This window comes from Hippopotamus amphibius, chromosome 3 (assembly GCF_030028045.1).
Source record: "Hippopotamus amphibius kiboko isolate mHipAmp2 chromosome 3, mHipAmp2.hap2, whole genome shotgun sequence".
NCBI classification, from domain to species: Eukaryota; Metazoa; Chordata; class Mammalia; order Artiodactyla; family Hippopotamidae; genus Hippopotamus; species Hippopotamus amphibius.
The window spans coordinates 108708938-108781026 of NC_080188.1; the positions used below are offsets into that span (position 1 = coordinate 108708938).

The following is a 72089-nucleotide window of genomic DNA, read 5'->3' on the forward strand; positions in this document are numbered from 1 at the left end:
GAATCCACAGCTCACAACTTACTCAACATTGAAAGGTTGAAAGCTTTCCAATTAAAATCTGGATCAAGACACAAATGTACAGTTTTGGGGATTCCCTGTTGGTTCAGTGGTTAGGACTCATCACTTTCACTGCCATGGCCCAGGTTCAATCCCTGGTTGGTAGCACAGTATAGGAAAAAAAAAAAAAAGCCTGAAGAAACAAATGTTCTCTGACATAAACATAAGTCATAACAATGTTTTCTTAGTTCAGTCTTCCGAGGCAATAGAAAAACAAACAAACAAACAAATAAAACTGCACACTCTCACCACTCCTTTGTAACATAGTACTTCAATAACAATTTCTGTTAAATTTGTAGTTTTCTGTGTAGAGACCAAGTCACCTCTGAAATGGGATAATTTTACTTAATTTTTACTTAATTATGATAGGAATATGAAGAGAATATGATAAGCTTAGGCACAAGAAATACACAATTAGGACAATTTATGAGCCCAGTTTTGTACATTTCATGTATCTTTTCTCCTAATCACACAAAATGGACTGGAGTGAACAGGTGCAGGGAGGCATTCACTAGACTTTAAAGCCCTTAATTTGAAGCTCTTTGTTGATTATCTGAATGTTTGTGAAATTTGAAAGGAGAAAATCTGAATCTTTTGAGCTAATTAACTTCTGTTTTTGGGGTATATAAGACACACATGTACACCACTTCTGGAGTCTCTCCACCCCCTTCTGATGTCTGTGCCAGAAGCTATTGTAGTCTCTCTCTACCTGTTCTCTAATAAACAGTTATTTTTTTACTTAAACCTGAGCAACGACTTGTTATTGATTCCGAGGAGAAATTATTTTCTTCTGGAGATCACGAATCCATTTCCCTAGATGAATTCCACTGGCATTATTTTTGGCATCAGTCTGTAATAGTGCTTCCAATGGTAGCCAGTTCCCATCCTTTGGATTTTAGTTTAAACATCACCTTTTAAGAAAGGTCATCTCTAATTACATTATCCATAGTAGATTTTTCCCTCTTGTATCACAGAACCCTATTTGCTGTCTTACAAGCATGGAAAAAGACTAAAACTACTTTATTAAATTGTTTCTTTATTGTCTGACTCATAAGAATGTAAGATCCATGCAGGAAGGAATTTTCATATGATTTTTTCCTTGTTTTATTATTGCTGTGTGCTCACCCATAGTACCATTCATGGGATAAAATAGGTAACTTTAATTTAAATAATAATAATAATAATAATAACTAGATAAATAACTGAATACTATATGTAAATTGGTGATTTTTTTTTGTATATTTAGCCCAATGTAGGGTAGAGTAAATGGAGTATTAAATGAAGAGAAAGGAAAACTTGCTAGGGCAGGTTGGGAAGTACATGGTGAGTTCATCTTCACTGGAACAAAATGATTGGACTGATATTTTGTTCCTGGTTGGCTATAATCTTAAAATGGTTTCAAAGCAGTTTTGGTTTTGCTCCATGTTACATCTTTCTGACCGTAATTCTGTGATTTGGTTTAGTAGTATCTTTACATACACATGTACCTTAAAATGTTGTGGAAAATCCCAGTGAATTTAATTAAGCAAGAATCAGTCTTGGACACTTTCCAATTTTAAAACTTAGTAAATATAGTTAGAAGGAATAAAATGTCCAGTGATCTTTGTCCCTAGTGTGAACAAAAGATAATATCCTTTTAAGAACTGATAGAACTTTTGCAGAAGGTCCTTTGTTGGGCTTAAAGAACTGCATATCTAAAAGAAAAACACAGCACAAGAATGTCTCTAAAAATCTAAAATCAACGAGTCTGGCCACAACAACAAGATAGAATAAGAATGACTAAACAATTGAATGTTATTTTTCTATTTTGAAGTTAGTAGGGAAATAAGTTACTTAAGATAAACTTTCCTTGGAAATGGCCAGTTGCAACCTTGATATGTAAGCATAGGTTTTGCTGGTCTTTTTGATAAATTATTTAAACAGAGTAAGCCTTTGCTTTTTTATACTCACTGTGGTATTTCTTTTAAACAATCTACCATTCAATTAAAATATCTTCTGAATAATCAGAACATTCCAAGGAGAAAATGAATGACAGCTATATGAAATAAAATATTTCCTCAAGTTATAATGCAGTCTTTCAACCTCTGTGGTCATACTGGATGAAGTAGATTTCCAGGTCTTTATGTAACTTAAAGAATCTTCCTTCAGATTGTGAGCAAGCTTCTACAAGGTAAGGCTAACAGGAAATGATGGGAACCAGGCTTCACAATGGTGTGACTTTCCTTATTATGTAAAAAAATAATCATTTTGAAATAGATCAAAATTAGATTCTAGTTCTAGTTTTATCACTTAAAACTGGGTGACTTTGGGGAAAGTAATTAGATACTGTAAGCCTTATTTTCTTAGACTATAAAATGGTGATTACAGTTTTTATAACTGTTAATGTTAAATGTGATATATTAACTTGTGAGTGATTGATCAGAATCCACTATATGAGTTTAGGGAAGTTGAGTAATATAATCAGAACAAGTTTTAAAGAGTAAAGTTTGGGCTACATCAAGAGAACAAATCATTGGAGACCAGAGTAAAAGTGGAGAGATTTCAAAGGATATTGCAATGGTCTGAAAAGGAAACAGGGTTAGGAAATGATCCAATTTGTGATATATTTTGAAAGTAGAAACAACAGGACTTGGTAAAAGCATCAATAAGTAACATGAGAGCCAAAGGGAGTGAAAAATAGTGAGTAGTTTTTTTTTTTTTCTTTTTTCTGAACATTTACACAAAAAGTGGTAGTGAGATGGAAAATACCTTTTTATTGTGGAAATTTTTAAATTTTGTTTTATAAGTACTAAATTGGTATCCAAATGGAGAGGTCAGAAATAGGAGATGTTACCTATACAAGTTTGAAAATTAGGGTAGAGATATGGGCTGGAGACACAAATTTGACTGCTTCAGTATTTGTTGGTCAGGAAAAAGAGGAATATCCAACTAAAGACCCAGGAACGAAGTCTCAGTGAGTTCTGAGACAATTCAGGGCAGTGACTATCTATTCATAGTTTGCTCTACTCACAATGAATGTGTATATTAGCTTATGTGAGTTTCAATTATTACAATTTTGGAGCTTCAGAAATGGTATACCTTTTCATGGAATTCCCTTCCTGTCTTTTCTTGTTCTATCACTTTTCCTATAAAACTCAGAGCATTGTTTTTCCCAGGAACCACCTTCTAAATCAAGCTTGATTGATATATCTCTACACTGTGATTCTTAGCATTGTGTGAGTATTCTAATAAGGGCACTTATTATATCAGTCTAGAATTGTTTGATCCCTCATTATGTAGCATATCACTAAAGGGTAGGGAAGTATCTCTTATACAACTTGTTTTCACAATACCTGACACATTGGACACAGTTGTTCTGTACACATTGTTTTAATCAAACAGATAAATAAAAATATTAATTTATAACATGTTTTAACCCCCCCCCTTGTTTTGTAGGTAAACTGTTTCTAATATGTGAACTCAGCTCCTGTACAAACTAAATGGAACCAAAGAACAATGTAACTTACTTTGTCTTCCTGGGCCTCACACAGAATCCAAAGGAGCAGAAAGTTATTTTTGTTATGTTCTTGATCTTCTACATTTTGACAGTGGTGGGCAACCTGCTCATTATTGTGACTATAACTGTCAGTAAGACCCTGAACTCACCGATGTACTTTTTTCTTGCTAGCTTATCATTTATGGATGTTGCTTACTCTTCTTCTATTACCCCAAGACTGATTTCAGACTTGTTCTTTGGGGAAAATACCATATCCTTTGAATCTTGCATGACTCAGCTATTTATAGAGCACATTTTTGGTGGATCAGGGATATTTCTTCTGTTGGTGATGGCCTATGACAGCTATGTGGCCATCTGTAAGCCCTTGCATCATTTGGCTATCATGAGGCAAAGGGTGTGTGTTGTCTTGCTGGTGGTGTCCTGGGTTGGCGGTTTTGTGCACTCAGTAATTCAACTTAGCACTATATATGGGCTCCCATTCTGTGGTCCCAATGTCATTGATCACTTTATGTGTGACATGTACCCCTTACTGAAACTCATCTGCACTGACACCAATGTTATTGGCCTCATCGTGTTGGCCAATGGAGGACTGATTTGCACTATGGTGTTTCTGCTGTTGCTAATCTCTTATGGAGTCATCTTGCACTCTCTGAAGAACCTGAATCAGGAAGGGAGATGGAAAGCCCTGCAGACCTGTGGTTCCCACATCACCTGTGGTTGTCTGCTTTTTTGTTCCCTGTATTTTTATATATGTAAGACCTGCTAAAACTTTCCCCATTGACAAATCATTGAGCGTGTTTTTTACAGTCATAACCCCCATGCTGAACCCATTAATCTACAGTCTAAGAAATTCTGAGATGACCAATGCTATGAAGAATCTCTGGAGAAAAAAAATCAGATCCAGTATTAAATAAGTGCATTATCCATCATGAAGAATCTAATTTAGCTTTAGGACCAATGTCTTTGGAATGGAAAAGTCTTTATAAATGTGATGCAAACTTCTATTTTTTCTAAAGGATTTATAAAAATTAAATCAAAGAATGAACTATTTGTTTATAAACAATGGCATTTTCCCTACTAGAATGTAAATTCTATAATGCCTGGTTTATCACTGCACCTAGAGAGGTGAAATACATTTACAGTAAGGCATCAATAAATAGCATGTAATGAGTTAGTCAATGAAATTTGTATAGACTACACTAATTTTTAATTAACCTCTATATTTACTTTCATTACTTTCTCTTTCTTAGTTTTAAGTCAGAGTCTCATCCTTTATCTTCATTCTTATGTTGTACTAGTAAAAACATTTATTGCTATATAGACCATCCTCTTTTTTCAATTCTATTTGCTTTACACATTAAATTTTTAGTTTAGTGTTTAATTTTTAAATCAAAATGGAAAATATGATGGATAATTATAAATGTAAAATATAGAATCCATGAAAAATGAGAGTAGAATAAACCTCATACACATCCCAAATCAGTGTCTCCAGGTTTTTCCAGATGCAGGCACTCTGTTCCTGAGATTCAACTAATAATCTTTGCAAATACAATTATATTTGCATATATGTGTGTGTTTATGTCTCTGTCTATAAGTTTGGCATTGCACTACTTACCCTTCTGAAGATCATTACATACCAATCTATACAGACCTAATTCTCAATTTCCTCATACTGCTTTACTTTTTTATAAATATATACTAAAATTGATATAACTGTAACTCCATATTGGATCTGTTTCTTGTACTTTAACCTTTGTATTCTATTACTTTTGCTACAAGTTAATCACTAAAGGGATGCTGCCTATAGCTTAAAGTATAAAAAAGAATGGCCCGTCATGGGGAACCCTGCCTCCTCTGGCTTAGCATTAAGATAAAATACTTTTGTTTAGCTCAAGAAAACATCCTGACCAGGCCCACCTGTGAAAAACTGCAAGAAACAGGAAATTAATATATGCCCTCTGGAGTCTGGCCAAAATCAGGAAATATTTGCAACAACTTACCACCTTTTTTACTTTGCCAGCTCACCTCTCCATTTTTGTTCTATAAGGAAACTAGCATCCAAAGCCAGGCAAGAAGGTTCTTTGGAACACTGGTCCACCATATCCTCACTCTGATGGCTTTCCAAATAAAGTTGCTATTCCTTGCCCTAACAACTTGTCTTTCAGTTTATTGGCCTGACATGCAGTGAGCAGTATGAACTTAGACTTGGAAACAAAAACTCATTTTTATTATAATCTTATCCAGTCATTCATTTTAATAACCTTGTTCTTATAGTTTTCTTTTGTTGGTGGGGATTTTATGTATTCTATATTTCATGTACATTTTTGATGAATGGATGATAAGGTTTAGTACACTCTAATAACAAAGAGCATAGTCTTTTTGAAGAAGATTCTTCTGAAATCAAATTTTAGCTTTGGCACTTGTAAATTTTGACAAAATATGCCTTCCTTGAGTTTTGTTAAATGAGGAATGATGGAGATATTTTCAAGATCAAATGAAATAATCTATATAAGCTCTTAGACAACTAAGTGCTTATAAATGTTAGTTATTGTCAACATTATATTGTTGGGGTCTTTTAAATTGTAATAGAACTACTCACATGGCCTAAAGTGTTATACTAATATAAATATAAATATAAATATAAATATAAATATAAATATAAATATAAATATAAATATAAATATAAATATAAATATATGCCTATATACATATACACATATATAGGGTTTATAAATATATAAAATAAATATATGAATTAATTAATTAATCTTGCTTTAGGAAGCCTTGTGCATAATTTCTCTCTGCCAGTGGAGAAGAAAATTATGAAGCTGAATGGCCTTGTAAGCATTCTTGTTGCTGGATCTGTCCCCTATCTCCTTGGCCATACTTGAATCTCTTTTTCTTGTTCTCTGTTCCATATTGGCCCTGTACTTCCAAAACTTGAGGTGACACAGCTGTGTGTGTGAGTTCCCATACCTGTCTGAGGAGTCAAAACATTATTTTCCTATGAACATGAGTTCAATATAGCATGTAAGCAGCACATATAAAGACTCCATATATAGGAAGTTATTTATTCAAAAGCATTATAGAATGTGTATTTTGTTCAACATCACACATCCTGAAACTTGAAGAAAACTTGGCCCAGAATAAATGCTTAATAAATATTTATTGAATGAATGACCATCATTTCTACTTAACCCTCTCAAGAGTAATTGCTTAGGCACTTTTTAACTGGAATGCTTCTGAAATTGATGACATTCCATTAAAGGTGATACATTGAAATGGAGAATTTTAAGTCTATTTGGTATATGTAAAGGTTCTCATCTGAAGACACTGAGGCTTGTCTATCTAGTTTAAGAAGAAATAATTTATTATTTGCAATTAAATGGCTTGTAGAATCTTTGGAGTGTTTGGTTCACAGATTCTAATCTGAGCTACAATTAATAATTTGCAGAAGCACACTTGGACAGGATGGTGATGCTTAAGGAGGTGCTGTCCTGTTGATGTCAATCATGCTGCCATTGACTAAACTGCGAAGTGCCACCACCTTCCTGAGCTCAGAACCAATATGATTCTCAGAATGACTAACCTCAGATAACTAATACCTGCTCAAAGATTTGCACAAATACTCAGGGGCATAGGAGAAGGTCGTTCTTTGGGTTTTAAGTTGGAAAAGTGGATTATGCAGATTGCACTTAAGAGATTTTGAGGTATTCTCACTCCTGATGTTAGGGTTAGAATCTCATAAAATGTGTTTCATTTATCTCCTAGATAGTTGGTCATTCCTAGAAAATTTCAAAATGTCCATGTATCTACCTTACACACAGGAAGAAAAGAAGAAATAAAGGACCATGAGAAATCTGGAGAGAGGAAATTTATGGATACCACAGAAAGCTATGCATATAATTATTGATTTTTAGTGAATACCTGTTGTGTAGTAACTGTGTTTAGTGCTGACATAGAAAAACAAATGGATACAACATTCCTTCACCTTCTGGCACTAGCATAGCGTAGCATAGGATTTGATAGCCCATCTCAAGGAGGATTTCTACCTTAAATTTGAGATATTTATGAGATGGATGCTCCCCTTAACTAATATATATATATATATATATATATATCTTACTTTACTCACTAATTTTAAAAGAACTTTAAGTGAAATCCAAATTCCTTACCAAGATCTGTTCTTCTCTGCAGGGTTCGTGTCTTGTCCACCTCATCAGCCTCAGTTTGTTCTACCCTTTCTATTTCCTGTTTCCCTTCAGGCAAAATGACTTTTTAGTGCCTTGAACTTGCCAAGGTCTTTTCAATGTTGGTGCTTAAGACATGTAACAGTGCTTCTCATCATAGCTGCTTGTCACGAACTGGAACTCAGCTACAATTTATCTTTTATAAAAACCTTTTCTGACTACCTTATTATCCCACAGTAGACTTTCCCTCTTATTTGCTATCATAGTACTCTTTCTTTTGCTTTACTAGCATGGATTACAAACTATTAATACCTTATTAAGTTGCTCCCTGTTTTATAGTCTAACTGTATAATAAGATCTAGGCAGGCAGTACTTTTATCATGATTATTTTTTCTGTTTAAAAACCACTGTTTTCTCCAGCTCACAGCATAGAGCCTGACAAAGGTAGGCATTCCATAAACTTTTTAAAATATTTAGTTGGATAAATAATTAGTTATTGCATTAAATTCTGGATAAAATTTTAATGTTCATAACCCCATACTTATAGGCAGAAAAAATGAGTTTAGATAAAAATAAAGAAAAATTTGCTATGACTAAGTGATGAAGTAAGTGAAAAATTCATTTCCCTTGGATGAAATGACTGGGCTTGTATATTTTATACTCTACTGGCAAAAGTTCCATAATGGTTCTGAAGCTTTGTTTTTCTCCTTGTTACATCTTCCTGGTCCTAATTATTTGACTGGTTGAACAATATCTTTGTATATAGATGTTCTTTAAAATTTGGTGGAAAATCACAATCAAGAATGTCTTGGGCAGACTCCAGTCCCATGACTTGATATGTCTGGCTAGAAGGTACAAAATGACTCAAGATGATCTTTGTCTCTCAGAAAGAAGGTGGTATCCTCTTCAGAGATGTTATAACTTTTTCAGGAGGTGCAACAGCTCTTTAAAAAAGGCCCTATCAAAATCTCAGTACAATTAGTTTTGCCATACTATCACACTAGAATGATATATACAGAAAAAATGCTGGACTGGGTCTTGACAAGGCTGACTGCAGGGCCACAGCATTCCTGAAGCTGTTTTTTTCTGCTGGTGGTTGGGGCTGTAGCCAAGTGGATGGGATCCAGAGAGTTACTAGTTGGTGAGGCAGGGTCCTGGGGCTACTGCCAGTAAATTGGTGGGCCAAGCCAGATCTTGGGTCTCTGGCTGTGGGATGGGGAGCGCAGAACTGGTGTTGGTTCCTTGGTGGGTGAGACTAGGGCCTAGAGGATCCCAGGGCTAGTGCTGTCTCACTGGTGAGTCAGCTGCATTCTAACATGGCAGGCTGGAAATCCCTTCTGGTCCCATTACTGGTGTCCACCCACAGGTGTTCACGGTCATGACTCAGTGGGTCCTGGGGTTAAGCCAATTCACTAGTGCATGGAAATGGACCTCAGTTTGCAGGTCCCAGGGATTCTGAGGCTTAAGGTGACAAGCAGGTGGATGCAGAGGGGCTACATGGGTCCTGGGTCTGGTACTTCCCCCACCTTGGTGGGTGAGGTTGTCCTGGGAATGGTGCTGGCCAATTGGTGACTGTGCCTTGTTCCCAAGTCAGCTAGGGCTCAAGGGGTCCTAAGGCAGCCAGCCTGATGGTGGGTAAGTGTTTGTCCTTGCCCAGCTACCTTCTTGGCCTGGGGCTTCCCAAGATTGGTTCTACCTTGCCAGTGGGCAGGTTTAGGTCCCAACACTAAAAAGCAAGAGGCAGTATTCCAATATGGTGCTTGCCAACACAGTATCCTTGTCATGGGAGAGCTACCCCAAAAGTCTGCTGCCAGTGGCTCTGTCTTCCAAGTGAGTCTTAATTTCTTCCTTTCTTTCTGGGAGTCTCTCCAAGATCAGCAAGTGGGTCTTTCAAATTTCTATTTATGCCATGAATCATGGACTGTGTATCATTTTGTTTGTGAGCTTTAAGACTGGAGTCTCTGCTTCCCACAGTTATCTGGCTCCCCCGAAAAGATGTCTCACTGGCTTTCAAAGCCATATGTTTTGGATGCTCATCTTCTCAGTGCAGGAACCCTGGGCTGGGTACCTTGATGTGGGGCTCAGACCCATTTGCTCCTTTGGGAGAATCTCTGTAACTGGATAATCCCCTCATTTGTGAGTTGCCTACCTGAGGTATGAGACTAGACTGTACCCTACATCCACCACTTCTACCTGTTTTGTGTTTTATTCTATATATTTTTAGTCATAAAGGATTTTTTTCTGATAATCTTCAGACCATTCTTATCAGTAGATGCTCTGTAAATAATTGTAATTCTGGTGTGCCCATGGGAAGACTTGAGCTTAGGGTCTTTCTACTCCACCATCTTGGCCACTCCACGCTATGTGCCTGTCTTTATGCCAATTCCAGATTCTTCTGATTACCATAGCTTTATACTATATTTTAGAATCAAGAAGTATGAATGTTTTATATTTAGAATCACTTGAGATTTCAGATAAATTTTAGGATGGATTTTTTTTTTTCCTTTCTGCAAAAAATGTGTTTTGGATTTTGACAGAGATTGGATTAAATCTGTAGATCTTTCTATGTAGTATTGAAATTTTAATAATATTAAATATTCCAGCTCATGAATGTATTTCCATTCATGTATGTCTTCCCTGATATCTTTCAGCAATGTCTTGTAGTTTTCAATGCACAAGACATTTGTCTCCTTCTTAAATTTACCCAAGTATTTCATTTTGTATGATGCTGTTGTAAATGAAACTGTTTTCTTAAGTTCCTCTTTGTGTTGTTTCATTAATAGTATGGAAATTCACAATCTTTCATGATAAAAAAACAAAAAAATGAAACTAACAAACAAAAACACCTCTCAATAAATTGGGTGTAGAAGGAAAATATCTCAACATAATTAATGTAGTACCTGACAGAACCACAGCTCATATTATACTCAACACTGAAAGGCTGAAAGCTTTCCCATTAAAATCTGGAGTAAGACAAGAGTGCACACTCTCACCACTCCCTTGTAACAGTACTGAAATAAAAATTCCTGTTAAGTTTTTAGAATTTTCTACACATAGACTAATTCATCTCTGAAGTGAGATAATTTAATTAATTTTATTTAATTTGACTCTGTAACTGTGCTTCCAGTGGTAACCATTCTTATCATTTAGATCTCAGCTTACCCATCCCCTTTTAGGGAAGCTCTCCTCTGATTACATTATAGAATTCTCCCACTTATTTCTGTCAAAGTATTCTATTTGTTGTCCTATAAGCACTGCATAAGACTACACTTACTTGATTAAATTGTCTCCTTCTTTATTGTCTGACTCTATTATCAGAATATAGGATCCATGTGGGAAGGAACGTTTACAAAATTTACTTCCTGTTTTATTAATTGCTCCCTCCTCACCCATAACACAGTTCCTGGCATAAAATAGTTACCTTAAATTAAAAGAGAATAATAATTGGATAAAAAATTAAATATATCCAAATTGGTAGTAAAATTTTTATAAATGTAATAAATGTCAAGGCATGATAAACTGAGTATGAAATAAAAAGAATGATAAACTTTTTATGGTAAGTGGCAAAATACTTGATAAATTAACCTTCACTGGAACAAAATGGTTGGACTGATATTTTGTTCTTGTATGGAAATAGTCTGAAAATTGTTATAAAGCTGTTTTTTTCTCCATGTTACATCTTTTTAACCATAATTCTGTGATATGGTTTGGTAGAATCTTTACATACACATATGCTTTTAAAATGTAGTGGAAAATCCCAGTGAATGTAATTAAGCAAGAATCAGTCTTGGACACATTCCAATTCTAAGCAAATGATAAATGAGGTTAGAAGAGATAAAACTTCCAGTGATTTTTGACCCTATTGGGAAAAATGATGATATCTTTTTAGGAACATATACATTTTTCAGAAGGTTCTTTGTTAGGCTTAAGGCAATGCATTAGAAAAGAAAGAAATAGAGAAGAAAGAAAAAGAAAAGAAAGAAAGAGAAAGAAAGAAAGAAAGGGAGAGAGAGAGAGAGAGAAAGAAAGAAAGAAAGAAAGAAAGAAAGAAAGAAAGAAAGAAAGGAAGGAAGGAAGGAAGGAAGGAAGGAAGGAAGGAAGGAAGGAAGGAAGAAAGAGAAAGAAAGAAAGAGGAAGAAAGAAAGAAAGAGGAATGAAAGAAAGGAAAGGAAGGGAAAGAAGCATCCCAAAATTTCGATTCACCTAGTCTGGCCACACCAACATTATAGAATGCGAAGGACTAAACAACTGAATGGTATTTTTCTATTTTGAAATAAGGGGTGGGGGGAGTTATCTGAGATAAATTTCCCTGGGAAATGGCTAGTTGCTGTCTTCCTATGGAAACATCAAATATTTGGCTCTTTTTGTTAAATTATCCTAACGTGGTAAACTTTTTTTTTTTTTTTTTTTGTGAGCTCTGTGGAATTACTTTAAATAATCCACAGTCCAAATATAAACCTTCTTCTGAACAATCAGAAGAGTCCTTGGAGGAAATGAACAGACAGCTGAATGAAAGAAAGTATATCCTGGAGCAGTCTTTTGACTTCTGTTGTCATACTGGATAAAAAGAATTCCAGGTTTCTATGAGTGAGTTAAAAAGTCTTCTTTAAGATTGTGAACAAGTCTCCACAAGGTGAGACTAAATAGTGGAATCCAGGCTTCACAATTGTGGGACTATATTGTGTAAGAAATTAAATCATTTTGAAATAAATCAAGCTTAGATTCCAATTCTAGTTTTGTCAGTTAAAAATGTGTGCCTTGGAGAAATTTATAAGGTGACTTGAGCCTCAATTATTTCAAATAAAAAGTGGAGATTACCATTTTTGCTACTGTAAATATTAAGTGATATATTAAATTGGGAGTGCATGATTGGAATCCACTGTGAGAGTTTTGAGCAGTTGAGTCATATGATCAGAACACAATTTAAAGAGAATCACTTGGGCTGCTTAAAGAGAACAAATTGTTGGAGGTAAGAATAAAAGAGGACATACTTTTCTGCAAAGTATTTCACTGGGCTAGGTAGGAAATAGGGGTAGAGAATGATCAAATTTGTGATATATTTTGAAACTAGGGACAACAGTATTTTTAAAGGTGTGAATAAGTAATATGAGATCAGTAATGGAGTAAAAAAGAAAAAAACACTGTGAGATTTTTTTGCATGATTACATTGAAGGTGGTACCATTTAATGATATGGGGGACGTGTTTGTTTTTTTTTCAACTTTTTATTTTATTTATTTATTTATTTTTCACTGCCTCGGATCTTAGTTGCAGTATGCAGGATCTTCATCGAGACATGTGGGATCTTTCGTTGCTGCTCTTGGGCTCTTTGCTGTAGCACATGGGCTTCCCTCTAGTTGTGGCATGCAGTTTTTCTCTTTATTTGTGGCACACAGGCTCCAGGGTGCATGGGCTTTGTAGTTGTGGCACGTGGGTTCCAGATTTTGTGGGCTTTGTAGTTTGCGACATGAAGGCTCTCTAGATGAGGTGTGCAAGCTCTGTAGTTGTGGCATGCGGACCTACTTGCCCCACAGTGTGTGGGATCTTAGTTCCCTGATCAGGGATTGAACCCACATCCCTTCCATTGGAAAGCAGATTGTTTATCATTGGACCACCAGGGAAGTCCCAAGGGAACACCATTTTTTATTGAAGAAAATTTTTAAATTTCCTTTAAATATACCAAATTGACATCCAACTAGAGATGTCCAAAATGGAGATGTTGCATGAATGAGTTTCAAAATAAGGGTAGATATAGGGGCTGGAGATAGAAAATTAGACTGCTTCAGTATTTATTGGTCAGGAAAAAGAGGAATATCCAAATAAAGACCCTAAGAAATAAGTCTCAGTGAGTCCTGAGACAATCCAAGGCAGTGACTTTCTATATACAGTTCAATCTATTGTCAATGAATATGTAAATTAGATTATGTGGGACTCAGGTAGTATACCTTTGTGACTTTATAAATGGTGCACTTTCCATGAAGTTCCATTCCCATTTTTTCTTGTCCCTTTACTTTTCCTTGAAAACTCAGCTAAAGCATTGCTTCCTCCAGGAAGCCTTTTCTTTTCCAGATTGATCGATATAATCCTACACTGTGACTCTTAGAATTGTATGAATATTCTTTTGATGTCCCTTAATGCACTGGCCTGGAATTGTGTGATCCCTTGTTATGTGTCACATCACAGGATAGGGAACTACGCCTTATTCAACCTGGTAATCACAATGTCTGTGACACATTGGACACAGATTCTCCATACACATTATTTTAATTGAATGGATAAATATAAAGAGTAATTTACAGTGCAACTAAAAGATCTCCCCCTTGTATTGCAGGTAAACTGCTTCTAATATGTACAGCTTCTAATATGTAAAGTCAGCTCCTGTCCAGACTAGATGGAACCAAGGAACAATGTAACTTATTTCATCCTCTTGGGCCTCACACAGAATCCAAAATAGCAGAAAATCCTTGTCATTGTGTTCTTGCTTTTCTATATTTTGACCCTGGTGGGCAACCTGCTCATTGTTGTGACTATGACTGTCAATAAGACCTTGAAATCACTGATGCACATTTTTCTTGCTAGTTTATCATTTCTTGATCTAATTTATTCCTCTTCTATTTCCCCCAGATTGATTTCAGACTTGTTCTTTGGGGAAAATACCATGTCCTTCCATTTTGCCTGACCCAGCTCTTTACAGAACACCTTTTTGGTGGATCAGAGGTCTTCCTTCTGTTGGTGATGTCCTATGACCGCTATATGGCCATCTGTAAGCCCTTGCATTATTTGGTTATCATGAGGCAAAGGGTATGTGTTGGGCTGCTAGTGGTGTCCTGTGTTGGAGGTTTTGTGCACTCAGTAATTCAACTTAGCACTATTTATGGGCTCCCATTCTGTGGGCCCAATGTCATTGATCACTTTCTGTGTGACATGTACCCCTTGTTGAAACTGGTCAGTACTGACACCTCTGTCATTGGCATCTTAGTGGTCATCAATGGAGGACTGAGCTCCGCTATTGTTTTTCTGCTCTTACTCATCTCCTATGGAGTCATCTTGCACTCTCTGAAGAACCTGAGTCAGAAAGGGAGGCAGAAAGACCTCCAGACCTGTGGTTCTCACATCACTGTGGTTGTCTGCTTCTTTGTTCCCTGTATTTTCACATATGCAAGACCTGCTAAGACCTTCCCCTTTGACAAATCATTGAGTGTGTTTTATACAGTTGTAACCCCAATGCTGAACACATTAATCTACAGTTTAAGAAATTCTGAGATGATTAATGCTATGAAAACTCACTGGAGAAGAAAATGCAGATCAAGTAGTAAATAAGTACACTGTCAACAAAAAACAAATAAGTACATTGTCCATCATGAAGATAATAATTTATTATTAGGGCCAATCTTGAAATGTAAACGTCTTCATAAATCTGATGTAAACTTTTCTCCAAAGAATTAATGTTAATTATAAGCAAAAATTAATGTATGTTTATGTTTTTAATAACAATTCATTGCCAGAATATAAACTGTATAAGTCTAGTTTGTCACTTCACCTAGAAAGGTAGAGAATCAATAAACAATACATATATTTTTGGTCAATAAAATTTTTATAATTACAGTATTTTTTACTCAATTTCTACATTTTATTTTATTACTTTCTTATTCTTAGTTTTATTTGCAGTTAAATTCTCTTTTATCTTCATTATTTTTATTATACTTGTTAAAATATTTAATGTGATATAGACTATCCTATGTATTCCATTTCATTTGCTTTACATATGAAAATTTTAGTGTAATATATATTTAAATAAACATGTCAGTATGTTGTCAAATAAGAAATATTAAAAATAGAATTTATGCAAAATAGAACATTGTAATATAAACCTCCTTCTTATTCCAGACAAACATCTCTCAGTCCTTCCAGATACAGTCACTCTACTGTGTTCCTAAGATTCTTCAAGTAACAATCTTTGCAAATACAAACATATCATCATACATGTGTTTGTTTTCATATTTCAGTGAATAAATTTTTTATCTTACTACTCTGCCTTCTGAAGATCTTTATATACCAGTTTATACAGCCCTAAATCATTTTTTTCCTCAAACTGCCTTACATCTTTATAAAGATACACAAAAGTTTATGTATCTATTCCTCTTCATTTTTTCCCAGTCTTTCTCTATGATAAATAATTCTGCAATTAAATATTTTTGAAATTTTTTAAGTATGAGTTCCTTGAGGTGAAATTGTTGAATTGATTGGTGTCTGTATTTATAATGTTGATGTTCACAGTTATTGCCAAAATGCCATCCATGAGTTTGTACAAAACTCACTACTCCCTTCTTTCCGGCAATTATTATTTGACCACATTCTCCACCAACCAGTGCTGGATAAACATCTGTGGTATTTGACAGTCTAATTAAGGAAACATTGTTTCATTTGTATACTTTAATTATAAATAAATCAATAGAATTTAATTTTGGGACCTATTCACATGTTTAAGGTGGTTTGTATTCTTTTCTCATAACTTGCTTATTAATAAATTTTGTGTCTTTTAATTGATTGCTGATATTTTGCATACTTATTTTTATGACTTAATTATATACCAAGGAAATTGTCCCATTTAACATGTATGTGGAATTGTTATTTTTCCAGATTGTGGTTTGCTTTTCATGTTTTTATACTGTGCAGAATATTTTTGGCCATATAGAAATACTCTTACTAAACCAATCAATCTTTCCTCTGTGTTTTAGAGCCTGCTTAGAGTTTCTCTGTTTCAATGATACCAAAATATTCTTCCACATTTTCCAACATTTACTTTTTAAGTGTTTTTGTTGTTTTACGTTTTATGTTTAAATTTTTGGACCATTGACATATTATTTTCATGTAAGGATTTCATTGGGAATTACATTTTAATTATTTTTAAATATGACCATATTTATAGACATATAATTATTTTTCCCCATGATTTTAGTATCCCAACTGTCATTCTAAAATATGGCATGTGTTTGGTTCCACTTCAGGCCTCTATTATCTTCCATTGATCTCTTTATTCATGTGCCATTTAACACACAATGTAGCTGTATTTGATTTAAAATATACTTTAATACCTGATAAGCCCAGGACTCCTTCATTATTATTCCTTATCAGAACTATGTCTATTATTGCATATTCACATTTTGAAATTAAATTTCCATAACCTAGTCTAGCAAAAAGTGAGTTTAGTTAGTATTTTTAAAAAGTTTTTATTTAGAAAGTGCTTGTATTTTTAGAGAACTAAGAATTTTGTCTACAGCCTGGGTAGTTCTTTCCACTTAACAAGTATTCTTTGATGTTCATATTGATCCAGCACGTCTCTTTGTAAGTTTAGACATTCTGATTTTTTTTGCTGCTATAGTAAATAGAATCTTTTCTTATATTTTCCAAATGTCTGTTAATTTAATGTAGGAAATATTTTATTTTCCTTTTTTACATAATATTCAGTTTTCACAGTACATTGTTCACCCTTTACAGCTCAATTTCTATAAGTTTTGACAAAATGCATACATATGTAACCAACATCCCAACCAATATGCAATATGTTTCATCATCATAAATATTACCCCATGCTCCTCTATATCACCTCCTCCTTTCACCTCCAGGTCCTGGCAGACGCTGTTTCTCTTCTATCTATAGTTTTGTCTTTTCTAGGAGGTCATAGAAATTGAATCATACAGTATGTAGTCTTTCTTTTTCCCAGCTTTATTGAGGTATAGTTGACAAATTAAAATTGTATATATTTAAGAGGTACAATGTGATGATTTGATATACATATAGATCATGAAATGATTACCACAATTAACCTAATTAATGCATCCATTATTCATGTAATTATAATTTTGATATTTTGTTTGTTTTTCTTTTAGTAAGACCCCTTAAAATCTACTCTCTTAGCAACTTTCAATTACACAATACCATATTATTCACTATAGCCACCATACTATATATTAGATCCCCACAACTTATTCATCTTATGACTGTACCATTGAGCAACATCTTCCCATTTAGCCCACCAGCCAGCCCTGGCAATCCACTTTCTACTTTCTGCATCCATGAGTTTCACTTTTTTAGGTTTCACATGTAGGTGAGATAATACACTATTTGACTTTCTGTATCTGGTTTATTCCAGGTTCACCCATATCTCCAAAGGCACAATTTTTTTTTCTTTTTTTACAGCTGAATAATATTTCATTCCTTTTATGCAGCCCATTTCTTTTTCCATTCATTTGTTGTCAGACGCAGATTATTTTCATATCTTGGCTATTTTGAATAATGTTTCAATTTACATGGCAGGAAAGATATTTCTTCAAGATATTGATATCATTTCCTTTGGATATACACCCAGAAGTGGGATTGAAGGGTCATGTGGTGGTTCTACTTTTCATTATTTTAGGAATGTCTAGGTTATTTTTCATAATGGCTGCATCAAATTATAGTCCCATGAACAGTGTACAAGTGTTCTGAATATTCTACCTCTCGCCAATATTCCTTTTTAATGAGGACACTAATTTTATTCACTAAGACTCTGCTCTCATCCCAATTATTTCCTTGAGACCCCACTTCATAGTATCATCACATTGAACATTTGGATTTCAAAAGAGAACTTTGAAGGATACAAATAGTCAAACCACAGCAAGAGTCTAATTTCATTCTTTTGCATATGAATATCCAGATTTCAGAACACTGAAGAGATTTTCCTTTCCCCATAATGTATTCTTGGCTCCCTTTGAAAGATAAGTTAACGATATAACCTGGATTTAATTCTCAGTTTTCTATTCCATTCATTGGTCAATGTGTCAGTTTTTATGTTGACACTTTCGTTTTTTTTTAAATGAAATCTTATTGAGATACAATTGACATGCAATAAACAATGTATTTAAAGTGTACAATTTGGTATTTTTTTTCTTAAAAGTAATGCACATATGGCAATCCCAATCTCCCAGTTCAATCCCCCCCAAACCTGCCCACTTTCCCCACATGGTATCCATATGTTTGTTCTCTACATCTGTGTCTTTATTATTGCCTTGTAAATCAGTTGATTTGTAACATTTTTCTCTAGTCCGCATATATGTGTTAATATTCAATATTTGTTTTTCTCTTTCTAATTTCACTCTGTATGACAGTCTCTACATCCATCTGTGTCTCTACAAATGTCCCAATTTCATTCCTTTTTATAGCTGAGTAATATTCCATTGTATATATGTACCACATTTTCTTCATCTGTTCATCTGTTGATGGACATTTAGGTGGCTTCCATGTCCTGGCTATTGTAAACAGTGCTTCAATGAACATTGGAGTGCATATGTCTTTTTGCATTATGGTGTTCTCTGGGTACATCCCCAGTAGTGGGATTGCTGGGTCATATGGTAACTCTATTTTTAGTTTTTCAAGGACTGTTTTGATTAGTATAGTCATATATCTTTCACAAGTATCATTCATACTTCTTTTATATACATATGTATCATCTTTCCATAGGCAATTTATTTTTCAAAATGTTTGTGGGTAATTTAGGCTTGTGATGCTTAATTGTAAAAACTTGGAAATGATTACATTTTTGTTATAAATTTTTGCTTAATTACTATATATGATATATACAATCCTAAGTATAAATATTATTTAAGTTCTTTTAAATGTGTTGTAATATATCATATCCTAGTGTATTGCTTATTTTGGTGAATGCCCCATGAGAACTTGGAGATGAAGGCAATACTCCCACAAATGTTTTCTCTCTGCACTTCCATACTAACACAGATTCCTGCCTGTCTGAAAACAGATGACAAACTGTGTGGCAGACTTTTTCTACATTTGAATCTTTAAATGACTTGTTCTAAATTAACATTCATCATCTTCTGGAAATCAGATCAGATGTCATCTGCAAAGAAAAGGCTTGAACTTAAACAGATTTGCTTATTTTGAATGTCATGATTTAAACAGAAAGTTTTTACACATGTCATTTCTGCCCAGACTGGACTTTTCCCTCTTGTTGATTTGACTTCAAATTATTCTTTTTTGATTTCCCCCAGAGAGCGGAGTTCCCTAAGTCCTGTTCTACACAATAATTATCCTGGTGATATCACTGGAGATAAAGAGAACAACCAAGATTATGATTAAGGTCCGAAAAAACTTAATTAGGCAAATCACCCTTGGAAATGCAGCAATCGAATAACTGAAGCCCTTCCCTTACCTCTCACCTGACACTTATACACCATAATTATGATCATTCCCATTTCACAGATGAAGAACAATGGAGTTCAAAAAAATTAAATAATCTACCCGATATCAGAGACAGAGATAGTATCAGATCTGCACCCTTCCAAATCTAAACCTGGTACTCTTTCAAACCTTTCAAAGAATAGCATTAAAAATAACAGCCTTTCATCGGAACCTCCCTTTCTTGTAGTAATTGAATTTTTTTCTTTTCTAATTACATAGATATATACTGTCCCTGCCTGTAAAAGGAGTTGGTACTCACAAAGCTGTATGGCCTACTGGTATCTAGGATGGCATAGAATACAAAATAGAAAGAAGATACTTGCCAGTACTCTCTTTACACACACATGTTATACCTAATATTTTAAATTATATTGGCACAGATCAATGGAACAGAGTAGAGGACTCAGAAATAAACCCACAAACCTATCATCAATTAACTTACAACAAAGGATGCAAGAGTCTAAAATGGGAAAACAACAGCCTCTTCAGCAAGTGATGCTGGGAAACTTGGAGAGCTGCATGTGAATCAACAAAGTTAGAACACACCCACATGCCATGCACAAAAATAAACTCAAAATGGCTTAAAGATTTGAACATAAGATAAGACAAGACACAATAAAACTCCTGGAAGAGATCACAGGCAAAACATTCTCTGCCATAAATTGTACCAATGTTTTCTTAGGTCAGTCTCCCAAGGCAATAGAAAGAAAAACAAAAATCAACAAATGGGACCTAATCAAACTTACAAGCTTTTGCACAACAAAGGAAACCATACAAAAATTAAAAGGCAACCTAGGGAATGGGAGAAAATATTTGCAAATGATGCAACCTACAAGGGCTTAATTTCCAAAATATAAAAAAAGATAATAATACTCAACAACCACAACAAAAAATTATTGAAAAGTGAGCAGAAGACCTAAATACACCTTTCTCCAAAGAAGGCATACACATGGCCTAGAGGCACATGAAAAGTTGCTGAACATCACTAATCATTAGAGAAGTGAAAATCAAAACTATGAGATACCACCACACCAGTCAAAATGACCATTATTAAAAATCTACAAATAACCAATGATGGAGGGGATATGAAGAAAAGGGAACCTTTCTACCCTGTTAGTGGGAATGTAAATTGGTGCAGCCACTATGGAAAACACTATGGAGTTTCCTCAGGAAACTAAAACATAGAATTACCATATGATCCATCAATCCCACTCCTGGGCATTTATCAAGACAAAACTATAATTAAAAAGATGCTTGCACCTCTATGGTTATAATAGCACTATTCACAATAGCCAAGACATGGAAACAAACTAAATGTCCATCAACAGATGACTGGATAAAGAAGATATGGTACATATATACAATGGAATATCACTTAGCCATTAAACAAATTTTAAAAATGAAATAATGTCATTTGCAGCAACATGGGTGCAATTAGAGAGTATCATACTAATTGAAGTAAGTGAGAAGGAAAAAGACAAATTCCATATGAAATCACTTATATGCTAAATCCAAAATATGGCACAAATGAACCTACCTAGGAAGCAGAAACAGACTCACAAACATAGAGAACAGACTTGTGGTTGCTAAGAGGGAGACAGATAAGGGAACGATGGACTGGGAGTTTGGGGTTAGTAGATGCAAACTAAAACATACAGAATAGATAAACACCTAGGTCCTACTGCATAGCACAGAGGACTTTATTCAATATCCTGGGATAAACCATAATGGAAAAGAATATAAAAAAGAAAGTATATATTTTGCTGTACAGCAGAAATTAACACAACATTGTAAATCAACTGTACTTCAAGAAAAATAAAAAGCTTGAAGACAAAAAAAAATACAATTATTTTGGGTTTCTCATTCTGTTGGGTGAAAGCCAGTTGTTATAAAAGTTAGTTATACTATATTTAAACTGATTTGAAATTTTTAAAGTGTTCTCAAATTGTCAAAACAATATTATAAAATTAAAATTTAGTAATTTTACAGAAAAAAATGGAAGATCAGAAAGATTAAATAACTAGATCATAGAACATGTAAGTCAGCTTTGAGTCCACCTACTCTTATTCCACCTCCTGTGATGTTTACATTGAACAGAATCCCTTGGGGCTGGTATTATATTATGGTTTGGCATATAAGAAGAGTTTTTGATTACATGCCATAGAAAGTGGCACTCTATTAGTTTATCAGTTATTAGTAGCAATTAAATACAGGTGACATTTCACTATTAGAAACTTGGCTTTACACTTAAGTTCCTTGAATCTCCGTTCCTCTTTGAAAACAGCTTTAGGAGATTATTTATAAGGCATACATAGAAACAAAACAGGACTCATTACTCCACAGTTGACCAAAGAAAGTTCTTCTCAGCTAAACAAGTCCCCAAATTTTAAGACTTTGTTGTGAATGAATCTTGGCTCTTTTCAAAAATGAATTTTGCTACCAAAACACAAGTGTGTATACATGTCATAGACGTGTTTGTCCTTTCCTCTTGTGACAGAAAGATCCAGCCTTCCACTTCATGGGTACCATACATTCTATCAAAGATATCAATGGACTTCATGATGTAAAAATGTAAAAATATTTAGCAAGCATATTATGGCAATGAAAATGTGATGGAGAGTAAGAACACTAGCTTCAGGATCAGGAAACATAAGTTTTATTTCACACTGTGCTCTCATCTTCTTCTATAACCTTGAACAATTTTCCCTATTTCTGCAAGTGGTTTACTTAGGTAAATTGAAAGGTGTTTCAAGGTTCAGTGCTTCTGCCCAGGCCAATAAGATTGTTGCCATAAACATTGTTATATTTGTTTCGACTTCAATCAGATGTAAAATTGGAAGAGTTCAGAGACCACAGTTGAACTCCCAAAACATTGCCATTGCTAGTTAACCACTTAGGCGATGTCCTTCTGGGTTGAATGGCTTTTGGATTGGAGTAAGAAAATATAAGCTCTGTCTTGAGCCTTTTGTTACTTTGATAATGTTTTTTGCCCTATTGAAGTTCAGGAAGCTGCCCATAAGAACAATTTGGCAGGTACCTGGTTTTTGTGAATTAGTCCCTGAAACTATCAAACATCAAAACACACCTCAACAAGCTTCTGATCAACTCTGATCTATATATTACTTTTTCTGCTTTCTTTCTGGTGTAGCCTTCAAGTTTGAGAATCTGCGTGCTGTCTCTCCAGGGTTTTAAACTATTCTGTCCTTGGATTTGTATTCTGGAAACAGACTTTCCTGGTATAGCTCCAAGAACTCCTCTTTTGCAGAAGTATTTTCATGAACAACCTTAACTGATTTAGACCTAATGCTACTGTCTTTCCCTTTCATGCTTATCTAGGCCCTGAAGAGCTGGACTAGACGGGTGCACAATTCTAAAGCAACCTCTCTACCCAGCACTGTAGCTATTTAAGTAGAGTCAGGATGACCACTCAATGGGCTGTTGTGAATGGATTTCAATCTTTTATGAGGTTGGGAATGAAGACTTAGTACATGATAGCTCTCTGATCTGACTCAGACTTTCATCCCAGAGTTGAAAGACAAATTCATGACATTTTCCATGATGACACTTCAACAAAATCCATATCCCTTATAGCTCTTTAGATTTTTCAAATCCTCATTCAGTCTTTCTTTGGCATCTGCCGTCACAAATGTCATTACTGCACTATAATATTCATGTGCATTCTCACTAGGTTTAGCCATGTGGTTTCAGCTTTCTTAAACTCTTTTCTTTCATGACACATCTGCTCACAGTGACAATGTTTTCTGGACTCAAGAGTTATGTCCAACTTATTTTTCTTCTTATTAATGAAAGCATATTTAAACAAGGTGAGTGTTGATCTCTACTGGAATATTCTTGAATTGAATTGAATTACATTATTTACAAAATAACTTTAAACATTGGTATGTATTTATTTTAGTAGATAATTGTAATAGGCCTTACAGTTATTGGCAGCATAAACATCATGCCACTTTAGTTGTAAAACAATTTAAAGATAAAAATCTTATCCCAGGATCTGTTGCCCTGGCTTCATATTCTACCTCCCCACCCCGGCTTATATTTCCTTCTCAAAAACTGTGAATATTATTGCCTATTTTTCTATTCCATATGAATATTATACAATTATGTTTAAATGAGAAATAAATGCATTTTACTATCTCAATATATTTGAAGAATGGAATTATTTCCATCATTTCCATGTTAATCTAATTACAGATTTGGCACAAGAAACAGCTGCTCTGAAGGAGTGTTGTAAACTTTACATGGTATGAAGGTCCAGTATTATACTAGGATTCAAAATTATCACTTAATGTATATCTAAAAACAATATTTAAAAATTATGATTAGCATGATTGATAGATCAATTTTAAAAACCAAAATATTACAATAAAATTTTTAAAATCAGATAGTTACCCACCTAAATGTCTGACTTATACAATACTAATTATTTAGTCTCAATATTAATCATATTGGTTATCAAGTACTTAAATTCATAAGTGGTCATTTTTTTTTCCTCTTGTTCTAGTGTTTTGTCTTCATTTAGACTCAAGGAGGAGTTCACAATTAAAGATGAGTGGTATAAAAGTTTTCCTCTGCTATTCAGTTAACTTACATTAAATACTTGGGTTGTTGACAAGACCTGTTAAGGACAGTGAAATACCCCTGAGGTCCTATTAGCCACAACTATGAAATTTTACAGAAGTTGCCCACAATGTATAGAAGTACTTTTAAGGCTTAGGCAAAGATACCATTTATAAATCAACAAAGACACTTATTATAGCTGAGCTAGTTGGCATTTTAAATCCTATAACTTTCTGTCTTTCTTGGTGAACTAACATCTGCTTGAGACTCTGGTCGTGGACCTATGTGAGACATGTCCACAAGTGAGAATTTGTTTTTTTTTCCAGGAAATCATATAATCACAGACTCTCAGGTTTAAATGGAACTTACAAATCTTATAATCACCCATCATCCTCACCTGACATTTAAAGCCCTTTTTCAGCATACAAAATATCAAGAGAGATAGACTCAAGTGCAGAAATACCAATTTAGAAGTAAAAAAAAGTTGGGGGTCTTTTTTTCTTATTGATATATATTTAAATTAGAATTATAATAAAGTTAGAACTAAATTTGTCAATAATTATACAATTCAAATTTGCAACCAAAATTGTCTGCACTTCGTATTACACCTTAAGAATATTCTTATGACACTGCAAAATTTAAAAAAAAAATCTCTGCTAAAAACTATATATTAATCAAACAGATGCACTATATTTTAATTAATTAACTATAATTTAATTAATGTTGAACATTCCATGTGGTTTCTAAATTTTCCACAGCTCTTAAACAGTTGAGTTGAAAATTTGAAAATAATGACTTTTCTCCTTTAAAAGTATTTTCCATCCTAGAAAGAGGATTGTGGAGAAAAAGAAAAATGAAAACATAATTTCTATCTCTTCATAGTTATTTCTAAAACATTTCTATTAATTATGTCTGAATCTTACTTTCAGTACACTATACCCTTTTCTGATATGTTGGGGGATCCTACCTCAGAATAAGGAAATTCAACTAAGCTACTGCACTTGGTTTTTACATAAATACAAATTTTTCATTTTGGATAATTAAAAAATAAAGATCTTTATCAATTTCTCTTTGAAAAGAAAGACTTTTTCTGCAGAATACAGTTCATTATATTTATTTTTTCTCATTTTTAGGAAATTTATGCCCCAAAATTTTTCATTCTATTAGTAATGCAGTATCCTGTAACCAGGAATGGTGGAAAATGGATCCTATGGGAAGATCCTATGGGAAAACAAGGAATGAGAAGGCATGTAGCAGAAAATTAAAGGAGTGGAAAGATATTCCTATCATGGATGGATGCATTTCTGCTGCTTGGTAATGAAATTGCAGGCATTAAGGACATTTAACAGGGATACTCTTTAGGAATTTGTATGAAAAAACATAACTAAATATATGTAGTCGGTGTCCAATAAATATTTGTTGAATGAGTGAACTTGTAGCAGTTATTTATACTAAGAAATAGGTTTTATTCATGCTTATTTTAATCTGTGTATACATGTATACCTGTGTAGTACATTATCTCTATCTTACCTAGCAGACTATTTCTTTCTGTTCTGCACATGAAATTTTTATTTTTAGAACTTTGAAAACAGGGATTCCCTTTCCTTGATAAATCCTTGTGTATTGAAAACTCATGCAAGAGTTTTTTTTTTTTATCCAAGTTTACAGAAGCTGTAAGTTTAATGACTGACTATATTACATTGTATGTGGAACAGAATTTAATAAAAATATTGATTAACAAACATTAGAATTTTATTAAAATTAAAATGATGCAGTAACATAATTTTTCCTAGATGCAATTAAATATTACCCCATAAAGTGCATCAGAAACTGTTAACCTGGAGTGCAGCTACCTTTCAAATATTTATGTTTCTCAAAGAGAGTAATGATAAACAGAGCAGGAAAAAAGGAATACTTGAACTCCTCCTAGGTTTATGGTCTGAGGAATCAAGCATATTCTTGTCCATGGCAAATGGCAATTCACCAAGCATTCACACATCACCTAATAGGTTTCAAACAATGCAGACATCATTCCAGGAGCTATGGTAAGTAAGGAAACACAGTTGAATTGCTTATGTGTTCAGGTAGAGTGTGTTACTAGTGACTTTCATACATTTCCCTAAACACCCTGCTTATGATAAATATTTATTGACCATGTCTCTGTTTCCACAGTTAGAGCTGAGGTCTCAGATGTAAATTCTCATGGAAGAGCGAATAACTCTTACCTCTGTGTGGCACCTCTCAGCTTACAAGGTACATCTGAGAATTACAACTTGTAACCTCACAGAAACAGAAGAGCATTCAGAAGCATGGGACACTGAGATGATGTAGCAAAGGCAAATGGAGTTGGAAACAGAATGAGAATCCAGATTTAATGTACAGAGCACCATGTTTCCTTAGTAAATTACACATCATGGGTTGTCCTAGAGATGCTTTACAGGTGACAGGTGCTAGGTGTCTATAGAAATGAAAATCATCATGCAGGAAGTAAGAATGAATTGAAAGTACTGGGCAAAAGTACCAAGGACATGCTCCACAGTTATAGGGACTGCTGTGTTGCCTTTTGTTTTTTGTTTTTCATTTTTTTTCCTAAGTGATTAAGATAATTCTTTCATGATTAATAGGTATCATTCTTTATTCCTTCGTAGGTAATTCAGGCCCAGGGAGGTGTTACTTGCCAAATGGGTCTTCTCACTATTCCCAGCAATGTGACTGAATTTCTTCTCTTGGGACTCATACAAAATCCACACGTGCAGAAAATACTCTTCATTTTCTTTTTCTTCATTTTCCTATTTACTGTGTTGGCCAACCTGTTCATTGTCGTCACCATCTCCATCAGCCCCACACTTTCTTCTCCCATGTACTTCTTTCTCACATACTTGGCCTTCATAGACGCCTTCTTCATTTCTGTCACTACCCCTAAATTAAGCATTGACCTGCTGCATCAGAGGAGAACCATCTCCTGGGGTGGCTGCCTGACTCAGCTTTTTTTGGTACACTTCCTGGGAGGATCAGAGATCATAGTCCTCATTGTCATGGCCTATGACCGCTATGTGGCCATCTGCAAGCCTCTGCACTACATGACCATCATGCGACAGGGGGTCTGTCAGCTCCTGGTGGTGGTGGCCTGGATCGGGGGGATCCTACATGCCACTGTGCAGATTCTTTTCACGATGGACTTCACCTTCTGTGGTCCCAATGTCATTGATAACTTCATGTGTGATTTCTTCTCACTATTGGAAATTTCCTGCAGCGACACTTACAGGCTTGGAATTGTGGTTGCAACGAACAGTGGGGTCATGTGCTTGCTCATTTTTCCCATGCTAGTCATCTCCTATATAGTCATCCTGAGCTCCCTGAAATCCCATGGCTCTGAAGAACGGCGCAAAGCCAGCTCTACATGTGGCTCCCACTTTACAGTAGTGGTGCTCTTTTTCGGTTCTTGTATAGTCACCTACACGCATCCTGTGGCAACCTACCCTGTGGACAAGTGAGTGACTATGTTCTTTGCAATCCTCACTCCTATGTTAAATCCCATCATTTACACAGTGAGAAACACAGAGGTGAAAAATGCCATGAGGAGTTTGTTAACGAGGAGATAACTTAGGCTCTTTACGATGCCAAGAAAGTGATGGTTTATATACATAGGGAGTAATATACATGTTGTAAATTGTGGGAAAACAAGAAAGAAAGAAATTTTGAAGATCCCTGACAGGAAAAAAAAAAAAAAAGGCCCCAAACCAATATTTGTTGATTATTATATATTGGCTAGAAATTTGTTAGGCATTTTAATAACTGTTAATGTGCTTCACCAAGGCTTCAATGTTCATGTTCATAGATTCAGATTAGACAATGGAAACCACTATAAAACTCAACTTTGATGATTGTAGAGTATGTTTTTGGTCCAGAGTCTTACATCTACTTTACTAAATTCTTCATGTGTGTTACTTGGATGACATTGGCTTTTCCATAGGACTCTGATTTCTGAAATTCTTCCACTTTTACTTAGCCTGTTAAAGCAAATGAAGGATAGAAATTCTTAGAAAGATACAAAGGGAACGGACAGTTGTGTGAAGGAATCACAGCTGAATTTTTTTGTGTGTAGCATGAATTCACCAAAAGCAAAATGAGAGACACCACAGAAGAGGAAAGAATAATTCACAATCTAATTCTTTTCTTGACACAAAAAGTAAACTAGATGTTTTGAAATTACTCTTAATTTGCTCTACTTTCTTAATTATCCCTATGACTTATAGTTTTTCTTGTGTAAAGGAAACGTTTTCATTTTTCATACCAAGACTTCAGGAGTCTTGCCATTTGAAACAAAGGTAAACATCTTTTTTTGATATGGCAACAAAAAAGGGTATAGTTGTGCTCCAAAGCTATTGCTCTGTAGTCTGCTACATATATTTACATTAAATGAACCCCTTATTACCTATCAGTGATATTCACCTTAGTTTATCTATCCACATAATAAACTGGTGGTTGCATTATCATCATCCCTGTTTTACAGAGAAACAAATTGAAGCCAAGAGAGGTTTATAAATTTACTTGCCTAACATCACAGGTGCTTCCCCGATAAGCTGTGTCAGGAACTATTTCACTGGAATGCAGCTCCCTTTCAAAAGTTTCAGCTACAAACTTCCAATCCAGGTCTTTAAAACTTAGTCATACTTTCTATCTACTGAAACAGGGTTTTTCTGTGGTATGTTTAGGTCAATAAATAACAAAATTATCTGCAGTCTTAATGATTTACTTTGTGCTTCAAGAAGATGGTGTCAAATTTGTTGTAGCCTGGTCTTATATGTAGCAATATATTTCAACAGTACAAGATTATTTCTTTTTTGAAAGCTCAAATTATGCCTCATCCCATTTACAAAAGATCAACATTATTATGGTAATGAATTTTTTTAAAGCAAAAATTCCCTTCAGATTTCTTTCCCATTAGTGAAAACAAGTACTAATGTTGTTTTTCATAAAAGTGAAGTGGCCAAGATGATCTTTCAGATACCTGCAATGGTCCTCTGCATGCGGAGAATATCAGGTCATCTTACATTATTACATCACTCTTTATAAATCAAAACTTCTCTAATTACAACACAATAACTCACATTACTTCTTGAAAATGTCACTCATGTTAGTTCTCACAAATATCACTTTGTCAAACTCAGTGATCAACTGGAGCTATTTCTTCCATAATTTGACCACACAGTGATGCCCATGTATGGTACTGGGTTACGGAGTTTAGTAAGCTGTGTGTGGCTTTATCCAAGACAAGGATATACAGTGGAAGAAAGAGAATCTCTTCAATAAGTGGTGCTGGGAAAAATGGGCAGTTACATGTAAAGAACAAAATTAGAACATTCTCTAACACCATATACAAAAATAAACCCAAAATGGATTAAAGACTTAACTATAAGGCAGGACACTGTAAAACTCCGAGAGGAAAACCTAGGAGAAACACTCTTTAACATAAATTGCAGCAATATCTTTTGGATCTGTCTCCTGGATCTGTCTTTATTTTATTTATTTCAATATTTCAAAGAATAAAAAGCCCTCTGTGGTCCCAAGTGAAAGGCTGGTTGTTTTCAAAGTCCTCTTTTTCTTGGTAGGACTTGAATCCCATTTACTTTCCCAGGGAAAAGCATTTCTTAAACTTTCACTTAGCCTTTTCAGCCCTTCCTGTATGGATTTTAGAATTCGCCCATAGCTTTCGTGAAAGGAAGAGCTCAAATACAGGGTATAGCTCTGGCTTCTTTTCAAAATATGAGGCCCATAAAACATTGATCCTTTGTTAGGTCTCTAACGCATTTTCTTTAAAGATTTACTTATTATTTACTTATTTATTTTGTTTATTTTTGGTGAAGTTGGGTCTTAGTTGCAGCATGCAGGATATTCCTAAGATGTGTAGTCTTCTTTCTAGTTGTGGCATGCTGGCTTTCTATTCTCTAGTTGTGACAAACAGGCTCCAGGGTGCGTGGGCTCTGTAATTTGTGACATGTGGATTCTAGTTGCAGCAGATGAGCTCTGTAGTTGTGGCAAGAGGGCTTAGTTGCCATGAGACATGTGGGATTGATCGAACCTACTTCCCCTGCATTGTAAGGTACATTCTGTACCACTGGAACACCAGGGAAGTCCCTTTCTAATCCTTTCAAACACATGAATTTTACAGCTTTCTCAGTCTTCTGGTGGTTCTTATTGAAATACTTACTTAAAAAACAACCATTCTTGCTTTTCCTTGTGACAAATACTATCACTCCATTTAATTTTCTAGTTTGAGTATAGATGTAGCTTACAGGGAATTACTGTGGGTTATTACAGATTTTGAGGCACTATATCAGTTATGTTTTCAGTGTCTTATTCTTATTGAAATATGTAAATTCCACTTCTGGGCAGGTGATCTAGCAAATTCTTTAACTCCATTCAGAAAAGCAGAAAACATGAGTAGCTGTTGCCTTCAGAAGTAAAGGTCATAGAGCACCATATTTACACATATACTAGGTCTCCAGCTCTGAGTTAGTTCACAGTCATCTTGGTCATATCAGATAGTTTTTCTACATTAAGGGTAAGTTCTCCATCTTTTGTTACTTAATGTCAAGAGAGGAACCAGTGAATACATGTATTTTTTTTAAACTTAGGAGTATTACATGTAATATTTGGGGTTGCTAAATTTCATCCATGTATTAGGTAAGCTGAAAACCACCAATTTTTGATGACTCAGCACACAGTAAGATCTTCAGCTGGTTCAGAAAAGTATTTAATGATTCTTTATCTAAGACCCTTATGACCCACAAAATGCAATATTAATCTAAATATATGTAAGGATGCGGGTGCTCAAAGGAGCCCATACTAAGCCATGCTAAGGAAATAACAGTGCAAGCCCTCAGAGATCTGATGTAGAGGCAGGCTCTTGCTGGAAAAGTGATGTATCTTTAGTTTTTGTCAGTATTTGTTTCCTCTGGACCTTCATTTACTCTTCTTTCTTTCTTCTTTTACTTTACACCAAGCCTTCAAAGAGCACCTTCCATGTCTATCCATCTTTATCTCCCCCAGTAGTGATGCCTTTCTAAAAATGTCATCTTATATCCTTTACCCTTTCAAGTTCTTTCTCTGATTTGCCAGATCACAGACCTTTTTCTTTAATGATTTAAAATTAGTGTGATTGACTCTTTTACATGTGATGATGGCTGTGCTCTATCTTGCTCTGTCTTCCCTGGAATTGCTGCTTCCCTCTTCTCCTCCCTATAATGTTTTCAGGTTATTTCACTTTGCTTTCACTTTTTGTAGAGAGATTCAGATTTAAGGACCTGCCATAACTATATTAAACACATCTGGATTTAGTTTCTATGTTTTTGTTGTTATGTTAATTTATAACAGTTACTTTCAAATTATGTCTTTTTTAAAATTTATTTATTTACTTAATTTATTGACTGTGTTGGGTCTTTGTTGTTGCACATGGGCTTTCTCTAGTTGCTGTAAGCAAGGGCTATTCTTAATTGTGGTGCACAGGCTCCTCATTGTAGTGGCTTCTCTTGTTATGGAGCATGGGTCCTAGGTACATGGGCATCAGTAGTTGTAGCACATGGGCTCAGTAGTTGTGGCTCATGGGCTCTAGAGCACAGGCTCAATAGTTGTGGTGCAAGGACTTAGTTGCTCCGAGGCATGTGGAATCTTCCCAGGGCAGGGCTTGAACCTGCATCCCCTGCATTGGCAGGTGGATTCTTTACCACTGCATCACCTAGGAAGTCCCACATTATAAGTCTTAATTATGGGTTTCTGCATTTCTTTTTAAAAAAGATTCTTTTCTTTTGGACAGAGATCTGAGTTGGAAATTTGTATGTGGATGCTATCTAAATTAAATGAAAACTTTTAGTAAATCAATTAGTGGTAATCTCATTAAGTATGTCTGCCATACACAAAAACTTAATCTTTTTAATGTCACACCAGTGCCATCTTGGATTCAGAATTTCAAATACACACTGATTAATTGAAAGTAAAGGATTGTTATTTACTCAACCTTATGTCTTGGCTATTAATACATCACTTACTCTTTGCTATTAGAATGTTTTTTTCACTTAACTCCCTTGAAGGAATTGCCTAGGAGAAGCCTCTGAAAATATACACTGCAAGGATCACATGGAAGTTCTCAGTTCTTTAGAGCATGATTCCCCAAAGAATTTAATCTTGAACAGCAGGCTTGGTGACAAACTGGTTTAACAACTTGGTCAAGTGATTTATTGTTCATTGTTGATTAAATGCCCAGTCAAATCCTCTCTTACCTGGGAGAAGATTTCTCCTTGGGTATAATGTTGCTGTCAAGATGTAAAATATAAGCCATTACCTTACTAGGCATGAATCATATTAAAATAGACACACAAATGCTTTAAAAATATCCAAAATAAAGTCCTTTTTTTAAAAAAGTATCCAGCTGTCTTCATTATTGACTAAAATATTATCAAAGTTTTGTTCAATTAATGTGGTCAGTTAAGCATAATAATGAAGTTTTAAATTTGACCTTGGAATATATTTTCAATGACAGCTTTCAAATTTGATGACTTGTCAACCATATCAGCTGTATATTCTTGAAGCCAGCTCTGAATAATTTTACAATCTAAACTGCAGGGTGTTTATAAAATTTGAAGTTGGTTGTGCTTTGTGCTAGCAGAGAGATGTATCCTTCCATGATGAAGAAATTTCAGCTGCAGGGATTGAATGTGTCCTGATCCTTTCTCTGCAGTAACAGCAGGGTGGATGTGGTGCCAATCCAGCCTTATCCTCTTTAACTTTATCTTCATCTTTAAGGACCAAGGAGAGAAGAGGAGAAGCCTAAATTTGGAACAAGTGACTAAAAAGAATAGAAACCCAAGTAACGTATTCACAAAAACTCTTCACTGCTATGAGAAGAGGGCAAAATAGATTTACTTGAAATGCATTACGTTTCTTTCTTTAGAAACAGGTTTTATCATATGATCTCAAACATTTATTCCAGAAACTCCAGAAATAATATAACACATGCATTTTCTCAACTTTGTAAAATAGTATTGGAATTAGTAGAACACAGTAATTTTCACCAATATTTTGTATTATAATTCTTTACATGCATCCTGAAATAAAGAAAGCACATAGAAATCGACATAATGTGACATCAAAAATGTTCTTCACAATAACATTTTTAGATTGCTTTATATAATTGAAGGAGTTCAACAATTATATTGTAATTTACTATAGTGAAGTTGATAGAAAATATTAGTATAGCTCAATATTGTTACCCTGTGCATGGTATCTTTAAATTTTCTGGTTCTTTGTAAATATTTTGTTTGTTGATACCTTTTTTTATTGTGGTAAAATATACATAACACATTATTGTGCATCCATCACCACTCTCCATCTCCAGAATCTTATCATCATCTCAGACTGATATTCTGCACCCATTTAGCAACAACTTCCTACCTCCCTTCCCCAACAACATTTTTAGATTTAATAAAAAATCTAACAAAGGGAAATTCAAAACTTACAATGTGAAAACTTCAGTTCAGAGATGTTGAGTTACTTGTTAGACTCATTGACTTACTCATTAGATGGTGAATTTTAGCATCTGTGGAAATGGAATTCATGAATATCATTAGATACAAGATTCACAGAATTTTAAGAAAATGTCAATATCTATGTCTGTTGGTTAATTATGTGAATATTTTCTCATTTTTAGAATCTTTAAAGTAATGTGTATGCAACAGAACACATCACATTATGCACTCAGTTGACCTCTTAATTATGGAAAGAAGATTCCTCAGATTAAATTTAATTTTAATGACACATTTCAAAGAAGAGAATGAGATGTATAGAAAGACAAGGGAATTGCCACACAGTCATGTGAGTGATGAAAATAGGAGAGCTTCCAGAATTGCAAAAAGTAATGACCCAGTCAATCCACTCATCCCGAAGGAAATGATCCTTTGGATAATTAGACAAAAGAGTGGACTTTCAGGGAAACTCATGAAAAACTAATTTAGAGATGTGGCATTAACATTACATGGAAAACAAATAATAGTAAATCATATTTTTAATTTATTTAGTGCTTATTTTTAGTCAGAAAATTTTTGGACAGCTTTATTTGCATCATCCTATTGAATCCTTAAAACCATGCTATGTGATAGATGCTATTATAAGTTTCATTTTACAAATGGTATTGATTACTTGATCCAGGTCTCACAGTTAGTAAGTACGGATTCTGAGGTTCAAATTCCGGACCATAATTTATAACCCAAGGTTCATAAGGCGCAGTGCTGGCATCCAGGGCCACCCCTGCAAATTTATAAAACAAAACCAAAAAAAATGACAAAGACTATATATGACATAGGTAATGTACCATCTCTGATAATTGTTCTTCTGTATTCCCCCCAAATTCTGCTCAACCATTTTCAAGGTTTAGAGATAGATTTTCTCCTTTATTCTGAAGAAATTGGTTTCAAAAATGTGACATTTTTTAAAAAAGTTTCTTTTTAGAAAAACCTGTTGAGCTTGTTGAGTGTTTATTAAAACCTTCAATTTTTTGCTGCATTATTTTTATGGTTACTGCTCAATCATTAAAAACAAACAAACAAAAACAAACAGAAACAAAAGAAACAAACAAAAGCTATTGCTCACATGGGGAACAGGTTTTACTATATAGGCTGTAAAATAGAAACATATTCAGGCATGAATTTTGATCATATATTTCAAAAGGATCTGGACTGAAACTCACAGTTTCAGGGTCTATAATTTCTAATATCTTGTCAATTGAAAATGCTTCCCAGTATTTTATACCTTACATAACATATAAATGGTTTGTTTTTCCATCTTATGTTGCTGAAGTTGGCACAAAGGAGATCTGCTTAATTTATCTTATCTTACTTATCATTGTGGGATAGTAATCATGGATTTGCCTTTTTTGACATTCTTTACCGATTTCTTTGTTCTCATTGGCTATGTTAAGAAATTTAAAGAATCTCACAAATGTTTGAAGCAAATATATTTATTTTAATAAAGTACAATAAATTGATAAAGTATAGAATTTTATACCATTCTGAGTCAAATTACTATTTTGAAGTGTTTAATATAATTATGCTTATAAGAACATTTTAATAGTCAAATATTTATTGGTCACTGAAAATGCATAAGGCACACTCAGGTTCTGGATATACAATTACTAATAAGATATGTTTACTTCCCTGACAAACCCAACAGATGACAGTGGAAAACCAGCTGTGAACACCTAAGTGCTGTAAGTGCTCAGCAGGTCAAATGTTTAGACTCTCCTACCCTGAAAGTTCTCTCTTGAACCCTCAGACAGGTCCTATGAACTGTGAGTATTTTCATTACAAACACACACATAGCTTTCTCATTTTGAGTAGAGATATGTAATGATATATCTATAAGATGAAATGCCAGAAACTCCAAACATAGAACTCCTTTAGGCAGATTCCTTCCAGTCATGCATCTTAAAGTTCAGAATTTGATTTTCTCATTTTTCTTTGTTCTGGACTATAAAGCTTCTGAGAGGCAAGTCCTGATACTAATTCTGAGTTACCCTTCAATTCACCTCCAGATTGAGATCTCAGGAAATCTCAAAGTCCTCTATTCCATACTCATTCAGTACCTACAATCCAAACTGTTTACCGATTTCAAAGCATATTTTATCCAGATTATGATCTTTGCCATTTTCTATCTGCCTTTTCTCAGTCATCTTTTATTTTCTCTTCTCTATACTTTTATTCTCCCTCTGATGCTTGAGTACAAATTGGCTTGCCAGAGACACAAAAATAGAAGAATCTCCTGCCCTTCACAAATGACAGTCTATAAATGAAGACACTGAAATGGAGCACATTGGAAATAATCCTGTCAAAATGAATGCACAGATTACGTGTAAAATTGGCCCTTCATAATATTTGAAAGGCCCAACAGATGATTTATTTTCCTTAAGAGAAAATAAATGTCCTGTATTCCACACAGACTCTGATAACTGACTTACAATATGAACAAAATAACTAGTCTAAACTATTGATTACTTGAATAATCCAATATCCTCTAACACATACTAATTAACCCTGAATAATATAAAGATGGTATACCAGCAAAAGTGTTAGCATGTTGTTTAGGATAAAGGCTTCAATGACAAAGCTTCAGAACCTCACACATCTGGAAAGATTATCATCTTTCCAATAAGAATATGAGCTGGGATGTGATTTTCCAAAGGCAACTGAGCAAAATTAAATAATATTGGGTTGGCCAAAAAGTTCTTTGGGGTTTTTGGTAACATCGTAAGGAAAAACCCGAAGAAACCTTTTGGCCAAGCCACTATTTCTAGATTTTTGGTGTAGAATTCTTTGTACTGCACCATGATTCTGACTAAAATCTTTACTTTGGCGTACTTAATTGAGTTATGGTTAGCATAATCAATTCTAAACAATTTTGGAAATAGGAAAACTGTCTATGTCATTCCAATTCTCTTTGATTTGTACTGTCCATATTTTTTCCTCCAGTAACCTAGGTTGTAAAAAATGGCATTTAATTTGTATGTGTGTCTTTGTGTGTGTGTCTGTATGTATACATTTTCAAACAAAAGTTTGCTTTCATTATACTTTTTTGGGTGGCCAGCAGGTCACTGGGTTCCCCAAGGTACTTATTTCTGGCTTCTTTATCACTTATAGATACTGTCTATTCTACTGCCATTGCTCCCAAAATGTTCACTAACTTGCTTCATGAGGAAAAGACAATTTCCTTTCAGTTTTGAATGACTCAAGTCTTTTTTTTTAATTAATTAATTTATTTAATTTATTGGCTTCATTGGTTTTTTGTTGCTACACATGGGCTTTTTCTAGTTGATGCGAGTGGGGGCTGCTCTTCATTGTGGTGTGCAGGCTCCACATTATAGTGGCTTCTCTTGTAGAGCACTGGCTCTAGGCATGTGGGCTTCAAAAGTTGCAGCTCATGGGCTCAATAGTTGTGGCTCACAGGTTCTAGAGCACAGGCTCAATAGTTGTGGTGCATGGGCTTAGTTGCTCCACGGCACATGGAATCTTCCCAGAGTAGGGCTCGAACCCGTGTCCCCTGCATTGGCAGGCAGATTCTTAACCACTGTGCCACCTAGGGAGTCCAACTCAAGTCTTTACAGATCACTTCTTTGCTGGTGCTGAAGTCATTCTTCTAGTGGTGATGGTTTATGACCACTATGTAGCCATCTATAAATCTCTTCATGATTTGGTCACCATGAATCAGCGGGTATGTGTTCTCATGCTGCTGGTGGCCTGGACTGGAGGCTTTCTGCACTCACTGGTTCAATTTATCTTTATATATCTACTCCCTTTCTGTGGCCCCAATGTCATTGATAACTTCCTGTGATGTGCCCCTTATTGAAACTTGCTTGTACCGATACCCACCTCATTGGACTTTCTATGATAGCTAATGGAGGGGCAATTTGCACTGTTGTCTTCTTCATTCTCTTAGTTTCCTATGGGGTCAGATCACACTCCCTGAAGACTCATGTTTTGGAAGGGAGTCACAAGGCTTTCTACACCTGTGCATCCCATATAATGGTGGTCATTTTATTCTCTGTTCTCTCTATCTTCCTGTATGCCAGGATTAATGCCAACTTTTCCATTGATAAATCCATAATGGTGGCTTTAACTTTCAAAACTACCATGTTGAATCCTTTAATCTACACCCTGAGAAATGCAGAAGTGAAAAATGCCATAAGAAGTGAAAAATGCCACTTTGGAGTAAAAATGTGGCCTTAGTTGGAAGAGGGGTGTATCTATCATGTAGGAAGTGATATTTATTATTTTATAGAATCAGGGAATACTTTAACTCTCAGGTGCTACATTTAAAAAATCATTTCTAGGGATCTAATTCATGTCTCCTGTTGTAGAAGTGCAGATTCTTAACCACTGGACCACCAGGGATGTCCCTGTGTAATTTCTTTTTTTTTTTTTACATGAGAAAATCCTATAGAATTGAGTTAAATGATGTATTTGTTTATAGTCTCTCAACATCCTCATTTCCCTAGGCAGCTGTTACTTGGAAAATGATGAGGCTCATTGAACTAATTACATAGATCAATTAGAAAAACAAAACAATTTCTTTTGTTGAATTATGTTGTATCAAGTGAGAATATCAGCTATTCCATGTAGGGAAAAGAGAAAACATCTTGGAATTTAGGAAACCTGGATTCTTACTGTCAATCTGCCAGCACCAGAATGTGCAATTTTAGGATTGGCCCTTTCCTTCCCTGGGTCTCATTTTCTTTGTGTGCAAAATAAAAGAAGCAACTAGGTACCCTCAAATAAGCCATTCATTCTCAATGCCTAAGATTTTATCATTTGCTTATTTTTTGTAGATGAAATTCTGGCCTCCATGTACTTGTATTCTCAGAAAGATCATTTATAAAATGTGAAATCCAGGATTATTATTCTGTTTATGAAACATATCCAGCATGTTTCAGAGATTTCTGATTTTGAAGAGCTCTTAAATTAGGCAACTAACAGCTTGGGACTGAAACAACAGAAACAGGTTTCAATTCTACTATTTACTGATTAACCATTCTAGACAAATGAAAGAAACTTTTCTAGTTTCAGTGTTGCAATCTATGAAGTGGGAATAATGTATTTATTTTATAGGGTTATTTTGAGATGAAATATGAAAGAGAATTGGAAAGAATAAATGCTGAATACATGATACTTCCTTTTAATAGCAAATTTAAGGCAGATTAGAAATGGACAGGGTTAATAATGTGTTACTAACTGATTTAACAAGGTAAATAAAATATCTGTATAATTCTAAATTCTCTTGAGAGAGAATATGGGAAATTGTCAGACAAAGAAGTTGGTATCTTTGAAATCCCCAAGGTTTTTTTTAAATCCCTTTTTAATGCCTCCTCTAACCAGGATGAGAAACATTCTTTGAAAGCCTTTGTTGCAAGATGAATGTTAAAGGGTCTTGATAACTATTTGGTAAATTTTTACTTGGGAGGTAATTTGGGGCCAACATAAGATCAAGACTTAAATTCAGACAGTCCTGAATTGTAACTTCGGGTCTGCTCCTCACTAACTGTTATGTCCTGGGGTAACAAGGCTTAACTTCTCTATGTCTCAATGTTCCTATCTTCCAACCACACAAAACTCTTTCCTGAAACATATTAAATGAGATATTTTATACAAAATTCTTTGCAAAATGCATGGCATATATGAGGCAGTGTATATTAGTTTTTGATCATTACTTATTATGATAATCTCTGACCTTCAAAAAGAAGTTATAATTTACCAAATAATAACATCTCTCAAGAGGAAAGTAGGTTTAATTTCTTTAGTCCTTAACTATCTCAGAATTTAAAATCTTTTCAACACCACAAAAATGGAAACAAAGATGAGAAAAGAGCTGTTGGAACATTTGACTACCAAGTGAGTTTTAAAGGAGATTTTAACAAATTGATTAAATAGAAACAAATCCCAAGCAAAATAAAACAGAAAACCTATGGTAAAATAACACACAGAGTAAGAATATCTAGATTTTTAATGCATTTTAGCTTATCTATCTAAAAAGGTCTTTATTCTAATATCAAAAGCAGAAAAGACTTTTTAAAAGTGAAATCTTGACTCTTAAAATGTAAAATGAACCCATGACAAAGATTTTATTTAGCTCATTGATAAATAAGAGAAGTAGCATATTATAACCAATCTAAAGGAGAATTCAATGTACAATTGTTAACATTGTTCAATCAGGAAAGTGTGATGAATTTACAAATAAATGCAAAACTCTCTTTACCAGAAATGGTCAGGGAAATCAATCAAACTTCTATGGGCAAGAATTATTTGCATTTTTATCAGTTTTCTACAATGTAAAGAGTTAAAAAATAGCACAAGGCATTCTGCTATTTTATAAGGCATGAACCCTATGGAAGCCTATGTTTAGGGAAAATTATTCAGTCAATCTAAGAAAGAATTGGAAAATTTTATTCAAGCCAAATTTGAGGATTAAAACCTTGGATAAACATCTCAGAAATCTCTGAGAACTCTTCAACCAGTTAGATATCAAGGCACAGTTATGTAAGTTTTTTGAGACAGAAAACTGTATGTCAAATGACATATTATTGACAATTTACACAATCCAGATCTAAGTGTAATCCTGGTTGGTCATGCGACCCCTTCCAAATTCAAGAAGGATTGTTATCTTTTAAGAAGTTGTCTTGTTGGCACTGAGAGAATGTTTCTCTTTATGGTTGAGCAGGTGTTCCTGGCAATGGGGCAGGCTTGGTCGATGCCTAATGCAGATACACAATGCATAGTGAGGGGAGAGAGGAGACCAAAGTGCAGAGAAGAAATTTTATGGTTATTTTTTTTGTCTTCCCATAAAATATGAATTTTATTTCATGCATGTAACTGAAAAGAAAGTGCTATGCATAACACACAGATTTCCACTGAAGAACACCTGTCAACCACAAATTGGCACTTGCCATCTACCTCTACAAGGATTAAATTAAGACAGCTGCATCTGCTGACCTTCAACACCCCCTGAAAGGAGTTCAGGGAAGAGATCAAGAATGAGGCACTCTGTGCTCTCAGAAAAATTGGCAGAACAGGTTTTCAGGTAGTTTGATATTTTCACGAGAAGATTTTATGAGCCCAATTCTTGCATCTCTTTGTATTCAGAAAAGCACTAAAATACTTCATGGTGATGTCTGCTCCTCATGACTAGCAGTAACCTGCATGAGGCTGGAAGAAACCTCCTGCAGAAACATATGTACTTGCTTGCAGAATCACATGTTTACTGACCTCCCCCCCCCCCACTACTTTTAGCAGTTTCTCAGAGCTACCCGAAATGCTGTCTGCCAGGCTATAGTCTTCATTTTGCCCCAAATTAACTCATAACTCTTACAATGTGCATTTTTTCAGTCAACATACCCAATAATCTTTATGTTGCAATTCAGTCTTTCATAATATTTTTCCTGACTAAAGTTAAATATGTTTAGCAGCTATACATCAAAAGAAGTACAAATGCTTTATAAATAAAATAAATTTATTAAATGGAAAACTATTTTCTCATTTATTGATTTTTTTTTTTTTCTGTTTTACAAAGGAAGAAAACAGAAACTTTCTGCATCCATTGGAAACCTGGCAACAAACAGCATATTTAAAATGGGACATTAAAAAGAGTTTAATGTTTACCTACCAAGGTATGAATACAGTTGATGGAAACAAAGGATGATGCAGCATCCCAGGACTAGTAACAGAAGAAAGCCATCACCACAATAGGACCTGGGGGAGCAGGGGAGAGAGAACTCAGGAACCCAGAAGGTCCATCCAAAAGGGTGCAGCCTCAGTTCAAGGCACCCAGCCATTGACAAACCATAACAGGTAACAAGGACAGAAGAGAGTGATTTGGAAAATGTGATATTTTTTAAAATTTATATTTTTAGAAAAACCTGATGAGCTGGTAAGTGTTTATTAAGACCTCCAAATTTTTGCTTCATTATTTTCATGGTCACTGCTCTATCATTAAATAAAAACAATTGCTCACATGGGAAATATGTTTTACTATACAGGCCATTAAATGGAAACATATTTAGGCATGAATTGTGACCATATATTTTGAAAGAATCTGGGCTAAAATTCAAATTTTCAAGGTCTATAATTTCCAATATCATGTCAATTGAAAGTGTTTCCCAGTATTTTATACCTGTTTACCATATAAATGATTTGTTTTTGCATCTTATGTTCTTGAATTTGGCATAGTATAGCTCTACTTAATTTATCTTATCTTATCGTGGGGTAGTTATCACAGGCTTAATTTTTTTGCGCTTTCTTTAAAGATGTACTTGTTCTCATTAACTATGTTAAGGAATTTGAAGACTCTCACAAATGTTTTAGGTAGATATTTTTATTTTCAATAAAGTACAATATTGATAAAGTATAGAATTTTGTATCATTCTGGGTCAAATTAATACTTTTGAACAGTTTAGAAGAATAACTTTGCTCATAAGAATATTTAAATAGCCAAGTATATACTGATCACTTAAAGTGAATAAGGGAAACTCAGATTCTGGAGATATAATTATTAATAAGACACATTCACTACCCTGACAAACCCAACACATGACAGTGGAAAACCAACCATAAACATATAAGTAGTGTAAGTGCTCAACAGGTCAAGGTGTTACATTATCCTACTGGAATTGACCTCTTGAATGCTCAGACAATGCCTATGAACTGTGAGTATTTATTTTCCATTAAAAACTCATATGTAGTTTTCTCATTTTGAGTGGAGCTATTTAATTATGTATCTATAAATGAAATTCTACAACTCTGAACAGGAAGCTGGATTCTTCTATTAATGCATCTTAAGTTCAGAATTTGATTTTCTCATTTTTATTTGATCTGGAACTATAAAGATTCTGAGAATGAAGTCCTGATGCAGAGTTACATTTCATTTCACCTTCAGATTGACAGCTTAAAAAATTGGAAATTACTCCTTACTCATTCAGTACCTCCAAACCAAACTGTTTACCAATTTCAAAGCATGTTTTATTCAGCTTATGGTCCTTGCCATTTTCCATCTGCCTTTTCTCAGTCATCTCTTATTTTCCCTCCTCTATATACTTTCATTCTCCCTCTGATGTTTGAGTACAAATTGGTTTGCCCAAGACACAAAGAATAGACTAATCTCCTGCCCTTCACAAATTATAACCTATAACTGTAGACACTGAAATGGAAGGCATTTGAAATAATTCTGTCAAAATGGATGTACATATTACAGGAAAAATTGGTCCTGTGTCTTATTTGAAAGGTCCAATAAGTGATTTATTTTCCTTAAGTGAGAATGAATGTCCTATATTCCACACAGCCTCATAACCAAGAACTTCTAATCTAAACAAAATAACTAGTCTACTTTAATAAACAAATAAACTTTAACACATATTAATCCACCCTGATTAGTATAAGAGGGTCTATGAGCAAAAATGTTAGCTGGCCATTTATGATAAATGTTTCAGGGACAAGAACTCAGAAATTCATCTGTCTGAGAAGATTATCTCCTTTCCAATAAGAAAATAAGTTGGGATGTGATATTCTCAATGTGCCTAGGCAAAATCAAATAACATTTCTAGATTTGTGCTATAAATTCCACTACACCATAATTCAGTCTAAAATCTTTATTTTGACATTCTTAGCTGAGCTATGGCTAGGAATAATCAGTTCTAAACAATTTTGGAAAGTAGGAAACATATTGATGTAGTACCCAATCCCTTGGATTTGCAGTCTCCTCTTTTCCCCTCCAATTTCTAGGTTGTAATAAATATCAATTTAGTGTGTGTGTTTCTATGTGTATATTTTCTAAATTAAAATACTATTTTCATTGTACTTTCTTGCATAGGAAGATTTTATACATTTATCTCTGCTCAGTTGCTCTCTTATGTGTTTTGAAATTCAGTGTAATTAAATAGAGTTTAATAAGCATTTAATGAGCATTCATGATATGCCTGGTTCTTTCACTGCTGTAGGTGAATTACTCTTTCATTTTTGAAACTCACAGTAACTCAGAAAGGCTGCTACCTAAACATCAGCCTACAATTTTATGTTGAATGTCTAGTTATTACTTCATGTATATATAATAAGGTTATTAGGGATGAAATTGTTTTTTTTGGTGGATGTCAGAGGTTATTTGTTCTCATTGACTATGTTAAGAAGTTTGAAGAATCTCACAGATATTTGAAGCAGATATATTTATATTTAATGAAGTACAACATTGATAAAGTACATAATTTTTATCATGCAGAATCAAATTAATATTTTTGCAAGTTTAGAATAATAATTATGCTCATAAGAACATTTCAATACTCAACCATTTATTGATCACTCAAAATGCATAAGGCAAACTCAGGTTCTGGAGACACAATTGTTAAAAAGATGTTTACTGTCCCCCAATACCCAACAGATGACAGTGGAAAACCCGCTATAAACACATAAGTCTTGTAAGTGCTCAACAGGTCAAGGGGTTAAACTCTCATACTGGAAGTTATCTCTTGAATGCTCAGGCAAATCCTATGAACAGTGAGTATTTATTTTCAATTACAAACATATATGTAACTTTCTTATTGTGAGTGGGGATATTTAATAATGTATCTATGCAATGAAATGCCATAACTCCAAGCACAGAAATTTTTCAGCAGCTGCTTTATTCTACTCATACATCTTAAAGTTCAATATTTGATTTTCTCACTTTAATTTGTTTTGGAAGTATAAAGCTTCTGAGAGGCAACTCCTGGGGCTGATGCTGAGTTAAACTTCAGTCCACCTACAGATTGACATCTCAGGAAATCTGAAATTCCTCTATCCCCTACTCATGCCCTACTCATGTAGTACCTCAAAACCAAACTGTTTACCAATTTCAAAGCATGTTTTATTCAGCTATGGCCTTTGGCATTTTTTATCTGCCTTTTCACAGTCATCTCATATTTTCTTTCCTCTGTACTTTTATTCTCCCTCTGATGTATGAGTGCAAATTGACTTTCCAAAAGCACAAAAAATAGACAAATCGCCTGCCCTTCACTAATGACAGTCTATAAATATAGACACTGAAATGGACCACATTTGAAATATTTCTGCCAACATGACGTTATGCACATTACATGTAAAATTGGTCCTGGGTCGTATCTGAAAGGCCCAACAAGGTTTATTTTTCTCAAGTGAGAATGTATGTTCTGTATTCCACACAAAATCAGATAATCAAGACTTGCAATATGAACAAAATAACTGGTCTAATTTATTGATTAATTGAATAACCTAATAACCTCTAAGACATAGTAGTTCACACTGATTAATATAAAGATGGTGTACCAGCAAAAGTGTTAGAATACCATTTGGGAAAAAGGCTCTGATGACAAAAATTCAGGAACTCACACATCTCTGAAGATTATCTCCTTTCCAGTAAGAATATGAGTTGGGATGTGATTGACCAAAGATGACTGTGCAAAATCTAATGATGTTTCTAGATTTTTGGTATAAAATCTTTCCACTATACCATGATTCTGCCTAAAATCTTTATTTTGGCATTCTTAATTGAGTAATAGTTGGTAATAGTCAATTATAAACAATTTCAGAAAACAGGAAAAATATCTGTGTAGTACCCATAACTTAGATTTGTAGTGTCTATTTTGTTCCTTCAGTAACATAGGTTGTAATAAATGACATTTATTGTGTGTGTGTGTATTTTCAAACAAAATGTTACTTTCATTGTACTTTGTTGGGTGAGAAGAATTTAATACATTTATCTCTGCTCATTTGCTCTCTGATGAGGTTTGAAATTTAGTTTAATTGAACAGACTTCAATTAGCATTTAATGAACACTCACATAGTGCCTCATTCTTTTACTGTTGTGGGTGACTAATTTCTCATTTTTTGGAGCTCATAGTAACTCAGAAAGGTTATTACCTGAACATCAGCCTATAATTTTATGCTCCATGCCTAGGTATTACTTCATATAAATATATAAAGTTATTGGAGAAGACATTATTTTGTGTTGAACCTAAGAAGGTCAAAATGAACTTAGGGGAAAAAAAAGAAATGATGTATAAAGTCAAAAATGCAGGCTTTGTGAGTGATATTTTGGAAACAGCAGCTTTCTTGTTTTTGGTACATCATCTATCAGATACACCCACTCATATATACCACCCAGTTAGAATACTGAAGTCTCATCACAGTAGCTGAAGCTTAGAATTTGAGAAAATAAATAGAGTACTTGTGAGAAGAGATTCTGGAGTCTTATGTTCTGAAGACTTTCTTTGTGTGAGGACCTGTGGAGCATACGCTGTTCATTAAGACATCGCATGTTTGACACAAAGCTTATGATCTTCTCAAATTCATTATTGGCCATTTTGTTTGAAGCCTCTGACATCTGACAAACAGCTTCAAGAAGGCACATGGAAAATGGGAACAATGTTGTTGCCATAGAATCCATCTAGGGAGTGGATTTGTGATCTCTGAAGGAAAAGAATTTCTCCTTGGGATCAATAACAAGCTGTTGTTCAGGTTTAAGCCACAGAATAACAGTTTATTAAGAGGAGAGTACAACAGCTTCTGGCACAGACACCAGAGGGGATGGAGAGAGACCTGAGAAGGGGTCTTACATGAGTAGGTTTTATACCTTCAGAGAAAAGTTAATTATAGCGTCAACCTTTGCCTAAAATTTACTATTTCCTTAGGAATTTAAAATTATTCATAATTATCAAAACAAAAACTTTCATTACTCAATGATCCATTTCAGTTAATCATTGTTCCAGTTCCCTTGCTGTAGTCACAAGACAGAGTCCTTAGGGTTTAGAAAGATTAATCACAGTCAACCATGTTTTTCCAGTTCTACCACCCTTCCCTCGGCCGAGTCATCCCCCAGAACTCTGTGTGACTGAATTTGTCCCACTCGAGCTTACATAAAACTCTGAGATACAAAAATTTCTATTTGTCCCATTCCTACTCATCTACATTGTGACCATAGTGGGCAGTCTGTTTATCATTGTGATCACTGCAGCCAGCAGGTCACTGGGTTCCCTCATGTAGGAGGGTGAGAAAAAATTATCCACACTCTGGTTATATTAAAACTTCTGTTGGCTTCACTGTCTTATCAGCACTTTCCATTCAAGGCTACTGTCTCCCCATTCACTGTTGCACACGTGTGAACATGTTACATCAGTTCATTTGTAACTGCGGTGCTAGCAAAAATGGATGCCCCACTTGTGATTTGCAGGAAAGAAGACTAACATGCAGTGATTCATGTTTTGTGGTCTGAGGGTGTACCTGATGCCCTTATTTACTGAAGACCTTGTGCACAGTATGAAGTATGTGTTTTGTTATTAAGAAGGTCACCTATAGTCCTGATATTTCTCCATTTGACTTTCACCTGTTTGGTCACCTGAAAGCAACCCTATGGGGATGAACATTTCCTTCTGATGAAGGAGCGAAGACAGTGGTGCATGCATGGCTTGCAACTCAGCCTAAAACATTTTTTAATGAGCGAATATGAAAGCTTGTTGACAGATGGACAAAGCAAGGAGATTGTGTCAAAAACTGATGAATTTGTCTTTTCTAAAAGTTAATTAAAATAAATTCTACAGCCAGAGTGTGGGTAATTTTTGACTCACCAGTGTATCTTCAGGTCTGTTCCTCACTAACTGTATGTCATGGGGTAACAAGGCTTACCTTCTCCAAGTCTCAATTTTCCTATCTTCCAATCACATAAAACTCTTTCTAAACCATATTAAATGAGATATATTATACCAATTTCTTTGCACAATGCATAGCATATATGAGGCAGTGTATATTATTTTCATCGTTACTTATAATTATGTCTGACCTTCACAAAGAACTTTATATATTTACCAAATAGTAACATCTGTGAAGAAGAAATTAGGCTTAATTTCCTTAGTTCTTAACTATCTCAGAACCTAAAATCTTTTGGACACCACAAAAGTGGAAACAGAGATGAAGAAGAGCTGTTGGAACGTTAGACTTCCAAGCAAGTTTAAAAAATTTTTACAAATTGATTAAATAGAAACAAATCCCAAACAAAATTAATCAGAAAACCTACGGTAAAATAACACACAGAGTAAGAATATCTAGGTTTTTTATGATACTTTTAACTTATCTATCTAAAAAGGTCTTTATTCTAATAACAAAAGCAGAAAAAACTTTTAAGAAAGTGAAATGACTCATAAAATGTAAAATGAACATGACAAAGATTTTATTTAGCTCATTGATTAATGAGGGAAGTAAGATTATAATCAGGCTAAGGGAGGATTCAATGTACCACTCTTAACATTGTTCAATAAGGAAAGTGTGATGAATTTACAAGTAAATGCAAAACTCTACTTGTAATGATCTGGGAAATTAAACTTTAATCAGACAACATTTGCATTTCTATGGCCAAGAATTATTTACATTTTTATTAGTGTTTTACAACTTCAAGAATTATAAAATAGCACAATATCAATAAAAGGCATAAATCCTATGGAATCCTATATCGAGGGAAAATTAATCAATGAATCTAAAAAAGAATTGGAAAATTTTATCAGAGCCAAATTTGGGGATTATAACTTTCTTTGAGCATCTCAGAAAGCTCTGAGAATTGTTTTGCCAGTTAGAAATCAAGGCGCAGTTATACATTTTTTGAGACAGAAAACTGTACATCAAATGATGTATTATTGACAATTTACACAATCCAGATCTAAATGTCATCCTGGTTGGTCATATGACCCCTTCCCGAAGGAAAGTTATTTTTTAAGGAGTTGTGTTGGTGCTAGGAGAATGTTTCTCTTTATGGTTGAGCAAGTATTCCTGACCATGGGGAATTTTGGTTGAGGCATAATGCAAATACACAATGCATAGTGAGGGGAGAGAGGGGACCAAACAGCAGAAAAGAATTTTTATGTTAAAATTTTTCTTGTCTTGTCATAAAATATGAATTTTATTTCACACCTATAACTCCAAAGAGGGTGCTACAGATAACACAGAGATTTCCACTGAAGACATCTTCACTTGATGTCTTCCTCTACAAAGATCAAATTAGGAGTTGCTTCAGCTGCTGACCTTCAACACCCTAGCTGAAGGGAGTTCAGGGTGGAGATCAATAATGAGGCATTCTGTTCTCTGAGAAAAACTGGCAGAACAGGTCTTCAGATAGTTAGATATTTTCAAAAGATTTTATGAGCCCATTTTGTGTATCCAGAAAAGTACTAAAAACCCTTCATGGTGACTTCTGCTTCTCATGACTAGCAGCAACCTTCTGAAAAAAAAAAAAAGTTTCTCATTGCATGTACTCCCCCTTCACCAAAATAACATATGTACTGACCTTCCCCGCCTCTCTCTTTGGAGCAGCTTCTCAGACCTATCTGAAATACTTTCTCCTAGTCTAAAGTCCTCATTTTGCCCCAAATAAAACAACTCACATCTCTAACATTGTGCATTTTTTAGTTGATACACCCAATAATATTTATATTGCATTTTAGTCTTTCATAATACATTTTCTTTACAGAAGTTAAATCTATTTAGCAGCCATACATCAAAGGAAGTACAGATGCTTTATAAATAATATAAATTAATTAAAGGGAAAACTATGAGCATTTTCTTATATATTTAGTTAGTTATTCATTTATGTATTTAAGGAAGAAAGAAATCACAAACTTTCTGTGTCCATTGAAAACCTGACAGGACACAACATATTTAAAATGGGAAGTTAAAAAGAGTTTAGTATGTTTATCTATCAAGTTATTTATAGAACGAGAGAAGCTAATAGAGGGAGATACAGCACCTCAGGGCTAGTAACAGTAGGAAGCCATCATCACAATTGGACCTGGGAGAGCAGGGGAGAGAGATCTCAGGAAGCCAGAAGGTCCATCCAAAAGAGTGCAGTCTTATTTAAAGGCAACCAGCCATTCACAAACCACAACAGGGACCCAGGACAGTAAATACCATGGCATTCCTTCTTTTCTTCTCACCTGCCCTCTAATATTCAGCTAGTGCTACCTCTTGGTGAGAAGGTAAGGGAGCTGGTTGGAGCAGACATGGGAAGACAACTGCTTAGGGTGGAAAGAGTGAGAGATTTCATTGGGTGAAAGAAGTATGAGGGTGAGTCACAAATTATTCACACTCCAGTTATATTAAAACTTCTGTAAATTCTATAGCCAGAATGCAGATAATTTTTGACTCACCCTCATATATCTTTTAACATCCCAACTGTTTATTCAGAGTATTTCTTTGTTTATTTGTTTGTTTTTTGAACTAAGAGAGTAAGCTATTTTTGGAGTTTGTGGGGGAAAAAGAAAACACAAGGGAAATGACAGTCTTTCAAATTATTTATTAAAATTTTATATATTTATTTTTAATATTGGAATATAGTTGATTTACAATGTGTTAGTTTCAAATGTACAGCAAAGTAAATCAGTTATAAATATATGTATATCCAGCCATATATGTATATTTTTCCCCATATAGGCCATTACAGAATTATGAGTAGAGTTCACTGTGCTATACAACAGGTTCTTACTAGTTACCTACTTTATATGTAGTAGGGTGTATATGTCAATCCCAATCTCCCAATTTATCCCTCAGCCCTTTATGCCCTGGTAACCATAAGTTTGTTTTCTACATCCATGACTACACTTCTGTTTTGTAAATAAGTTCACTTGTACCCATTATTTTAGATTCCACATATAAGTGATACCATATGATGTTTGTTTTTCTGTGTCTGACTTCACTCAGTATGACAAACCTAGGTCCATCCATGTTGCTGCAAATGTCATCATTTTCTTTCTTTTTATGGCTGAGAAATATTCCATTATACATATGTACCCTTTCTTCTTCATCCATTCCTCTGTTGATGGATATTTAGGTTGCTTCCATGTGCTGGATATTGTAAATAGTGAGGCAATAAACATTGTGGTGCATATATCTTTTTGAATTATGGGTTTCTCTGGGTATATACCCAGGAGTTGAATTTTTGGGTCATATGGTAGTTTTACTTTTAGTTTTTTAAGGAACCTCCACACTCTTCTGTATAGTGGCTATAACAACTTCATTCCCACCAACAGTGTAGGAGGTGTGTCTTCTTTGGAGAAGTGTTTATTTAGATATTCTCTCCATTTATTAATTTAGAGTTTTTTTTTTGTTTGTTTGTTTGTTTTGTTTAGTTTTGTTTTCTTATATTGAGCTATATGAGCTGTTTGTAGATTTTGGAGATTAATCCTTGGTCTGTTGCTTCGTTTGCAAATATTGTCTCCCATGCTGAGGGTTGTCTTTTCATATTGTTTATGGTTTCCTTTGCTGTGCAAAAGCTTTTAAGTTTAATTAGGTCCTCTTTGTTCATTTTGGTTTTTGTTCTCATTACTCTAGAAGGTGAGTCAAAAAACATCTTGCTGTGATGTATGTCAAAATGTGTTCTACCTACATTTTCCTCAAAGAGTTTTATAGTGTCCGACCTTACTTTTGGATCTTTATTCCATTTTGAGTTTATTTTTGTGTATGGTGTTAGTGACTGTTCTAATTTTATTCTTTTACATGCAGCTGTCCAGTTTTCCCCGCACCACTTATTGAAGGGACTGTCTTTTCTCCATTGTATATTTGTGTCTCCTTTGTCATAGATTAGGTTATGATAGATATGTGGATTTATCTCTGGGCTCTATTGTGCTCCATTGATCTATGTTTCTGTTTTTGTGCCAGTACCATACTGTCTTGATGATTGTAGCTTTGTAGTATGGTCTGAAGTCAGGGAGCCTGATTCCTCCAGCTCCTTTTTTCTTTCTCAAGATTGCTTTTGCTCTTCAGGGTCTTTTGTGTTTCCATACAAGTCGTAATTTTTTTTGTTATAATTTTGTGAAAAATACCATTGATAATTTGATAGATTGCTTTGAATATGTGGATTGCTTTGGGTAGTATAGTTATTTTCACAATATTGATTCTTCTAAACCAAGAAAATTGTATTTCTCTCCATCTGTTTGTGTCATCTCTGCTTTCTTTCATTAGTATCTTATAGTTTTCTGAGTACAGGTATTTTGCATCCTTACATAGGTTTATTTTTAGGTATTTTATTCTTTTTGTTGTGATGGTAAGTGGGATTGTTTCTTTAATTTCTTTCTCATCTTTCATTGTTAGTGTACGGAACTGCAAGATATTTCTGTGTAGTAATTTTGTAACATGCAACTTACCAAATTTATTGATGAACTTTAGTAGTTTTCTGGTAGCATCTTTCATGTCATCCGCCGGCAATGACAGTTTTATTTTTCTTTTCCAATTTGGATTCCTTTTATTTCCTTTTTTTCCCCCTCTGGTTGCCATGGCTAGGGCATCTGAAAATACGTTGAATAATAGTGGCAAGAGTGGACACCCTTGTCTAGTTCCTGAACTTAGAGGACATGCTTTCAGTTTTTCACCATTGAGAGTGATGTTTGCTGTGAGTTTGTCATTTATGGTCTTTATTGTGTTGGGGTAAGGTCCCTCTATGCCCATTTTCTGGAGAGTTTTTATCATACATAGATGTTGAATTTTTTCAAAGCTTTTTCTGCATCTATTGAGATGATCATATGGTTTTTATTCTTCAATTTTTTTAATATGCTGTACCATTGATATGCATTTATTGAAGAATCCTTGCATCCCTGGGATAAATCTCACTTGATCATGGTGTATGATCTTTTTAATGTGTTGTTGCATTCTGTTTGCTAGTATTTTGCTAAGGATTTTTGTGTCTATGTCCATAAGTGGTAATGGTCGGTAAGTTTCTTTTTTTTCTGTGATAGTTTTTTCTGGTTTTGGTATCAGGGTGATGGTGGCCTCATAGAATGATCTTAGGAGTGTTCTTTCCTCTGAAATTTTTTTGGTTAAGTTTGAGAAGGACGAGTTTTAGCTCTTCTCTAAATATTTGATAGAATTCACCTGTGAAGCCATCTGGTCTTGGACTTTTGTTTGTTGGGAGTATTTTAATCACAGTTTCAATTTCATTACTTTTGATTGGTCTGTTCATATTTTCTAGTTCTTCCTGGTTCAGTCTTGGAGGGTTGTACTTTTCTAAGAATGTGTCCATTTCTTCCAGGTTGTCCATTTTATTGGCATATATATAATTTCTTGCAGTAGTCTCTTACAATACTTTATATTTCTGTGGTGTCAGTTGTAACCTCTTTTTTCATTTCTAATTTTATTGATTTGAGTCCTCTCTTTTTTTTCTTTCATAGGTCAGGCTAAAGGTTTATTGATTTTGTTATCTTCTTAAATAACAATCTTTTAGTTTCATTGATCTTTGGCATTGTTTCCTTCATCTCTATTTTATTTCTGCTCTGATCTTTACGATTTCTTTCCTTCCACTAACTTTGGGTTTTATTTGTTCCTCTTTCACTTGTTGCTTTAGGTGTAAGGTTAGGTTGTTTATTTGAGATTTTTGTTTTTCTTGAGATAGGATTGTATTGCTGTATAGTTCCCTCTTAGAACTGCTGTTGCTGATTCCCACAGGCTTTGGGTTCTCTTGATTTTGTGTCATTTATTTCTAGGTATTTTTACATTTCCTCTTTGATTTCTGTTGGTTATTTAGTATTTATTATCTAGCCTCTATATTTATGTTTTCTTACAGCTATTTTTTATCCTGTAATTGATTTCTAATCTCATAGTGTTGTGTTTTGAAAACATACTTTATATGATTTCAATTTTCTTAAATTTACTAAGGACTGATTTGACCTGATTTGACCAAAGATATGATCTATCCTGGAGAATGTTCTGCATGCACTTGAGAAAGAATTGTATTCTGCTGCCTTCAGATGAAATGTCTTATGAGTATCAATAAAGTCTATCTGGTCTAATGTGTGATTTAAGGCTTGTGTTTCTTTATTAATTTTCTGTCAGGATGACCTTTTGCTTCATGTAAGTGGGGTTTTAAAGTCCCCCATTATTATTGTATTACTGTTGATTTCTCCTTTTCTGGCTGTTAGCATTTGCCTTATGTATTGAGGTGCTTCTATGTTAGGTGCACAAATATCTCCAATTGTTTTATCTTCTTCTTGAATTGATCCCTTGATCATTATGTAGTGTCCCTCCTCATCTTTTGTAATAATCTTTATTTTAAGATCTACTTTTTCTGATATGAGTTTGCTACTCCAGCTTTCTTTTGACTTTCATTTGCATAGAATACTTTTTTTCATCCCCTCACTTTCAGTCTCTATGCATCCCATACATCTAAAGTGTGTGTCCTGTAGACAGCACATATATGGGTCTTGTTTTTGTATGCATTCAGTCAGTCTGTGTCTTTTAGTTGGAGCATTTAATCCACTTATATTTAAGGCAAATATTGATATGTATTCACCTATTGGCCTTTTCTTAATTATTTTGGGTTTGATTTTGCAGGTCTTTTTTCTTCCCCTCCTCCTTTGTTCTCTTCTCTTGTGTTTCTTGCCTAGAGAAGTTCCTTTAGCATTTGTTGTAAAGCTGGTTTAGAGGTGGTTAATTCTCTTAGGTTTTGCTAGTCTGTAAAGCTTTTCATTTCTCCATTGAATATGAATGAATGTCTTGCTGGGTAGAGTATTCTTGATTGCAGGTTTTTCCCTTTTATCACTTTAAATATATTGTGTCACTGGCTTCTGGCCTGCCAAGTTTCTGCTGAAAAATCAGCTCATAACCTTTTGGGGATTCCCTTGTATATTATTTATTGCATTTGCCTTGTTGCTTTTAATATTGTTCCTTTGTATTTAATTTTTGTTAGTTTGATTAATTTGTGACTTGGAGTGTTCCTCCTTCGGTTTATCCTGTATGAGACTTTCTGTGCTTCCTGGACTTGGGTGACTATTTCCTGGAAAGGTAGATTTCAATTACAATCTCTTTAAATATTTTCTAAGTCACATTCTCTTTTCCTTCCTCTTCTGGGACCCCAATAATTTGAATGTTGGTATATTTAATGGTGTCCCACAGATCTCTGAGACTGTCCTCATTTTTTTTTTTTTCTTTATTCTGTTCTGCAGCAGAGATTTCCACCTTCATGTCATCCAGGTCTTTATCCATTCTTCTGCCTCAGTTATTCTGCTATTGATCTCTTCTAGTGTATTTTTTCATTTCAGTTAATATCTTGTTCAACTCTGTTTTTTTTTGTTGTTGTTGTTCTTTAGTTCTTCAAGGTTTTTGTTAAGCTTTTCTTGTATCTTCTCAATCCTTGCTTCCATTCTTTTTACAAGATCTTGGACCATCTTTGCTATCATTACTCTGAATTCTTTTTCAGATAGATTGCTTATCTCCTCTTCATTTAGTTGTTCTTATAGGTTTTTATCTTGCCCCTTCATCTGCAACATATAACTTTTCTGTCTCATTTTGTTGAACTTACTGTGTTTGTGGTCTCCTTTCCATAGGCTACAGGATCAAGGTTCCTCTTGCTTCTGGCATCTGCCCCCTGGTGAGGCTTGTGCCATTATCCCCTTGCTGTGGAGTTTTATTGGTTTTATGGTGATCACATCCTGCCCTAGGTATTGAGCAGGGACTCCCCCTTGCTGTGTGGTTATCACTGCTCTGTCAGGGTGGAGTCTGCTCCCTAGTTTCTGGAGTAGAAATCCCCATGTCTATTTTTTTAGCTATGATTCTGATCTGCAGTGGGAGGTAGGTGGGATTGGAGTACTTATACTGGGAGTAAAGCCACTAAGTATTGCCTTTCTGGAGCTGTTCACTTGTGGGTGTGCCCTGTTGTGTCCCCATTAACCCACTGTGTGGACTCACAAAATATATTGTTGTTGGCATGGCTCTCAGTCTTGATGTAACTTTGAGTATGCCGGAAATTGGCCCTGGTGACTCACAGGCATTGTTTTCACCCAGCCACCCACACAGATCCACTGAGGTCGTGTCCCAGGGCTGGAGTAGTCATGCACCGGAACCTGCTACGTGAACTATTGAGGCAGCTCATTCTCTGGTTGGCCCCACCCCTGTGTGAACATTCCCCCAGAGCCCAGAGCTGCTGAAGCAGGCCCATCCCAGTTACAAGAGCACTTGTTGTCATTTAGGGTGCTTCACAGGTGCTGAATTTAGGAAGCTGTCAGTGGAGGAGTAACTTCAGAGTTCATGCAGCTGCAGGAGAGATTTCAGCTCTTGTTACTTAGGCACACAGCCCCTGAGGCTCAGCCATGGTTTTAGCCCCTCCTCTGGGTGGATTTACTGGTCGAGGGGAGCTATCTACATCCATCCCGGGACAGTGGGCTGGGTCCTGGCACCCACTGGTTGATTTCCTAGTAGTGAGAGGTTTCTGTGTTCTCCTGGGACAGTGGGGCAGGTCCTGGCACCTACTGTCACATTTCCTAGAAGTGAGAGCTGTCTGCATGTTCCTGGAACAGCAGAGTGGCTTCTGGATTCCAGTGGCAGATTTCCTAGTAGTGAGATGTTTCAATGCTCCCAGGACAGCAGGGTGGGTCCTGACATCCGCTGATGGATTTCCTTTTGAGGGGAGTTATCTGCACACTCCTAGGACAGCAGAGTAGGTCCCAGAACCCAGTGGTGGATTTTCTACTGGGAGGAGTTAATCGAGCACTCCTGGGACAATGGGGCGGGTCCCAGCACCCACTGACAAATTTCCTCCGTTTGATTTTATTGAACACCAGTATGAGTCAGACAGTGAATGAAGTGCTGGTGATAAAGAGGTGAACAAGACAGATACAGACCTATGATTCTTAGGCTCATTTAAGTGGCTTTTAAATGGCAGAGTGGGGTGAATTAGACTTAATTTGTGTACCAACATTGTGCAAAACCAAAACCAATAGTTCTATTTTTTTTAATGTTTAAGGAAAAGGTTTAATATTTATTACTGACTGAGAAGCAATCAGGTTTATTACATGGTGACCTTCCTCTTCCTGAATGTCCTCCAGCCAATACCCAGGGACAACTTGTCAGAAGCAGTGGAAGGATTTGAGCATACTTTTTATAAACTCAATTAAACAGCTTCAAAATTCACTCTTTCTATAAAATGGAAAAGTAGCATATTTCTTCTCTTGCATACAATGGAAAAAAATAGTGTCCATTATTAAATTCTTTGGATATAGCTGAAAACACAAAGTGTTAACTTCTCATCACCTTGCTATTGAAAATACTGTCTTTACAGTTTAATTCCTCAATTCTCTGATTCATCATCAGTATTGAAATGGAAGAAGACAGGATGAATGTGATTTCATTCTCATGGGCCTTATGAAGATTCCTCAGATGCAAAGAATTCTATTGTTTGGTGTTACTAATCACCTACAGTGTCACTGCCACATGCAACCTGCTCACTGTGGTGCTGAAAATCTGCAGCCAGACTTTGGACTCTGATGTGTTTCTTCCTGGCCTTCTTGTCTTTGATAGAGGCCTGCTATTCCTCTTCCATTATCCCTAAATTGTTAGCTGATTTGTTCTCCGATTCAAAATCCGTCTTCTTCGGTGGCTGCAATGCGCTATTTATTGAACATTTCTTGGGAGCTTGAATGAAAAGTTCAAGATATTTTCATGATGACAGTTCAGCAAAATACATTTTCTGTTTGGTTCTTTAGATAGTTTCAAATCCTTATTCAAACGGTGTTTGGCATTTGCCATCACAAATATTACTGTGGCACTCTAATATTGCAGTGTCTAGTCAAACTATGCTTAGTCATGTGTTTTCAGTTTTATTAAATTGTCCTCCTTTAAGACACATGCTGCCCATGGTGGCCACATTCTCTGGAGCCAATCAAGAGTTAGGTACTATTTATTTATTTATTTATTGTATTAATGCAAGCATATTTGAACATGGTAAGTGAGCATTGATCTAAATAGGAATGTTCCTGAATTGAATTGTAAGTTTATTTACAAAATAATTTCAATATCAGTATTGATTTCTTTTAGTAGATAATTGTAATAGGCCTTACAGTTGCTGGTAGCATATAGAGTATCATGCCACTTTAGCTGTAAAACAATAATTTAGAGATAAGAGTACTGTCCCAGGATTTAGTGGCCTGACTTCTTATTTCCCTTTGGCAGTGGCACCCTTATTCCCTGTTTTATATTTCCTTGTTACAAACTGTGAATATTATTGCCTATTTTTTCTATTCCATATGAATATTGTCCAATTAAATTTAAATGACTGTCTTGATTGCTGTAGCTTTGTAGTATAGTTTGATTTTGGGGAGCCTGATTCCTCTAGCTCCATTCTTCTTTCTCAAGTTTGCTTTGGCTATTTGGGGTCTTTTGTATTTCCATACAAATTGTAAACTATTTTGTTCTTATTCTGTTAAGGATCCCATTGGTAATTTGATAGGGATTGCATTGACTGTGCAGATGGCTTTGGGTAGTATAGTCAGTTTCAGAATATTTATTTCAGTCCCAGAACATGGTATATTTCCCCATCTGCTTATGTCACCTTTGGTTTCTTTCATCAGTGTTTTACAGTTTTCTGAATATATGTCTTTTGCCTCCTTATGTAGTTTATTCCTAGGTATTTTATTATTTTTTGTTGTGATGGTAATTGGGTTTGTCTCCTTAATTTCTCTTTCTGATCTTTCATTGTTAGTGTATAGGAAAGCAAGAGATTTGTGTGCATTAATTTTGTACCTTGAAATTTTACCACATTCACTCATTAGTTCTAATAGTTTTCTGGTGGCATCTTTAGGATTTTCTATACATAGTGTCATATTATCTGCAAACAGTGACAGTTTTACTTTTTCTTTTCCAATTGGGATTCTTCTTGTTTCTTTTTCTTCTCTGGTTGCTGTGGCTAGGAATTCTGAAAGCATGTTGAATAAGAGTGGTGCGACAATGTTCATTGCAGCGCTATTTACACTAGCCAGGACTTGGAAGCAACCTAAATGCCCAACAACACATGAAAGGATAAGGAAGATGTGGCACATGTATACAATGGAATATTACTCAGCTATAAAAAGGAATGAAATTGAGTTATTTGTAGTGAGGTGGATGGATCTAGAGTCTGTCATACAGAGTGAAGTAAGCCAGAAAGGGAAAAACAAATACTGATGCTAACACATATATATGGAATCTAAAAATATGCTAGTGATGAACCCAATGGCAGGGCAAGAATAAAGATGCAGATATAGAGAATGGACTTGAGGACAGAGGGGTGAGGAGGGGAAGTTGGGACAAAGTGAGAGAGTAGCATTGAGATATATACACTACCAAATGTAAAGTAGATGGCTATTTGGAAGCTGCTGCATAACATAGGGAGATCAACTCAATGACTGGTGATGACCTAGAAGGGTGAGATAGGGAGGGTGGCAGGGAGGCTCAAGAAGGAAGGGATATGTGTATCTATGTATAAATATAGCTGCTTCACTTTGTTGTACAGCAGAAACTGGCACAATATTACAAAGCAATTATACTCCAATAAAGATTAAAAAAAAAAAAAAAGAATGGTATCATTGGACATCCTTGTCTTGTTCCTGATCTTAGTGGAAATGCTTTCAATTCTTCACCATTGAGAATGATGTTTGCTGTAGGTTTGTCATATATGACCTTTATTATATTGACGTAGGTTCCCTCTATGCCCATTTTCTGGAGAGTTTTTGTCATAAAAGTATGTTGAATTTTGTCAAAAGTTTTTTCTGAACCTATTGAGATGATCATATGGTTTCTATTCCTTAATTTGTTAATGTGATGTATCACATCGATTGACTTGTGTATATTAAAGAATCCTTGCATTCCTGAGACAAATGCTGTTAATAAGGTGTATGAGCCTTTCAATGTGTTATTGGATACTGTTTATTAGTATTTTGTTGAGGATTTTTGCATCTATGCTCATAAGTGATATTGATCAGTAATTGTCTTTTTTCTTGTGATAGCCTTGTCTCATTCTGATATTAGGGTATGGTGGCCTCACAGAATTAATTTGGGAGCATTCCTCCCTCTGCATGGTACTGGCACAAAAACAGATATATAGATCAATGGTACAGGATAGAAAACCCAGAGGTAAACCTACACACACATCACCTAATTTATGACAAAGGAGGCAAGAACATAGAATTGGAGAAAAGACATCCTCTTCAATAAGTGGTGCAGGACTGGAGAGTACATGTCAAAAATGAATTTGGAACACTACCTAACACCATACAAAAATAAACTCAAAATGGATTAAAGACCTACACATAAGACCAAACACTATAAAACTCTTAGAGGAAAACGTAGGAAAAACACACTTTGACATAAACCACAGGGAAATCTTTTTTGACCCGCCTCCTAAGGTAATGAAAATAAAAACAAAAATAAACAAATGGGACCTAATTAAACTTAAAAGCTTTTGCACAGAAAAGGAAACTGTAAACAAGACAAAAAGAGAACCCTCAGAATAGGAGAAAATATTTACCAATGAAGCAACAAACAAAGGATTAATCTCCAAAATCTACAAACAGTTTGTGGATCTCAATGTCAAAAAAACAATCAAATCAAAAAATGGGTAGAAGACCTAAATAGACCTCTCTCCAAGGAGGACATACAGATGACCAAATGGCACATGAAAGGATGCTCAACATTACTAATCATTAAAGAAATGCAAATCAAAACTACAATGAGGCATCACCTCACACCCATCTGAATGGCCATCTTCAAAAAATCTACAAACAAATGCTGGAAAGCGTGTGGCGAAAAGGGAACCTTCTTGCACTTTTGGTTGGAATGTAAATTGATACAGCCACTATAGAGAACAGTATGGAGATTCCTTAAAAAACTAAAAATAGAACTATCACATGATCCAGCAATCTCACTGTTGGCCATACACCCTGATAAAACTGTAACTCAAAGGACACATGTACCCCAATGTTCATTGCAGCACTATTTACAATAGCCAGGACATTGAAACAACTTAAATGTTCAATGACAAATGAATAGATAAAAGAAGATATGGTACATATATACAATGGAATATTACCCTGCCATAAAAAGGAATGAAATTGGGTCATTAGCAGAGATATGGACAGACTTAGAGTCTGTAATACAGAGTGAAGTAAGCCAGTAAGAGAAAAACAAATATTGTATATTAATCCATACATGTGGAATCTAGAAAAATGGTACAGATGAACCTATCTGAAGGGCAGGAATAGAGATGTAGACATAGAGAACAGATATATGGACACAGAGCGGGAAGAGGAGTGTGGGACACATTGGGATATTAGGATTGACATAAATACACTACCATGCATAAAATAGATAGCTAATGGGAACATGCTATATAACACAGGGAGCTCAGCTGGGTGCTCTATGACAACCTAAATGGGTGGGGGGGTGGGAGGGAGGTGTAAGAGGGAGGGAATATAGGGTATAAATACAGCTGATTAACTTCATTGTACTGCAGAAACTAGCACAACATTGTAAAGCAGTTATACTCCAATAAATAAATAAATAAATAAATACAATGTGAAAACACTTAACAACACTAAAAATAAATAAATGAATAAATAAACAAATTTTTCATACATTGAAATGACTGAAATTAATGCCTTTGCCAATTTCTAAGTATGTTGAATAATGGAATTGTTTTCATCATTATCATGGTAATCTAATTCCAGAATTAGCAAAAGAAACAACTACTTTGAAGAACTATTGTAAAGTTTACCTGGTATAGTACCAATACTAAAATGAGGTTCATAGTTATCACCTAGCGTACATCTGAAAACAATACCTAAAAACATGATTTGCAAAAATAGTGGATAAATTAAAAAACAAATTATTATAATAAAATTTAAAAATCTGGTAGTTACTTACCTAAATGTTTAACATACACAGTACTAAATATTCAGACTCCATATTAAGCATATATGTTATCAAATTCCTAAATGCATAAGTAGTAACTTGGTTTGTTTTTTGTTGTTGTTGTTGTTCCTCTTCTCATAGTGTTTGGTCTTCATTTGGACTCAAGGAGGAGTTCAAAATTAAAGATGAGTGGTATAAAAGTCCTCCTCTGCTATTCGGTTAATGTGCATGAAACAGCTAGGTTGTTGGCAAGGTCCACTAATGATGCTGAAATACCCCTGAGGTCCAAATAGCCACAGCTGAGTAACTTTACAGAGTTTCCCTGCAAACAAGATATATAGATGTACTTTCAAAGCTTATCCAAAGGTACCATTGATAAATCAACAAAGACACATTGTACCTGAGCTAGTTGGCATTTTAAAAATCTTATAACTTCCTTTCTTGGTGAACTAACAGCTGCCTGGGCCCTGGCCATGGATCTATGTCAGACATGTTCATAGGTAAGATTTTTTTTCCAAGAAATCTCATAAGCAGAGATTCTCAGGTTTAAATGGCTTTTAAAAATCATATTATCACCCCTCATCCTCACCTATTTGACACTAAATTGTACCCTTTTCAGCATAGAAAACATCAAGAAAGTTAGACTCAAGTGTAATACTAACAATTTAGAAGCAAAAATATTTTGGGGTCTTTTTTCCTTATTGATACACATTTAAATAATTTAGAATAATAATAAAATGAGGTAAAATTAAATTAGAATAATTATACAATTCAAATTTGCATCCAAAATTGTTTCCACTTTATATTACAACTTAAGAATGTGTCTGTGATATTGCACAACTTTAAAAAACATCTGTGTTAAAAACTACAAAGTTATCAAAGAGATGAACTATATTTCAATTATCCAGTTCTCCAATGTTGAACACTCCATACCATTTCTAAATTTTCCACAGCTCTTAATAATTGTGTTGAGCATATTTGTAAATAATGATTTGTCTCCTTTAAAAATATTTTCCATTAGGGTTTGTTCCTGGAAAGAGTACTGTTGAGCCACAGAAAAATGAAGAAGATATTTCTATATTTTCACAGTTATTTCTAAAACAATTTTTATTAATTAAGTCAGTTCTTATGTACAGTATAATATTTTCTGATCTGCTGAGGGATCCCACCTCAGAATAAGGAAATGCAATGAAGTTGCTGCACTTTGTTTCCTCATATGTATGAAATTTTCACTTTAGATACTAAAAAAGTAAATATTTTTATCCATTTGTCTTTGGAAGGAAAGGCATACATTTTGCAGAATACATTTCATTATATATATGTCTTCTCTTTTCTTTAGGAAATTTATGCCCCCCGATTTCTCATCATATTAATAATGCAGTATCCTGTATCCCAGAAATGATGGGTGATGGATGCTATGGGAAGATGGAAGAAGAGGGTATAGGAATGCATGCAGCACAAATATAAAGCAGTGGGAAGGTCATTTCTATCATGTCTGGATGAGCTGCTGCTGTTTGGTAATAAAATTTGAGGCATTTAAAACCATGTAACAGGAACACTCCTCATGACTTTGTGTGAACAAACATACATTCATATAGATAGTAAGTGTCCCATAAATAATTGTTGAATGAGTATACTTGAAGTAGGTGTTTATATTAATAGATTTTATATGTTTGTCTTGGTGTGTAGGTGTGTGTGTGTGTGTGTGTGTGTGTGTGTATGTATAGTACAAGCTCTTTGTCTTATCCAGCAGACTATTTCATTCTCTTCTACACATTATTTTCATTTTTAGAACATTCAAAATAAGGATTTTCTTTGCTTGCAAGATACTGGTGTACTAAACACCTATTCAAGAGGTTTTTTTTTTTTTAAATATATATACATGTCTACAGAAGCTGTAAATTTACTGAATATTACTATGTTAAATTATATGTGGAACAGACTTTTGAAGAATAAAAAATATCAATTAACAAACATAATAATTATCTTGAAAATTAAAAGACCCAGTAACATAGTTTTCCTAGAGACATTAACTATTTTCACACTTTCTCCTTAAATAGTATCAGAAACTATTAAACTGGAGTGCAGCTTCAAATGTTTATTTATGTTTTGCATAAAGTAGAGAGTAATGATAAACAGAGCAGGGGAAAAAGAACACTTGAATTCCTCCTAGGTTTATGGTCTCGGGAAGCAGTCATATTATACTCATGGCAAATGGAACTTCACCAAGAATTTTTGTCTCACCTAATAGGTTTCAGGCACTGCAGACATCACACCAGATACTATGGGAAGTGAGGAAACACAGTGAATAGCTTATGTGTTCTGGTTGGTATCAGGTGGAGTACGTACCCAATGACATATACATTTCCCTTAACTCTCTACTTATAATAGATATTTACTGACAGTGCCTTTCTTTCCACAGTTATAGCTGAGGGTTCAAATGTAAATTCTCATGAAAGAGAAAATAACTTACCTATGTGCAGCACTTCTCAGCTCACAAGATACATCTGAGAATTACATTTGTAACCTCACAGACACAGAGGAGGGCTTGAAAGAATGAGGCACAGAGATAACTTTGCAGAGTCACTTGGAGTGTGAACCAGGAGGAGAATCTATATCTCATGTAGATAGCTCAGTGTTTTCTCAGTAAGTTACCCATCCAATGTGACCCTATAGTTGTTCTACAGGTGGCAGGTACTAGGTGTCCGAAGAGATGGAAAGCCATCATTAAGGAGAGAAGGACTTGAAACAAGGACTGGAGCAGAAGTGCCAAGGACATGTTCCACAGTTACAGCATCTGCACTATTTTTCTTCTCAGAAATTCAGACCAAAATCCTTTCTTGATGAATAGGTAACATTCTTTATTTCTTCATAGGTAATTCCGGCCTCAGGAAGGTGATCCTAAACAAATCTCCTCATGCCTCCCAACAAAGTGACTGAATTTATTCTCTTGGGACTCACACTTGCAGAAACTACTCTTCATTGTCTTTTTGTTTATTTTCCTATTTACCATGCTGGCCAACCTCCTCATTGTCATGACTATCTCCCTTAGCTCCACACTTTCAGCTCCCATGTACTTCTTTCTCACTTACTTGTCCTTCATAGATGCCTTCATTACCTCTGTCACCACCTCCAAAATTACCATTGACCTGCTGTACCAGAGGAGAACCATCTCCTGGAGTGGCTGCCTAGCTCAGCTCTTTTTGGTACACTTCTTGGGAGGATCAGAGACCATAGTCCTCATTGCCATGTCCTATGACTGCTATGTGGCCATCTGCAAGCCTCTGCACTACAAGACCATCATGCGACAGGGGCTCTGCCAGCTCCTGGTGGTGGTGGCCTGGATTGGGGGGATCCTACATGCCACTGTGCAGATTCTTTTCATGGTGGACTTGACCTTCTGTGATCCCAATGTTATTGATCACTTCATGTGTGATTTCTTCTCACTGTTAAATCTTGCTTGCAGGGATACCTACTGGCTTGGAATCGTGGTGGCAACTAACAGTGGGGGCATGTGTTTACTCTTTTTTCTCATGCTACTCATCTCCTACATAGTCATCCTGAGCTCCCTGAAATCCCATGGTTCTGCAGGACAATGCAAAGTCCTCTCTACATGTGGTTCCCACTTTACCTTTGTGATGCTCTATTTTGTTCCTTGTATATTCACCTACACCCATCCTGTGGCCACTTACTCTGCGGACAATTTGGTGACTGTGTTCCTTACAATCCTAACTCCCATGTTAAATCCTATCATTTACACAGTGAGAAATACAGAGGTGAAAAATGCCATGAGGAGTATGTTGAAAAGAAGAGTAACTTAGGCTGTGCACAATACCAGGAAGAGGTTGATTTACACGCATATGTAGGATTATACCTGTTGTAAACTGTGAAAGAAAACTAAGAACTTTTGCAGATCATTGACAGAAAAAAAGAAAAGAAAAAGGCCCCAAACTGACATTCATTGATTATTTAATATTGGCTGGGCATTTTTTAGCTTTTTGGTAACTTTTAATGTACTATATCAAGGCTATGATATTCATGTTCATAGATTCAGATTAGGCAATGGAAAGAACAACTTTTAACCCCTAGTTCTGATAACTGTAGAGTATATTTTTCTCCAGAGTCTCACTGATAATTTAGTAATTCTTCATATATGTTACTTGGATGAAGTTGGTTTTTCCATAGGACATTGATATAGAACTTATTCTATTTTGAGTTAGCCTGTGATAAAGTAAATAAGGAATAGAATTTCTTAGGTATATATATATATACATGGAAGGGACAGTTGAGTGAAGGAATCGTAGCTGAATTTGTGTGTGTGTGTGCTGTGAATTTACCAAAGCAAAATGAGAGGCACCCACAAAAGGAGGAAAGAATAATTCACAATCTAATTATTTTTTTGGCACACAAAAGAAGTGATAAATTTAGAAATTAATCTTTATTTGCTCTATGTTCTTAAATATCCTTATTGCTCAATGGTTTTCTTGAATATAAGGAAAATATTTTCATTTTCCATACCACAACTTGAGAGTCATTTAAACCAGGATAAACATATTTTATTAAAGCTCAATAAAAAAAGCATATAAGATTCCAAAGCTATTGCTCTGTAGGTCTGTTGCATATATTTACACTAAATTAACACTTTATTATCTATCAGGCATATTCAATTCAGTTGATTTATCCACATACTAAACTATTAGTTGTACTATTTATACCCATTTTACAGAGAAGCAAATTAAAGCCAGAAGAGGTTCACTAATTTACTTGCCTCACATATTACATGCTTCCCCTGTTAGTGTATCAGGAACTATTACTGGAATATAGCTCCCTTTCAGCAGTTTCACCTACAAATTACTAATCCAATTCTCTCAGGTCTATATATAAGAAAATTATTTGCAGTCTTAATGATTCATTTTGTTTATCAAGTAGATGGTGTCAGTGTGTTGTAACATTGTCTCACATGTAGCCATATACTTCTGCACTACAAGTTTTTTCTTTTTTTTGAAAATTCAGGTTATGCCACTTCACTTTCGCTTTTACAAAAGTCCAACATTAGTATGGTAACAGATTTTTTTTTTTTTTTTAGCAAATCCTCTTCAGATTTCTTCCCCATTAATGAAAACAAGTACTAATGTTGATCTTCACAAAAGCAAAGTGGCCAAGGTGAACTTTCAGGATACTTGCAATGCTCCTCTATGCACCTAGAGGATATCAGCTCATCTTACATTATTTCATTACTCTTTATCAATCAGAACTTCTCTGAATACAACACTCCAACTCGTGTTACTTCTCAGAAATGTCACTTTCTCTAACTCGGTGGTCAGCTGGAGGTATTTCTTCTATACTTTGATCACACAGTAATGCCTGAGCATGGTACTGGGGTGACTGCATTTACTAAGTTGTGCAAGGCTGTCTCCAATGAGGCAAGAATATATAATGGAGAAAAGAGAGTCTCTTCAACAACATTATCTTACACTATATACAAAATAAACACAAGATGGATTAAAAACCTAATGTAAAACTAGACACTATAAAATTCCTAGGGAAGTATAGGTAGAACACTTTTAAAACATGAATCACAGCAATATTTTTGGGGGTCTGTCTCCTAGATCTGTCTTTGCTTTATGGAAATAAAAGAGTAAAAAGCCCTTTGTGGTCTCAAATGAAATGCTGGTTGTTTTCAGTGTCCTCTTCTTCTTGGTAAACCTTGAATCCCATTTAATGGTCTCAGGGAAAAACATTTGTAGGAACTTCCACTCAGTTTTTTCAGTCTTTCTTGTGTGGATTTTAGAAATATCCCACATAAAGATATGGAAAAGATATAGAGAGCACCTCAAATGCAGGATTTTGCCCTCTGGCTTCTTATCAAAATATTGGCCCCACAAAATATTGATTTCCTGTTAATTCTCTAATGCTTTCAAACACATGAATTTTAAAAGTTTCTAGACTTTCTGGTGGTTCTTATTGCAATACCTCTTATAAAACAACCATTCTTGCTTTTCCATCTGACAAATGTTTTCACTCCATTTAATTTTCTAGTTTGAGAAGAGATGTAGCTTATAGGGAATCACTGTGGATTGTTACACATTTTGAGGCTCTATATCAGTTATGTTTTTTAGTGTCTTATTCATATCAGAGCATGTAAATTCATTTCTGGGCTGTTGAACTAGCATATTATTTCACTTCATTCAGATAAGCAGAAAACATGAGTAGCTGTTTGCATTCAGCTGGAAAGGTCATAGAGAATTGTTTCTATGCCTAAACTAGGTCTCCAGCTCTGAGTCATAATTTAATTCACAGTAATCTGGATCATGTCAAATAGTTTTTCTAAATTAAGAATCGGTTCTCCATCTTTTGGTACTGACTGGTAAGTGAGGAAACAGTGCTTAGATATATTCTTTAAACTTAGAAGTATTACATGTAACCTTTAGGGTAGCTGGATTTTATCCACTTATTAGATAAGCTGAAAACGACCAGTTTTTGGTGAGACTCACCACATAGTAAGATCTTCAGCTGATCCAGATAAGTGTTTAATGATCCTTTATCTGAGGTCCTTATGACCCATAAAATGCAATATTAATCTAAATATATGTGGACATGGGGATGCTCAAAGGAGCACATAATAAACCATGAAAAGGAGTAAACAATGGAAGCCCTCCAAGAATATAGAGTCAGCATCTTGTTAGAAAAGCAGTGTATCTTTAGTTTTGTCATCATTTGTTTCCTCGGGACCTTTTATTCCTTTAGCACCAAGACTCCAAAGAGTACCTTCCATGTCTCTTCATCGCTATCGCCCTTAGAAGCAATCCCCTGTAGAAAATATCATCTCACACCCTATACACTTTCAAGTTCTTTCTCTGTACACTGATTTGCCAGATCGCAGACCTTTTTCTTTAATGATTTAAAATTAACATTCAGTAACTAATACAACATTTTAAAACAACTATTCTCCAATGGAGATTTTAAAAAAGAAGAAAAATAAATAAAATTAGTGTGATTGATTCTTTTACATGCGATGATGGCTGTACTCTCTCTTCCCTGGGATTGCTACTTCCCTCTTCTCTTTACACTCTTTTCAGGTTCCTTCACTCTCCTTTCAGTTTGAAACATAAGCTCCAGAGATCGCTATGCTGAAATTTAATGTTAATTTCTTTATTTAGACTTAATTTGACATTTGTCTATTCTAGTGTCTCAGTTATGTTGCATGTGTTATTTATGTGTGATGTTGTGTGCCTATTCTCTTGGATTGCATGTTCTATTTGATCAGGTGTAGAGAGATTCAGATTTAAAGACCCGCCATAACTATATTAAAGACATCTGCATTTAGTGTCTGTGCTTTCCTTCTTATATTAATTTATAATAGTCTCTTTCAAATTATATGCCCAGATTACCTATTTCTGCATTTCTTTCAAGAAAGATTCTTTTTGACAAAAGTTTTGAGTTGAAATTCGGTGTGTGGATGTTATCTGCATTAAATGGAACATTTAGTAGATTCATTAGTGATACTCTAATTAAGTATGTCTGCCATACACAAAGACTCAATCTTCTTAATTCACTCCAACGCCATCTTGGATTTGAGAATTTCAAATATACACTGATCAATTGAAAATAAAGGATTTTTATTCAAAAAAACCTATGTATTGGCTAGTAATGAGTCACTTATTCTTTGCTATTAGAATACTACTTTTTCACTTATTTCTCCTAAAGTGATTGGCCAGGAAAAGCCTCTGAAAATATACAATGCACTGGAAGGATCAAATGAATGGTCTCAGTTCTCTAGAGCATAATTCCTTGGTGAATTTTATCTTGAACGAGCAGCCTTGGGAACTGTTTTAACAACTTGGTGATTTCTTATTCATTGTTGATTCAGTGCCCAGTCATATCTTCCCTTTCCTGAGGGAAGATTTCTCCTTGGGTATTAATGTTACTGTCAAGGTGTAAAATATAAGCTATTAACATAGTAGGTATGAACCATATTAAAATAGTAATATATATGTTTTTTAAAAATTTAAAATTTCCTTAATTTTCCAGCTCTCTACATTAATTGCTAAAAATATTATTAAACGATTGATTTGGTCAGTTAAACATAATATATTAGTCAAGCTTTAAATTGGATACTGAAATATATTTCCAATAACAGCTTTCAAATTCAATGATTTATCAACCATATCAAATGTATATTCTTGATGCCAACTCTGAATAATTTTACAATCTAAACTGCAAAGTGTTTATAAAAGTTGAAGATGGTTATGCTTTGTGCAGATAGAGAGATGTATCCTATGTGACAAATCACTTGCAGCTGCAGAGACTAAAGGTGTCCTGATTTTTTCTCTGTGGTCAGAGCAGGGTTGGTGTGATGGCAATCCTGACTTAACTTCAATGAATTAAACTTCATCTTCAAGGACCAAGAACAGAATTGGAGAAGCCTGGACTTGAAACAAGGGACTAAAGAGGAAATAGAAAAGCCAAGTAACATATTCACAAAAACTCATCCCTGCTATTCAAATAGAGCAAAAGAGAGTTATTTGAAACTTTGTATCTTTCTTAAGAAGCTGTTTTAATATGTAGTCTGAAATTTTTTATCCCAGAGGCTCCAGAAATAATATAATACATACATTTTATTTATTTTTAAAATAATATTGGAATAAGTACAATGACAATAATTTTATCCAATATTTTGTTTTAAAAGTATTTAAATGTGTGCTGAAATAGAGAACACACATAGCAAAACATAGCATAACAACATAGGTTGATATAGAAATGGTCTTCACAATAACTTCTTTTTAGATTGCTTTATATAACTTAGGGAATTCAACAATAATTTTGTATTTTAATATATTGAAGATAGAAAAAAATAGTGTAGCTCTTTATAAATTGTTACCTCTGTGCATAGTATCTTTAAATGTCCTGATCTTGTGTAAAAATCTATTTGTTGATAATTTTTTATTGTGGCAAAATATACCTAACATATTATTATGCATCCATCACCACTATCTCCAGAACTTTATCACCATTTGAAACTGAAACTCTGCAACCATTAAACAATAACTCCCTAACTTGTCTCTTCTCCAGCCCCTGGTAACCAATGATGTACTTTCTGTTTCTGAGAATATGACTTTCTAGGTACCTCATAAAAGGGAGATTATAAAATACTTGCCTTTTTGTGTCTGGCTTATTGCACTCAGCATATGTCTTCAAGATCCATCCATGTTGTAGCATGTATTAGAATGTCCCTCCTTTTAAAGGGTTACTAATATTCCAGTGCATACACCACATTTTGTTTATACATTCATTAGTCGTTGGGCATTTAGGTTGTTTGTGCCTTGTGGCTATTGTGAGTAATGCTGCTAGGAACATTGCTGTACAAATATCTGAGTATCTGCTTCTTATTATTTTGTATTTAAACCAATAATAACATTTTCTTATGTAAACTAATAAGCTCTTATTACAAAGGGAAACTCAAAATTTACAGTGTGAAATCTGAGTTCAGAGATATTGATTTACTTTTTAGATTCATTGACCTGTACTTATATCTTATTAGAAAGTGAATTTTACTGTCTATGGAAATAGAATTCATGAATATCATTAGATACAAGATTTATAGAATAAGACAATGCCAATATCTATATATGTCTGTGGGTTAATTACATGAATATTTTCTCATTTTTAGCATCTTAAAAATAATGTGAATGCAATGGAACACATCATATTATGCACTCAGTTGACCTCTTAATTGTGGAAATAGGATTCCTCAGATTAAAATTAGTTTTAATGATACATTTTAAAGAAGAGAATGAGACATGGAGAAAGACAGACAAGGGAATTTCCACACAGTCATGTGAGTGGTGAAAAAAGAAGAGCTTCCAGAATTGCAAAAAGTAATGACCCAGTCAATCCACCCATCCCTCAGGGAATGAGCCTTTGGATAATTAGACAAAAGAGTGGACTTTGGGGGAAATTCATGTAAAACTACTTGTAGAGATGTGGCGCTAACATTACAAGGGGAAACAAATAACAGTAACTCATATTTTGAATTTATTTACTGCTTATTATTAGTCAGACAATTTTCAGTGAGCTTTATTTGTGTTATCCTATTGAATCCCTAAAACCATGCTATTTGATTGATACTACTATAAGTCTCATTGTACAGATGACGTCAAGTATTTCATCCAGGTCACACAGTTAGTAAGTTTGGATTCTGAGACTCAAATTCCAAACCTTCATTTAGAACCCAAGAATTCATGAAGTACAGTGCTGATATCCAGGGCCACTCCTGCAAAATTATAAAACAAAACCAACAAAACTGACAAACA

The 72089-nt window shown here is 34.8% G+C and overlaps 2 protein-coding genes and 3 pseudogenes across 2 annotated transcripts; all 5 read left to right on the forward strand.

The window, feature by feature from the left end:
• Window positions 1-3536: 3536 nt before the first annotated feature.
• LOC130849853 (olfactory receptor 4A47-like) lies at window positions 3537-4467 on the forward strand (annotated as a pseudogene).
• Window positions 4468-14132: 9665 nt separating this feature from the next.
• LOC130850013 (olfactory receptor 4A47-like) lies at window positions 14133-15061 on the forward strand (annotated as a pseudogene).
• Window positions 15062-27237: 12176 nt separating this feature from the next.
• Window positions 27238-28050, forward strand: LOC130848091 (olfactory receptor 140-like). The gene has a single exon (XM_057726000.1). The coding sequence runs from the start codon at window positions 27238-27240 to the stop codon at window positions 28048-28050; it is 813 nt and encodes a 270-aa protein (XP_057581983.1).
• Window positions 28051-36026: 7976 nt separating this feature from the next.
• Window positions 36027-38363, forward strand: LOC130848596 (olfactory receptor 4A15-like; annotated as a pseudogene).
• A 26424-nt stretch (window positions 38364-64787) lies between these two features.
• Window positions 64788-65597, forward strand: LOC130848597 (olfactory receptor 140-like). Its single transcript, XM_057727041.1, has one exon. The coding sequence runs from the start codon at window positions 64788-64790 to the stop codon at window positions 65595-65597; it is 810 nt and encodes a 269-aa protein (XP_057583024.1).
• The last annotated feature ends 6492 nt before the right edge of the window (window positions 65598-72089 follow it).

Coding starts and splice junctions, on each gene's coding strand:
- LOC130848091 (XM_057726000.1), top strand. CDS start 27,238: ATGGGTCTTCTCACTATTCCCAGCAATGTGACTGAATTTCTTCTCTTG.
- LOC130848597 (XM_057727041.1), top strand. CDS start 64,788: ATGCTGGCCAACCTCCTCATTGTCATGACTATCTCCCTTAGCTCCACA.